The sequence below is a fragment of the Tinamus guttatus genome, unplaced genomic scaffold, assembly GCF_059628265.1.
Source record: "Tinamus guttatus ecotype Peru unplaced genomic scaffold, ASM5962826v1 Tinamus_guttatus_pri_ptg000197l, whole genome shotgun sequence".
NCBI classification, from domain to species: Eukaryota; Metazoa; Chordata; class Aves; order Tinamiformes; family Tinamidae; genus Tinamus; species Tinamus guttatus.
In genome coordinates, this window is record NW_028288731.1 from 5567144 (window position 1) to 5637053 (window position 69910).

The 69910-nt window shown below is 45.4% G+C and overlaps 3 protein-coding genes across 5 annotated transcripts in view; 2 read left to right on the forward strand and 1 right to left on the reverse strand.

The window, feature by feature from the left end:
• Positions 1 to 3715, forward strand: part of MFSD6 (major facilitator superfamily domain containing 6) — a 20426-nt gene extending 16711 nt beyond the window's left edge. Inside the window, exons 6-7 of the mRNA XM_088523777.1 lie at positions 1153 to 1433; positions 3545 to 3715. Coding sequence (XP_088379903.1) covers positions 1153 to 1433; positions 3545 to 3715 — 452 coding nt within the window. The remainder of the gene's footprint in view (positions 1 to 1152; positions 1434 to 3544) is intronic.
• Positions 3716 to 7668: 3953 nt separating this feature from the next.
• NEMP2 (nuclear envelope integral membrane protein 2) lies at positions 7669 to 18760 on the reverse strand. Its single transcript, XM_088523791.1, has 9 exons — positions 18636 to 18760; positions 16436 to 16551; positions 14896 to 15124; positions 14659 to 14731; positions 13777 to 13870; positions 12948 to 13062; positions 12099 to 12324; positions 10064 to 10240; positions 7669 to 7885 (listed from the first exon to the last, which is right to left on the reverse strand). Exons 1-9 carry the CDS (start codon positions 18748 to 18750, stop codon positions 7669 to 7671), a joined length of 1362 nt encoding a protein of 453 aa, XP_088379917.1. The 5' UTR covers positions 18751 to 18760.
• Positions 18761 to 39140: 20380 nt separating this feature from the next.
• NAB1 (NGFI-A binding protein 1) lies at positions 39141 to 58259 on the forward strand. Of its 3 annotated transcripts, none has more exons than XM_088523766.1 (8): positions 39141 to 39193; positions 42193 to 43026; positions 47227 to 47360; positions 48275 to 48326; positions 52711 to 52821; positions 55183 to 55324; positions 56252 to 56401; positions 57146 to 58259. In XM_088523766.1, exons 2-8 carry the CDS (start codon positions 42208 to 42210, stop codon positions 57235 to 57237), a joined length of 1500 nt encoding a protein of 499 aa, XP_088379892.1. In that variant the 5' UTR covers positions 39141 to 39193; positions 42193 to 42207; the 3' UTR covers positions 57238 to 58259. The 3 variants fall into 3 exon arrangements, with proteins under 3 accessions (XP_088379892.1, XP_088379894.1, XP_088379893.1); XM_088523768.1 differs by having other exon boundaries at positions 56252 to 56377; XM_088523767.1 differs by lacking the exon at positions 39141 to 39193 and adding an exon at positions 41901 to 41925.
• Positions 58260 to 69910: the final 11651 nt, after the last annotated feature.

The following is a 69910-nucleotide window of genomic DNA, read 5'->3' on the forward strand; positions in this document are numbered from 1 at the left end:
AACATTTTCCGTCGCTATGCATAAACCTACAAAACCAGAGTTTGTTCCTTGTGCTCTAAATCTGTGGAGTTTTTTTCAGTCTTTGGTTTCCCCTTAAGATAAATTCAATACCCATCTTAAGAGAATGTATCTTAATTTTAAGTCTTGTAGTAATTAGGTTGATCTCAACAAGACTATTTGCGTGAGTAAAGCTAGGCATGAGCTTAAGTGTTTGCAGGATTAGTCTTTGTTCCTTACCTACTAGAGAACTTAGAGCCACTGCTCAAAACATGCACTGTGTGTAAACAAAATATGTCATATAAATTTGAAAATAAACATCTTTTTATGCAGTATTTTTACTCCAAAAAAAAGAATTCCTCAAATTTACAGTGTATGTACAGACTCGTAAACCACATGCAGCTTGTTACACAAAAAGTAATTAAACAGATGGTTGGAAAGTTTTGGATATTTTAAGTATAAATGCCCTGGCTCCTCAGGACTGAGGGGCACACTGTGTTGGACTGTAGCAGTTATATTTGAGTAGTGTTCTGAGACAGTTGTGAAAACTGTTTCAGACCATCAGAAGACCAAAGATGTAAAAGAAGGAAATCTGTGGTATTGTGTCTGCTTTCATCTAAGCCTCTGTGATAAACATTTTAATTTCGCAGTGTGTGTAGAAACTTTAAGGTCAGAAGCAGGTATGAGATGACGTAGGCCATAGGACTTCACTGAGCACTTCTGAATCGCGTTTAGCTGTGGCCGTGAGTTGTAAGATGCAGGGTTTATGCAGAGCAAGAAGTTTGCCACAGGAGTAAAATATTTAAGTTTACATTTACCATGAAAATGACTTATTGTACATTTGTAGTAACATGAGAAGAAGCAAGCGTAGTAGGTAGCTGGGAACAAATGGGTCACTTGTTACTCATTAGCCCAAGGTACGTCCCCGCGGCCGCAGAGCTGCGCTGCTCGTAAGGAGCGTCACGCAGTGTTCCCCTAACGAGGCTCTGATGTTCCGTGTCTGTCTGTGCCCTGCGGTCTGCTCTCAGGGCGTTAACAATCATTTTGTGACAGCAAGAATCGCCTTGTGTTCACCGCCTGCTTTTGTAAGTGTATTTAATTGGTTTTTAAGAGTTATTAGGCTTTTGCTGATGATTATTTCACGTCGATCTCCAGAAAAGACGATGCTGGCAGAGAGGATCCCGGTGCCTTCCAGTCCTGTTCCGATAGCAACTATTGACCTTGTCCAGCAGCAGTCAGAAGATATCATGCCTCGGGCTGAGCCCAGGCTCCCTCTGAAGAAAACCAAGCACCAAGAGGAACAGGAGGACGTGAACAAGCCTGCCTGGGGGATCAGCTCTTCTCCTTGGGTCACCTTAGCTTATGCCATCTGCCAGATAAAAGAGCTGGTTAAGCTATCCAAAACCAGCCCAGCTCCCGAGAATCAGCCTTTGCAGGTAATATTCTAATACATAGAGAGTTCTTACATGAGCTGAATGATGAAGGGTAAAAAAAAAAAAAACCATTCTGTGGGATGCTCGAAAGACCTCAGTAGCTGGGTAAATCTGCTCATACTTCACAAGCATTCTCTGTCAGCTCATCATCAATTTGGAGCTGTAAAACAGTAATTGAAATACTGTAGCAGATAAAGCTGCAACCCTGATATATAGTGCAGTAGGAGTAGCTAGATTTTGTTTTATTGGCTCAGATGTACTTGAATTCCCTTTAAGCGTACATTTGTTTTTGTGTTATTTGGAATGTGTGTTTTATCCATTTAGGAAAATTAACAAGAAGATGAATGAACGTGAGTTAGGATGCACAGCCTCTCAGTAGAGGCTAAAATGGTGGGAGGTTTTGTTCACTTTATTCACATGGAGATGGGAGCATCCGTGACTTAGCATGTCCGGTTCCTGGGGCCTCCTTGGCGCAGTTGAAGCATACTGGTTAAGCAAAGCAGGAAAATGCTCAGGTTTTAAGAACAGGATGGGCAGTGTTGAAACCATTATGTTAGCTTGCTGGAAAGAGCAGAGAGGTTTCCCCTTGTGCACCTGGTGCCTGTGAGCGCAGAAATGCAGTCCCTACAACTCCTGTCTTTGGAAGTGAGTAATCTGGGAGAGGACTGAATCAGCTGAGCATGGTGTGCAGGAATTTCACCTGAGCAGCTCTCTCCTGCCTCTTTCCTTTGTCTTTATTACTGGAAATATATTCAGAGGGACATTAGCTTTAGTTTTCCTTTGAGCTTTCCTGGGTCTCTAAACTGACTTGCAGGAAGAGCATGTGCCCCAGCTGTCCATTAATGAATCTCTAGTATCCGATGTCTTATCTGGAGTGACCTTGTTTAAACGCACTAAGGAACTCTGGGTTTTTTGTTGTTGTTGTTTGTCTGCTTTTTTTTTTTTTTTTTTTTTAATATATAGTGATGCTGAAAAGTAACACTATGATAAATCACTCTGCTTCCTAGTGGTAAGTGCCCTCGAGATGTTTGCTCTAGTATTAGCTGTACCGATTTAAAAGTCGGAGAAAAGCAGTGATAGAGAGTGCTGTGTAGCCATCAAGAAGAGGATGTTTTGCAGTCATGTCTTAAAACCACTCAGCTGCTTCCCTGAGAATTATTAAGTAGCCAAGAAGAATTTCTTGCCTGTTGGAGTTCATTGGTATCTTCAAAGTATATCATCTCATCTCCATCCTTTCGTTCCTGTAACAATACAGTGCTGCTCTAAAAGTAGCTCTTGCTGATGTGCTAAACCTCACTGCACCACACTGTGCTGCTTCCTCCATTCCCGTTCTACAAAGGCAATTTCTTGTTCCCATTTCAGGTTTCCAAGAGCACAGACCTGCCCCAAAGCTCTTCTGTTTTCTCTTCACACAGTCATTTTAGGCTAGTAGTGAAATACTGAAACTAGAAAAAGTCTCCCCAGATCTGTCCCTAATTTTGTCTAATAAACCACCTTAAAATGTGCATGAAAATAATTAATCTCTAAGGAGGATTAGTGTACAGAAAATGGGATTAGTTACAGAGCCTGTGTCACTATGAAGGCTTGTTTTGCTCCTGGGGGTTGTAATTGGTGTTTGTGCCTAGATGTGCTCTCAGTTTCTCAGTGGGGCCTGGCTGAGCAGACTGGATGCAGGGCATCCTGCAGCGCTGCCCTGCGAGAGGCGGAGCAGCGTCGCGGGGAGAGAGGCATTGCTGAAGCAGGCAACGTACAAGGAGCATCAAATACCCTTTACAGAATCCATGGGTCAAAATAACAATGATGTTTGAACGCTTTTAAATGTCACTTTTTTCCCTTGAAACACAACTAATTTGTTTTTCGCATGCTTCTTGGGGGAGCGCAGTTAGGAAAAGAGATGGAAGGTAAGCCCTTGCCTGCTTGTTGTGAGCATCCTCTGGGTTTGAACGTGCTGCTTTGGTTTTGCTGCTTTCAGTTGACTTGCTGTGTAGTGGGCATTCAGCCTAAGTGCTTGGAGAAATTGCAGACCTGACCGAAGGCAGCTGGGGACGTGCGCGGGGGACAGTGCCGTGAGCGCTCGCACTCACTTTGTGCCCGCCATGCTCTCCTCTCTCTAGAACATCAGTGAGAATCGCGGTGCTTCGCCAGGCGGCTCCCCAGGACAACCCCAAAACGCGACAGATCCTGGGCGGTCCAGCTCAGCGCCAGCAGCAGCAGCGGATCCCCAAGCAGGGGACGGCCGTGTCGGGCTGGACCGTGACGCTCGGCCCGCCGCGGGAGGGCCCTGAGTGCCGCTCGTCTTACCCAAGCCAGTGCATGGAATTGTGCTTCTCATCTGGGAAACGCCGGAGTTAGAGCTCTAAAGTAGCACTGCCTTCATCTTAATGATCATCACATGATGCAGAGCAAGCTTGCAGCTGTATAAAGAATATGCATATGACCACACAGGGCAACAGGAGCTGGCAAGCTGAAAGTTTGGGAGGCTCCAGGGAAGTGGTGCAGTGGGATCTATCCATAGGAAAAATTCTTGGCTCCCTGGCTAAACTTTAGTCAAACGGTAGGGGATTTCTTTGCAATCCGCAGAAAAGGGGCGTTCGCGTCTCACTTCCTCAGGCACAGTGTCTGACTTGGTCAGCTTTTTTTTTTTTTTTTTCCTTTTAATTTGTTCCTAAAACAAAGAGGCTTTTTAGGAGAGAAACTGAATTTCCCTGCGTAGTCTCTTAGAAAATATTAGACCCAATAAACGCAGGAACAGCCTGAAACTGTCCCTGTAAAGATTTCTCAGAAACAGAATAGCTTTAGCAAGCCTATCTTCATGTTGTGGTGATGGATTAAGTAAAACAGCCTGTGTGTTGAAGGAGTATTATTATGTTTGAGACACGGGCCTAGTCTGCAGAGCAGAGATACTGAGCTGGTGTAGCAGTGAATCAAGAAGAGCTGCGGGAAGGGCTTCAGAGAAGGTAACCTCTGGGCTTGCAGATCTCAGCTGGGGCTTGCGCTTGTATTCGTGTAACTTTAGGTTGGGAGCTGTATCAAGACAATAATCTGATGAAGATTGCACAAGATGAGATTGATCAAGGTTTTCAATGGACACACTAGCTTTAGTTTCTATTTAATCATCTATACAGTGATTTATTTAATGAAGTGTTGTTACTGTGGGTATTTATTTAAGAAAACCATAAGCTTTAAGTGCCTGGGGAAGATGGGAGGGCAGGGATGAGGTACCTGTAAATCATAATGATTAGGATTTCAGGGGGGAATTGTCGATGCAAAAGTCGAGTAAGATGAGAAATTCTCAGGAGGAAGGAAATGTAGCTAAGCAGCAGTATTTTTGGAAAACTGCTTTGCCCAATGTCAAGACACTGGAAGACTTTGAAATTACATTTGTCATGCTTTTAATTGTTCACTGTGGCAGCTCAGTTGCTGATGCCCAGTGTAAATTGCTGCTGAAAGGAGAATTCCTGGACTGGAGGTGGGAGCGCGCGGGGTTCTGGCCCACTGGCCCATGTTAGGAGCTCGATCCTGGGAGAAGCCGAGTGCTCCGCTTTTCCAGGAGTGGTCGGGAGTTGCTCAGCCCTCCTGGAAGCAGGGTGCCATGAGAGGCCTTCCTTGGGGCAGGGGCTGCTCTTGGCCCGTGCAGCCGGCACAGCGACTCGGGTGCAAGTGGCACCGGGGCACAGGGTGAGGGGGCCGCAGTTGGGATGGAAGAGGGATCCGAGTTTCACCCACGTGGAAATCCAGCCAGCCCGGGTGCGCGCAGGATCTCCCCTAGCTGTGCTTTAGCTGCGCTTTTATTGCAACCCCTGGGGCCCGGGACCAGCACCATAGAACACAAGACGAAACATCGATAACTAGCCACTAGTTATTTTTTTTGCACTTGAACTTAAATGTACTGTACTCACGTAAATCCTCATGACTTGTTTAAGTGTCCTTTGAAAGCAGATATATATTTATTGTGTTTATATAGTCTGGGGAAGCAGTAGAAAGTGGAAGAGGTGAGAGGCCAGAAGGATGCCAAGGATCCTCAGCCAGGCCGTTGGCGGAGCTGGAGCTGCGTGGCGTTGCCGCAGCTTCTGCCGCCGAGGCCCTGCGTGAGCAGGGGAAGAGCTTGTACACCGTGTTTACACTTCAGAATTGTGTATTTGAAATGTCTGGTTTTTTTTGGAAATGTACAGTCATTCTGTGTTGCAAAATGGACGTGTACACCCAGGTTTTGATATTTGTGAAACTGTAAAAACGTTGTAAGAAATATAAAATATCCATAATGTATTTAATAGCATCAATCTGAACTTTTATTACATTTCCTCATTTTATGGCACCAGCAGTGAATCACCTAAACTGAAAATAATTAAATTATAATTACTTTTTATAAGGTTCGCTCCATGAAGGACAGTGCATCTGGAACCTGGGAGCTACTGTCTCGCGTGGTGTTAGAAACTGTTCAGGTGATGAAAACTGCCTCTTGTGGGATGAGGTGAACCCAAGGGGTGCACACCGAAATGCATCATAAATGGCTTGATAGGTGAGTGGGCAAATCTGCTCAGGACATGAGTGAAAGTAAAAGCTGAGTTGAGTTCATCTCCTAGCAAACTATGAAGAAGAGGCTACTAAAGGCTGGTATGGAAATACTTCAATTTCTTTTTATTAATTAAATATATTAGCGCTAATGCACCTGCTCTATACAGCAGCACATCTGCCTGGAATTTATTTTTAAGTGTAGGGAAATTCAATTTTTTTTTTTACCATTTCAACTGCTTAACTTGTGTGCATACAAAAGTCCTGAAAAAGGGAAGTCTTAGGGAAAGTTGTTGCTGGTGCTGCTGCTGTTCCCATATGTGTAATAGACCTCAGTTGTAATCTTAGCAATTTGGCTGGTTGTGGTGAGGGTTGCTGCAAAGGGAGGATGAGCAAGGCAGGCTCCCGCAGGGACATACGTTGGAGGTGGAGGAGCCGCTCCAGTTTGAAGCCCCTGCCACGTCTGTCTGCCGTGATACGGACGCACACGAACACACGCAGCTGTTTGCTGGGCTCCTTTCTGCGAGGTGCTTGTTGCTCTGAGGAGAGGGAATACAGGAGCAGGGGGACCACAGTTTGAAAAAATACTTTTATTTAAAAATCCTGAATACAAAAGACAGTATCAAGTATGCTGCACCGTGAATGGAAATAAATACGCCATTCTAACCTTTTTTTAACCTGCTGTGAAACTATACACGTAACTGATCCTTCATTAAAGAAGAAACGCTTGTCTGATGGATAAGGCACCAGAATAATGTCTAGATTCTGTTCCCAGATGTTCTTGATGAACACTTTATGGCACTTAATTGTGTTTCATTAACTGCATAATTTCTGTGTATCACAGGAGCACCATGCAAGTAAACTTACTGTTGTTAAAGGCCTCAAATGACAGCAGTTGGATTTGGTGGGTTTTCTTTGGGAAATGCTTCAAGTGTTGAAACAAACCTGGGAGGATTTTTTTAAGGTCAGTATCAGCATTCCTAGCTCTCCACTACAGCATTTTTTTTCTCAATATATTGCTATGCTTCTTTTGGATGAGCTTAGTAGTTGCTGTACTCTGGGTATTATTTTCCCATTCCTGGTAAATGACAGGTGTCGTAACTATGTAGAACTCGGGTTATGTCTTTTCTACTTCGGTGTAGGTGAACCTGTTCTGGGTGTTTTTTCTTTTTTTTTTTTTTTTTTAAAAAAAGGGGGGACAGTTGGCAAAAGGAAGAGAGTCTGAAAAAAAAAAAAAACTATTTTGTTTGGGCACACAGCCAAATAATACATCAAGATCATAGTTTACCTATTGTGTATAAGCTATGTATCAGTGCCAGGACCATCATCTGTAACGCAGTAAAACAAGGAGGTCCAGAGACATTGTGTGGGTTTAGGCTAGGACAAAATTTGATTCTCACCCTTGGCCTCAAACTCCATGATCAGCAGTCAAGCGAGTTAAGAAGCGTACTGAAAAAAATGTGCTTGCTTTAAAAAAAAATGCAAGAAATAGTTTTAAAACCGACATTTCTGCAAGAATCCCCTTCTGGTTCAGGGATAGCTTTAGAGTATTTCATTTTCACAGTGGCAACACAGGCAAAGATGAACTAAATCTTCTTTCTGCTAATCTTTCACAGACACGTTGTTGTTCCCTGGCATCCGTAAGAAAGCACCAGGAGTGAGTTCTCCGTCTCTACCCTCTCTTTCTAGGAAGAACGTCCCCTTTTCTTAGGGTGTTTTCCAGAGCTCAGAACTCAGTACCATATGGAAATGGAATTTGTTCGTTTTCATCCTCAGCATCTCCTTCATCATAGATGGGGTTGGCTGCCTCACCCCACTCTGATTCTGCCCTTCCGTCAAAGAGCTGCTGCTCCAGGAAGTTGCTTCCAATGCCATATTCTTCCTCATGTGCCTTTGTTTCTGCAGGTGAGACATGAGGAGATCCCAGGACAAAATCTGCAAACCTGCCAGATTTTTTTTAAAGAGAAGTGATCAGTTAGGAAGCAAAATTACACTGTAAATGCAGAAAGTACTGCCAGGTTAAAAAAAGAAGGGGAAAAAAAAAAAAAAAAAAGAGGTTGTGAGGGCATACTCATGTACAGTGAAGTCATGGCATAAGATGGGGAGTCATATACAACAAATTAAATGGCAAAGGATGGCAATGACTCTGAACACGTCTCTCTGTTTTCATCTTTGTTTCTGTCTTCAGTCTTTTCTAAATAAGTAACTCTTCCAGAGCCATCTGAAAGGTCCTGTGACTAAGCAAGAAGATCTGGCTTTGATTTCTCACCTTGCTAGTGCCTGTGAGAAAATCCAGAGTAAGAAGCTAACCCCTTCCTCTACTTAGGTGTATGGTGCTTTAACCTTTAAAAATAAAATAAAATCCATAGTGTATTTGAGACAAAGGCTGCAGGAATTCAAGTAAGTTGACATTCTGCTAGTAAAAGCAAAAAGGGTGAGAACTCAACAGTCCCAAGTTCCCGTGCGATCACCTTGCTTCTGATGCCAAATATTCCAGGCAAGCTGAGGCAATATCTTGTGGAAGAATTCCTGCCTTTGGTGCATTTCGAGCTGCAGACTGGGAATTCTGCAGCTGCATCAGGTAGACACCACACTGGAGGTTTTGCAGAACAAAGCATGAATTTAACACGGTCTCTGCATTTCAACCTGCAATTAATCTTACTTTCAGTGGACAACTATTGAAAATACAGTCAGAGTGGCTGTATAATGGTTTCTGGCAAGTGCGTGGAACAGACGGCGGTTCTGACACTTGGTAAGTGTTGACAGCATCAGAGAAATGTAAGAAAAAGGAAACGCAGTTCTATTCTGCACTTGTGGTAACTTACCAATAATTTACATTTTAGATTTAACATTTCTGTGAGATGAATCTGTCATCTCACTCTTCTTCACAGCATTGTTGGCTATATGGGGAACAGTGTTGAACTTGCTGTGTTTTCCAGGTTTGCCTAGTGTTGAACTATCTTCTCATAGTTAATGAAAGCTTGAAGATACTCAGATTTAAACCAGACCTCTGCCAGGTCTCCTCATTAATTTTGCATTTTTACTATGAACAATTTGTAATAATATTCTTTAGTTAATGTTAACCAAATTTAAAATATGGCATTAAGTGATCTAACCAGAGAATATATGTCTCAATTGTTTGCTGGGTGTATATGGCATGTTTGTTTGTTTACAAGACTGCAGTTGAGCTATCATTTTGTGTCTTTCAAGAGCACTACAGAATACAAGTAGCATTTAGTTTAGTGGGAAATCTCTAAACCGTGGCAGGGAACCCATCTGTGTGTCCATCCAAGGAAGATGGAGCTTCTGAAACTAGTTTTAAATTCATATTGATTAAATGCCAAGCTCATGCGGCTGCTTAGAAATTGTGGCACTTGATTCGGGGGTAATGGCCAAGTCTTGCATGACAACGTGAAAATCCACTTCTAATACTTAAGTTTTGATATGGGAAAAAAAAGTACACTGTGGCTTTTATTTTTGGCTACATTTATCAGACTCTTCACAACTCTTTACTTGTCTTAAATTAGTCTCTTAAGCTTTAGTCTCTTAAATTAGTCTCTATATAGAGCAGCATCTCACTCTGCTGCTGTTTGTATTCTTAAATATTAGTTGATACTCTAAGCAATAGGTTTCCTTAGCTGTGCTGGCTTGCAGTTCCGAGCTTAATACTGCTAAGGTTTGAGCAAGTTATGATCAACCTGCTCCAGTTTCACAAAACATAAGGGTGTTTCTTCTCAAATTACAGAAATCCATTCTCCATCCAGGAGCCATTTCACTGGTTAGAGAGCTCCCAGGTCACTGGGTAGGAACTTGCAAAGGCATTACAGGAAGTGTATAAGGTTTGGGGAAAGCTGCCATTACTATGAATTAGCTTTGAGCATCTACAACCTCTCAAATTTATGGGCAGAGGGGAACAAAAATGGGGTATAATATCACCAGTGAGTAACATCTGGAGGGGTATGCCTGTGATCTGTAGCAGAATTACCCAAGTAGGTAAAGCGAATTCCCTAATAGTACATCAGATAAAGTTACCTGGAACAATGCTTGGATTAGTGTTGGGATCTGCTGTGTTAGTGACCATACAACGCAGCTCCTGTTTTGGAAAAGCCTGCTTTTCTTACCTGTGAGGGGACTGGAGTTTGGATACTGCTAGCCATGATGGGAAGTCAGGGTTCCTGCAGAAGGAACGTAGCTCCTCCAGAGCTCTGACCGTTTCTGTTTCACTTTGTTCTCTATATTCTTCTTCAGTAAGCCATCTAATCACTAACTGTTTTGATTTATAGTAGTTCTTCACTTTTCTGAAATGAAATGAAAACAATTAGTTTTCTATTAGTCTTCTAATTCTAAAGTTCTGGCATATATTTCTAATGCTACATATGCAATCCACCTGATTATGGCCCATCGTCTTTTTGTTATTAACATACATTAATCATATTTTCCTTCTTAAGAAGAAAAGTCACACACTTGCATTAAAATTTTAGGATGAGGGCTCTAATGTTTATTAGCCTGTTTACTCTAGGTCTCACTCAAAACTAGAATTCCAGAGAAAGGTATCCAATGAGCTTCAAGGGAGTTTTAGATCAGGTCCTTTCTAAACAGTATTGTTTATGCATGGACTAAAACTCCATATATAGCAAACGAATGGCTGCTTGCTCAGCCATTTTTATGTGCAATATGCAAAATGTGTCTGTGCAGAGACACAAGCTGAATCAGAAGCCAGTTTGCATGTATAACTTCGAACACAAGCAATGCTCCGAGTTGTTCATGATGTTTACTAGATTGCTTCCCTTAAATCTTGTTTTAAATTACACAACTGAGTAGTCTGAGGCCAAAATGTTTACAATCTGATGTTTTTTTAGCTGCTACATAGCAATGTATAATATAATTAGATATCAATTAGAAAGTGTGCCATGTTCTGTTCCCTTCTGTCGACTGCTTTCAATTTAAATGTTGTGATGAGTAAAGATAAGCAAGGGCTGGATGCCCATGAAAGTTTCAGCTCCTGCAAATAAAAACATCTGCTCAACCATCAGCATTCACGTTCATTTCCCTGTAGGGCAAAAAGGAACTGCAGACAGCACTTGGGTCAACCAGCAAAGGTCTTGCAAGCTCCCTATGATCAGTCCTGATCTTAGAAACCACCAGATAAGCAAGAGTAATTCTTAGCTGTGTTGACACATCTGCTCCTCTGAACTATGCATCTTGGCCTCTACACATCTGTATGCATCTGTGTGTGTGTATATATATATATGTGTATATATACATACCCGCTTATATTTCTACATAATGTGCACCTCTGTGTAACTCTGTGCTCTGCACTTTGTATGTTGGCCATCTTGGGCTCAAAGTTTGGTGCTTCTGCTTAATGTTTTCAAAAGAGGGGGTTTAAAAAAAAAAAAAGAAAAAAAGGATTTTCCTGGTTTTGAAAATGCATACTCATTCTCCCAAGAGAGATTTGTGGTGCCCTTATTTAAGTGCTTTAGGGCTCTACAATAGCATCAATTCACTGAAAAGGAAAAGGGGTCCGTGTGAGGAATCAGCGTAAAAAAATGTTCTGATTACCCAGTCTTGCTGATTGCAAGGTCGGTTGAGCCTGCTTACACCAGGTAAGCACTGCATCTATATGCTGCTCTTGGAACAGTTTGTATTTTTCAGCTGGTGGGGCGTGGGGCTGGGGGGGAGTCTTCTACAAATGACAAACACTACCTAATCTCCAAGAACCATCAGTGTTTAACATCTAATTCCTAGATGATGGGACATGGTTTTATCCTCCAAGATTCAGTATGAGATACCTGCAAATTCTCTCTCACAATGCATGAAACGAAGATGGAAGTGTTGCAGTCCAATCAGTCAAAAATGTGTTGGTAACCATATGCTGCAGACTAGAAGGTGTTACATTTGCACTTAAGAGCTGTTAAGACTTAACAGTCACGTTTTTCCACAAAGCAAAATTCATGCTTGAAACCAACAAAAATAATTAAATTCTGTATCTTATAAATTTAAACGCCTCCTAACATAGCTTTACACTTGCTAAAAATGTGAACTAGCACTAGAAATTCAGAAATCATCATCAAAATGTAGGGTTTTTTTTTCATTATTGACCTCCCCTATCTCCTGGTGACAGGGGGATTTGGACATTTGCAAATTCATACAAACCTGCCAATGTGACAAGCAGCACCGAGGGGATAACAGAAGCCTTTTGAACAGAGGCTCACTGCTATGATTGTATATGCAACTTGAGGTATGGTGACACCGCAGTAGATGAAAGCAAAGGCTGTTAATTGTAGTGTCCATGTGAAGAAGGTTATGCTTAGTTCACTGGTAAGTGGTCCATGCTGATAGCACGTGGCAAAGCTTATACTTCCAACGGTCAAAAAATACCCTGCAGAAACAGGAAAGAATGACATAGAGAAAAAGATGCAACTATCCTCCATATGCTTCAGTAGGTTGGTTGACAAAGTCTAGCTTGTTGGTTTTTGTGTTGCCCTATAGGTACCTGAGCTGTTACATGCCCTTTGTGTTTCAACTACATACAAGTTCATAAGGTCATCTGTGAACAGCCTTTACCTAATGCTGCAAGAGCCGCACCAGAACCCCCTCCTGGGAGATGGCTGAGGCAGGTGCCAAATCAGCAGGTTTGTTGGCCCCTGCAGCCACATCCAGTTATCGGCTTGTGCATCCGCATTTCCCAGTGCCAGCAAAATGCAGGCCTGCACAGCTATCCTTTTGTTGTCATGGGGAGAGTATGAAATGACAAATTAATGAAGAAATAATACCGGCAAAATTTGCTTTTAAAGTTGCTACTGGCTCACTATATTTAATATGGACTAAATTATCATGTCAGTGGATTAGGAGCCTTCAGAATATTCTAGCATCTCTGGCTCAGGAGGAAAATAATAATAAATAAGAGTCACTTGCCATTCTTTATGGGCAGGTATCAATCTTACCACTAAATCAACACAAAATTTGCAGTGCATTTTCTGATTTTTCTGATCAGTCTCTTACCCAACAGGTAGTTTCTGTGTTCAGACCACAACCACTGCATATTCTCTTTAAAACAGTAAAGCAAATACAGTGAGGACATCCAGCAGCCACTCATTAAAATCCAAAAGGTACTTTGCTGGAGGAAAAAAAAAAAAAAAAAAAGAAAAAAGAAAAAGAAATGCTTCAGACAGACAGTTACTTATATGATGGTAGCATCGAAAATCTTAGTCAGAATTAGGAGCACTGTTGTGTAAGGGAATTCCCAGGCAAAGACAAGCATGGTATTTGGCAGAGCTACCAGGCTTATGATCAGTATTACGACTTCCACTACTTAGTGCTACAACTGAACAGTGCCAAGGCTACGTGGGGCAGCTGCATTTCTGTGTTTGTGTGCATGCCCCAGAGTCATGCTATGAGCTTGTTATGTCCTTTTGCAGTGTACTTCCAATTAATATATCTCAGAAATATGACAACAATACACAGGGATAAGTGTTTTGTGTGAAATTAAGGGAAAGTTGAGCAGAATTTGGTGAAAATGAGATAATTTGTCTCAATTGCTGCTAAAGCTATGGTCTGAGTAAACTTAGCTGCAGCCTAATAAAAACAATTCAGGTTTCAGAATAAACATTTCCTGTGCATCAACAGTCTCCAATTCATTTTAAATAGGGAGCAACTTAATTAGAGCTCAATTCTGACCTGATTATATTTCCTTGATACAAGCAATCCTGCACCCACTTCAATGGAATTACTGGCTACAAAATTAGAGCAAAAGGTCAGAATCTGAATCTAGGTTCTTTACTTCCTATATCATGATTATTATTATTATTTTGTTTTACAAATGTAGATTTACCCTTGGAATAAATCTTTTAAGCGTCAACAGGAGAAAGACTAGCAGAGCAAGAACACCCAGTACTATTCCAGAAAGGTAAAAGAACCTGGGGCTTCTGTAAAAGAACAAGAGAGAATACCATAAGAAGTTTTTACTAAATTGCAATTGATTACAAATGCCACATTTTAAAGACAGCAATGGTCTTTAGTAAGAATACAACTGTAAATTAGAGCTTGCTGTAATACAGTTAACAGGTCCTGTATAGACTTTAAACTCATGTAAGAAAAATTTCAAAAGAATATCAAAAGGTCACTGGAGTGTTAAAGTCTCAGGCTAGAAGTTTGTCACCTTAATGCTCACATTGTTTCTGCTTTTAGTGAATATCTACTTTCTATTCATTTTGTTTCCCTATATATACAGGTACAGTTTTGCATTGCAAGACAAGTTTTTAAGTTTTAATTTAAAATGTTCTATTTTTTTTTTCATACAATTGTTTGCATAAAATCTGACTTATATAACACAGAGTCTGCACTATAAAACCTACAGCTGCACTGCTTTTTTTAAAATATGTCACATGACAATTAACTTCTGACTCATTTTGCTTTGAAGTCCTGGGTCAAGTATTCTGTTAGAGTAAGAAGTAAGATGTACATTAAAAGAACAATCAGAAAAGGCTGTCAACAGGTGGAGGCAGACCATGCCCCACATGACCTCATCCTAAGCATTTCTCCTTGTAGGAATGCATCATTTATACATGAATGATATGGAGAAGTTTAAACATACGTTTATTTTCTGTATTTCATAGTCCTAAAGAACAGCTGCTTGGCATCTTTAGCTTAGATAACAGACCAAAGATGCAGAGATATCAGGAAAGAAGGTCGAAATGCAGGAGCTTGTACTCACCTGCTAAGACTGTTTGCAAAATGGAACAGAAAAATTCCAGCTACAAACAAAAACAAGATCTTTCCATCTAGCACTAAAAAAAGGAAAACAAAAATGGATTTTAGGCTAATTCAATCTGAAATGATGATTTTATCTGTATTAACAGAAAAGTCCAAGCTTTTTTCATAGGAAGTAGCATTCCTTAATACTTGCAATATCAAACTATTTGTAATCGAAACTGAAATCATTATTACTTACTTTTCTGTTTTACGCTCACCATGTATGGTTCTGTCTTGAAGGGCTGTATTTTGAAACAAATATCCTCTCCATATTGTTTTATGTTTATGAACGTTTCTGTAGATGTCTCTGGTTGCCGAAAGATTTGAATGGCACATGCAGCAAACTCAAAAACTGTTTCTGAACTACGACAGTTGACTTTGTCTGAAATAGGCACAAACTTGAATTTTTCTGTGCTGTTAACTTTTATCTAAAATCAAACAATAACAAAATACCTGTAAGAAGTGGCACAGAACCACTGGCATTTTTTCTTTCTGAAAAACATAACATAGACCTTATACATATCATAATGAAAGTAAGTACAGAGCTAGAGAATAAAATGTTAGTTCAATTCTTTGTTTAATCCTGTTATGTACAATTTGGACCTTAAAAGGTAATTCAGAGAACTCACAGTGAACAAAGTTCTAAAGGACTCAATCCATTTAAAGGCTCTAGGGCTCTGGTTTCACCCGTGACATTTGCCCACCCACAAATTTCTAACAAAAATGATAACTTGACTGACCACTTTCCTTCATTTGTTCCTTTGGAAAGACCACACTCTTTCCCATGCTGCTCCTAAACCATAAGAAACAAATTGCTTTTCTCAAAGAAAAGAACACAATCTTCATGTTAGGGACAGAAGGAGGAAAAGGAAAATGGATTTTTTTTAAATAAAAAATAAGCATTAAGGATGTTCCTGTTCTGTCTTCTGGAATTGCTTTTTGGTGCTCTCCCCACAACAGTAATAGGATTGTTCAGCCTACAATCTGCTGCCGTGCACAAAACTTCTCTGGCATGTTCCTACGGAAGAAAATTCTGGAAACAGATAAAAAGATGTTCCAAATCCTTCTATATCGGATCCGATTCCTCCAAAAGACATGAAGCAAAACTATTTCCTTCCTTTGTCCAGTGACATACTTCCCAGAAAAAAAAGCCAACCAGACACTCAACTTGCTCCTTACCCTGCCATTACTTTGAGAATTCTGTGTTTCAAGCCTAATGTCCTAAACTTGTTTCTTGTAAGACCCTCTGCTGCTCTGTAAAGTAGAAATATAATGCTACTGCTGGTTTTACTAGTCACAATCTGATACACCTTTTGTTCCTATGCTGTGGCCTGAAATGCTATAAGTGAACCCCACAGCTGTATTTTATTCTGAGATTTAAACATTTAATTAAGAGGTTTGGTGATAAGCAAAAGCATTTGTTACAGAGGTTAACAATTTTATAGATGTTTATCAGTAGAAAAGCTGTGTAACAGAATAATATGCAACATGAGGTAGATGTTTGGCCTTTCACTATAATGCTATAGCCTGGTTGACATTCCTGTGAGAGATACCCCAAACCTCCACTGCACACAAAGTAAAGAGCACCGTACTAAAATGTAGTTTTATCATGGTCTTACCTATATGTCATTCAGACTAATCATTATACTCAGAAATAGAACTTTGATCTTGCTAACAGATCAGATACTCCGCTGAGGAAAGATCTGCACATGGGAATGATCCCCCAAACTGCCTCTTACCTGAACAGTTGACCACACATATTGTAGGTGCATGGTTCTGTGTTGCACATAACAGTAACAGTTTTCATCCAGTTCCTGGATGACATATCTTTCTTCCAGAAGGCTACAGTTTCCAGCTAGTGAGAAGGAAAAGTTCACTTTAAGTACACAAATATATAGCCTTCCTCCTTTTTTGCCTCTTTCCCCTAATTTTTGATATATGATGAGGGACTCGCAAGCAATTTGCAGATAATGTAACATAAAAGCTATGCTACAAGAATACAGTTTAGATGAAAATCCATATTAGAATTTTAATCAAGTAATTTAGGCTCCAAAGGAAACTGCGGCATCTTTGAAAAGATTAATAGGGTAGTATTTTTTTAAAAATGTGTTACAAAGCATGGCAATTATGAAAGTGTTTTGATGGCACTGGAATAGGGCTTCTGGGCCAAACTTACTGCTGACATGAGCGAGTGTAACTGCACTGCATTTGGTGCTTATACCAATGGGAGTGTAAGCAAGGAAACACGCTTATATATTAAAATAATCATTAGCACATGGCACTACTGCTGACTGCAGAAATCTCGTAGTTAACTCCCTCAGAAATGTTCAGAGTGTTAAATAACATAACTCTTCTTTCAAAAACAATCTGTCCTTATAGAATCATCCTTCCTGACACCATCTAGCCATAACACATAAAAAGGAGATAGAACCAATAATTTGCCAAAAGTCATTTAATTAGGACTGCTAATTGGTGTAACTCTCCTGAAATATTAGTGACCCCCTATGACTTTCAGAATTGCATTGCACCTCAGAACAGGAATGCACCTAAAAGATTTATGGGACAAATTTTTAAGAACATACATTCCAAACCATACATGTATAAAGAATAGCCTGCAGTGCATTACATCAGTGTTCCAGGAACATAACTAAAGAGCAGAGGAAATGAATACAGATGTGAAAGGAGCGAATCATCTGGCTCACTGAACAGGAAAAGTAGGTCTAAGCCAGACTCACCCATAACTGCTAAAACACTGTCACACACTCCAAACAGCAAAATCGGTATGTGCAAAACAGACTTAACCTGGCTGGGGAATACTGGTTGCAAGTAAAAACCTGCCCTGACTTCACAAGGAAGCTAAGCTGAGCTTGAATTATTTTTCAATGGATTTAATTAAACCAATGAAAAAGTATTTATATGGATATTCTTAACTCAGTTTGCTAAATGATTCTAAAATCAGAATTTCCAGTGTATACAAATGATCTTTTTAAATTAATTTGGTTTAAAATTATGATTTGGACACTTCTTTCATGAAAATTAAACATACAATGAATCCTCATCCATACTGAAGCCAGTGGGAGCTCAATACTTTCAGACAAAGGCTGGCTCTCCCAAACTAACAGCAAGGCCTGAGAGCAACGTACATCACACAGCACAGTTTCACATGACAACGCATAGACCAAGCTCTGCAACTGAAGCAACCCAAAGAAACGTTTGTTCCTGGGGCATTTGATGCCATTTCATATTTTTTTTTCTCCAGTTCAGTCACAAGCTTTCTCACATCTACCCATCTCACCAAGTTATCCTGAGGAAAGTTATTACAGTAACTAATGATAACACTAGAGATAGTAGAATAGCTATCAGGGGATCTCTAGGACATGTTTGATGAAATTGATGACTAGAAGGGAAAAAAAAAATCAAAAACAACAACAACAACAAAACACCCGTTACATTTACTAGATAGATCTTTACCCAATATGTATTTATTTCAAATGATGCAGGCCGACTGTCCCAGGCATGACAGCCACACGGGCTATAGCAGCACACGGAGCAACACCTTCGGGTCCTGCCTTAATAGCAGAGTAGCCGTGGCTGAAAATATCTTGCCCCGAAGCTGCAGGGGTGAATTACTCGCATATTTATGGGAAGCTGTAATCCGCATCCTTTTTATACCAATAGAGAGGATGGCATCGTTCGGGGAGGGGAGCAGGTGCGGAAGGAACTTGAGGAAACAGTTTTTTCCGGAGGCGGCGTAGCGCTGCTGCCGCACACGAGCGCCAGCCACCCGCCCCTCCCGGGAGAGCCGAGACCCTGCCCCGGCGAAGGGGGAGGACGCGAGCCGGGGCAGGCGGAGCCCCGCCGAGAGCCGCCCGCGAGCGCCGGGGCCGCGCGGCCCGTGGAGGCGGCAGCAGGGAGGACAGGAGAGGGCAGGACAGGTACCTGTGGGCGGCGCCTCCCCGCCGCCGCCGGCCGCCTGCGCCAGCAGCAGCAGCAGCCGGAGCCGGAGCGGGGCCAGGGGGCGCTGCCAGCGGCGGGGCGGCCGCGCCGGCCTCATGGCGGAAGCCCGCGGCGCCGGGGTCGAGGAGGGCGCCACGCGTCCAGCCCGCCCACAACCGTCACCGCCCCCAACGGTCACCACCCCCAACGGTCACCGCGCGCCCCGCCCACCCCTAACGGTCGTCTCCCCCAACGGTCACCGCGCGCCCCGCCCACCCCTAACGGTCGCCGCCCCCAACGGTGCCCGCATGGCGCGTGGGCGGCGCGGGCCGGTTTTATTTCGCAAGGATCCCCAGGAAGAGGCCTAAAAGCAAAATTCCCGTCTAGGCGCAGCAAGGACATGAACTTGGGCCTGTTTGCATGAAGTGCCCCAGTTCGCCCTTTCCAGTTGTTTCAGCATATTTGTGGGATGCAGTAAGTGGACAACGTCGGAAAGGACCAACACTTTAGTTTTTTGTGTTGTTTTCATAACCCTCCTTTATGAAAACCTACTGCCAACATTTTGTCGCGGTGCTCTGGTTCCACCCATGTCTGTTCTTAAACTGCGTTTGGCCTTCCCCATCCACTCGCTGCGTGAGAAAACCTTCCATTTTTTGCATTTAAAATTATGCTCTGTCAATGCACAGAGACTGCTTTTGCTGTTATCCTAAATCTAATTCCTGGTGATGGTAGCATGGCCTTTTTTTTCTTTTTTTTTTTTTTTTCTTCAACACCTTCCCACCGCCTTGCACCTTGCCTCGGCGTTGGCAGCCATGCGGCGTGGGTGGCCGGGGCCGCCGCTCGCGGCGCGGCGCCCATTACACCCACTCTGCGCTCACCAGGCACGCACAGGGCTGTGGCTTGTTCCCCGCCAGCGTTAACAGAGTGCGGAACGAGGGCGAAAATAGTTTGGATTTGATAGAATGTGCAGCATCTGACAAACTTCAGGCGCTAGAGGAAGCGGCGGGAGATTTCTGCCTCGTTTGTCTTTATGTAGGTTGGGTGTTGTCTTTATGTAATTTTCCCCATCCTCTTCCTTTAGGAAGAGCGGTGGAGAAAGGAGTACAGTGTATAATGTTTAGCTGCTTCCCCATTAAATCCTTAGAAATACATTACCTTTTGGTTATGTCTGCAAACAGAAAGGGACGAAAATAATCCCTTTTTCCTTTTTCAGCTTGCATTTTTTTTTGCAGCTATATTAACATCTTCAACACTTTTTTATGGGAAAAAAGACCCACTCAGTTCTCCCATTCTGAGCACAGTTGGCATCTCGCTGCCGATTAACTTTCAGTAACTGTCATAGGGGTTACAGTCAGTCAGTGTGAATCAGAAGGGAAATTAAGCTTTAGGGGGACCATACTCTGCCAGACACTGTTGGAAACATTTCCTTGATATTCAAGGAGAATGTATTCACTCGAGCCATATACAGCAACTAAGCTATGTCCTAGCAGGCTAAACCGTCTTTAATGAACGAGACATCGTTACGCTGTTAGAGCAGTCCTAGGATGCCTGTGGTTAATCGCGCTGCGTTTTGTGGCTCCCTATTTGAAGCACGTGTGTTGGTCCCCTTGCTCACAGGTGACGCTGCTCTGGTCAACGCTTGGATTCCGAGCGGATGTTTCTGTGGCTTGTTTACAAATGTGCCATGGAAGAGTGGAGGAGGTTGTTTACTGGTGCAGCTGGGCTCACAGAAGCTGTGCCCCTGTCAGATCTCATGTCTCTAGCTTATAGAGCTGAGATCAGCTTTTGGCTGAGCTACCTCTATGGAAAACCTAGGTGTGGCTAACAGCAACGTTGGTCATCCTGGGAATGGCGCTGAGCATTCACCTGAGCAGCCTCATGCTGATGAGGTATGGAGCTGAGATCCTGGGTGCTGGCGTTCAGGCAGGGGTTGCAGCTGCCGTGGCAGAATCCACGTTGTCCCATGGAGGCGCTGGCTCCTCGCTGTGGCTGTTCTGCTCGGCCATGGATCGAGGCGTTGAGGGTGCCAGCCGCCTCCCCACGAGGTGATTCCCGGTACCCCATTGCTGCCTCGTGTTTACTTTCTGACTAATGCTAGCAGAGGATTTTAATTTCCAGGCACACTGTTAAAATCACAACACGTGCTCCCGGTGACTAACAGGAGCTTCCTCTGATCCCTCATCCCTCCCCCCTTTTTTTTTCTGTGCTCTCCCTACTCCCTTCTCATGTCAGCAAATGAAATAATTTGTTTGCAGAGCGTTACAGGGTGCTTTATCTTTCTTTGGCCAGAACCAAGTGGATGCCGGTTTGCTAAAGCTAAGGCAGTTCTTTTCTTTCTTGGAGTTGGTGTGTGGGCGTTGGATTGTGTCATTTGTGGGAGGTGAACGTCAAAGGAAGTGGGATCAACCCTTGGAGGAGGTTTGTAATCCAGGTACTTAATATTTGGTTTCCTGGAAAAGAAAAAAAAAATTAGCAAAACAGGCAGTCTCTCTGGTTTTAGCTTTCCTTGTGTAATCAGAATGACACAATATCAATGTCTGCTTAAGCACTCTTTTAACCATATTTTATTTAGGATAAAGAGCTGCTATATTCTCCTTTAAATGGTTTCACATGTTTTGGTGGATTCTGTTGAATGTTTATTCCAATAATACAAATAATTCATGTTCCATAAGTGCCCTCACAATGCGATTTATGATGTCTTTTCATTTGATATAAGTGGTCTCTCTTCGAGTTTAAAATTAGAAGAGCCATTTCAGACTGTCTTGTTCATCTCCAACCCTTTTTTGTTGTTATTGTTGTTTTCAGGAGTGCATTAGTCTAAAGTATTTCACAGGCAAAATATGGAGTTATTTTTTTGGGGGGAAAATGATCTACAAAAAAAAAATAAGTGTAGGTACTTACTGTTGAAGTAGTTTTATGTTAATCTGTTTTATGTGATGTGTAGATACTGAGCTAGATAGTGCTCTAGGAGTATTTATTTCTCTTAAACTGCTTCAGGTAGTCTAGATGTCTTTTGCAATCCTTGTTCAAGCTCAGCTTGAAAAACGAATAATCAAAATCAATTTTGAAAGGTTACTTATATTACACTGATTAAGCAAAACAGCCTTTTTTATTATGTTTTTTTTTTCCTTAAACTTTTGCATATTTAAGATTCATTCTAAGACGTAATACAGGTTCTTATGTCCTAGCTATCCAGGCTTTTGCAAAATCAACGTGTTGTAACACATGCGTTCCTGTTCAGTCACAGGTGGGGCATCAGGCATGTCTGAGAGAGAGGCAGTCTAAATGTTTTTAAATAAACCAGTATGACTAACACTTTTTTTTTCCTTTTTCTATAGGAAAAGGAAAAGCTGTAATTTACGCAGCTTTCCTGGCATTTAACCTGAGATTAATTGGGCACTCATTTTTCCTACTGGTATTAAAAGGAGGTCAGATGGAAGGAAGGTTCAGTCTGTTGCTGTTTAAAATGGGGAGGATGTGTATGCATTTGCTGGAAACAGAGCCCCTTGCTCTGATTTCAAATAAGTTTTCTGGTGTAAATTCACTGATTTCAGTGATATTATTCCTTATTTACACAGTAGTAAGCAAACTTAGGTCCAGGCTTCTGTTAAGAACCAATGAGCCTTAGATACTTACCTGGTCTATTTTTAATATGCCAAATATATCTATTTATACGGTAAGGAAACAGAGATACAAATCTTACTGGATTCTTCCTTTGCTTTGAGTTTGCAATAGAGACACTTTTTAAAAAAAAAAACAAAACACAAAACAAACAAAAAAACCCCCAGGAACTCTTATTATTTTTCATGTCAAATTTGCTGTGATTAGTATGTTAGTCTTCATATTTTCCACAGCCTCTTAATTCCCCGATAAGAAGATAAGAAATCCTGTTCCTTATCTAAAGGAACATTGATATAGGATGTAGCCTAAGGAAATGAGAGGCATTGCAGTTTGTCCGCTACTTCACATGAGATCCCTCAAAGGAGCTTCACCTCCATCTGATACCCTATTCTAGAAAATCATTTACTGTCCTCCCCTCCACAAAATAGCTTTGCTGCCAGGCTCCTCTATAAACAGAGACTTGTATCCAGCAAGGAGAAAATGTTAGAGCTGCACTGGACAGTTAATGAATGGGAAAGCTATAGGAAAACAAAGCCATTTTAGGCTAAAACTTTTGAGGGTGAAATCTGAGTCTCTCTTAAAATGTATCTTAAATAAGATGCCTGGTACTGCTTATAACACTAAGAGATGTCCCTGTACCCTGCGCTCATGTGAAAAGCCCTGCCCTTCTACTTTATCTGAGGCCCTGGATGCTTTGCACACAAAGTTAAATATGAAGTTGGCACAGGACCTAGGAAAAAATACCAAAACTCAATTCCTGCACTAGAGCTGAAACCAAAGAGCACTCCAGCCTACCCACCCAGCACAGACATGTCAGCTGCTGAGCGCAGGAAAATCCAGTACCCCGGAAGAGCTCGCGCTCAGGTGAGCAGCAGGATGCGTACCAAGCACAGAGGAGAACGGGGCCAGGCTGTGTGCACACCCCAGCAGAGTTCCTCCAGCAAGGAGGATGTTTCTGTGACGATGGGGTTTGCTCACCGTGCAGAGCAGAGACAACCAGGAAACCTGGCTTCCTTGGAAGGGAGCGTGGGAACAGGCTGTGCTTGCGCTTGGAAACGGTGCCAGCAAACCAGAAAAGTTAAACGTTTAAACTTCTAAACACATCGGGCTCCGAATATTTGCCACTTTAGAATATAACCGCAGATATAAATCAAAAGCAGGGAGCATGATACAGCTGGACTGATGAGAGTTTGTGATCCTGCCAGGAAATAAAGAAGCAGGTATCAGCACTTTATCGTTCCTTATATTTTCTGCCCAGTTGGAAGGAGATTGAGTTAACAGGTTGACACTGGTTGTGTGGTCCTAAAGGAGCTGTGAGTTGTCCGGTAATAATGTGGCAGGTGCCAGTACCTCATTTGGGTTTGTTCTGTGATGGAGAAAGTTGCCAAAATCGTGAGGAGGGGTCAAAGCAGAGGTGAGTGGAACTAACAGTTTGAAAGTGGCATCTGCTCTTGAATGATACCTATGTCATACAAAGCATAGAAGAAAACATATAAGTACAGTTGCTTATTTGATTAATAATAAAAAAAAATCCTAGGATCTGTTTTGCACAGTGTTAAATTTGCACCTAGGGCCTGTCACTGTTTGACAAAAGGGATGGAGGTCCTTGTAGGACCCATATATATATATATATGTTTTTTTCCCCTGGCTCTGCCTGTCCTCTGGACTTGCACAGTGTAATGAATTGCAAACGTAATTTCAAATCACTTTATTTCATTATAAAGAGAAAACCAATCTTAGTAGGGTTTGAAAAGGAAGGAGAATGAATAGATAAAATCAATGCACTATGTCTGTTACCAGAATTCGCATCGCATGATGAGATTTAATAAAGAAGCTATGGGGACAGTGTCTTGTTTATGGTTAAGTATGCGTTGCCTCTGTCTTGCACTTCAAGATATACCTTCATATTAAACGTTACACCTCTACAAGAACCTCTAATAATTATTCTGGGACTTGACGAAGCGCTCAGAAAAAATGTTGTGTTAACAGTATTACACATTACACAGAATTGTACTCATTGCAGCAGTTCCTTATTTCCTGGAATTAAATATTAGCCCTGCTGTACCCAGCTACCTTAGTGGTTACTCTGTGTATTGTCAAAGGAGCTTGTGAAGGCTTCTTAGATCAAAGGAGGTTGGTTGTGTTAAGAAGGTTCTGATAATGTCTTTCTATTACTTTGCAATCCATTTTTTTAATAACACCATTACAGTTGTTGGCCTGTCATTGTAGCCCTTGAGGAAAACCAGACGTTTGATAAACCAGGTGCGTGCTTGGCAGGCGCCTTTTCCTAACTGTGGCTTGTACCAGCACAGAAGGGAGTGCAGACTTCTTGGCAGAGGCAGCTTCTTTTTTTATGCTTGAAACAATTTCCATTGATTTTGATCAGGAAAATTATGAAAAAGATGAGGCAACCTAAGGCATCCTGACACTGAGAAGGTGCAGGAAGAACAGACGATCCTAAAGGTCTTTCAGGAATACACAAGCACCCTCTGACTTATCTTCTGCCTTTTGACCCAGGAAATTTTGAGTGTCTTGCAGCTTCCTATTTGCTTTGACATGCATGCTCTGACTAGTTTGGCTTGAGCTTTCTGGGGCTAACATACCCATAATCTAGCATTTTCAAACTATGAAAAACTTTGCTTGCTCTTTCAGAGCCTCTGCGTTTGGGATAGTCTAGCGTTTTCAGCAATGCATGCAGCCTGTTACGGCTCACCCATGCACTTCTGGACTCACCTACCCACAGCATCCACGTAAAATTCAGTTGTGTGTAATTCCCATTACCAGTAAAACATGCAGATTTGGTCTTAATCCCCTACAATCTCAACATCCCCTTTTAAAATGATCCCATTTATGTTTTGACACACATCGTCCATCATTATGAAGTTTCTTAGTCTTACAAGATTGCCTCGAAAGTCTAGGGACTCTAGGAGAGGAAGTTTTTATTTCTGAGAGATGTTCTGAATTGCTGATTTTGGTGATTTTACTGTCAGTGAGTACAGCAGAGCACGAGCAGTTGTTTCACACTGGGCAAAAAGTGAACTTGTGGTTCTGAGTCAGCTGAAAGCCTGAACAAGCCTGGGCTCCCGTCTCTGGCAGTGGCCACAGAAGCTTCAAGTTAGAAGAACAGAAAAAGCAGAAAGTAGCACTTTACCCACTCAATCCTCCTAGCAAAGTGCATCTTTCCAATCTGAGATCTATCCTGACACAGTAAGAGAATAATTTTAAAAAATCCCTTGGCTCTTTTCAAAGTACTTGTAGGCTTTAGGTTTTTTTGATCCAATGCCAAATGCAACAACGGTACTTGCCAAATGTCCTTGTAATGATACTTGTCCTAGGTCTTCCAAATATTGCACCTTGCTCTCTATACTGTGCTACTGTATTTCTGCTGATGTCAGTGGGATTCCTCTAAAGCTGAAACTATGGCCAAGCCCTTATGAAAATCCTGCTTGTTCTGGAAGCAGCGTACGTTTCAGGTGCAGAAAAGAAAAGCAGAGCCTTGTGCATGTGGCTCACAAGCCAAGTGGTTAGCAAGAGGATTAATCGTGTGCAGCTGTGGGTGGCGGAGGGTTCGCTGCTTGCTGCGTGGAGGGCAGCCTGCTGCGCACTACTGCGTCACCGTGCTCCCTGCTAGAGACACGTCCTGGAAGTTAGGGTGGCCCAAAAAGTTGGCTTGGTCACTGTAGCCCTTACCGTTTCCTTACTTCTGACCAGCCTTTTAAGGTCAGAAGTGGAGCCAAGTTCAGGTATAAATCAAGGCAATGGCATCAGCGCCGGCAGCTGCCCTTACTGAAGGCAGTTCCACCTCAGGATTAGGCCTGCCAACCTGCATATGAGTATAAAAAATGGAGGCACAAGAGTGACTCCAAAGTGAAGACTGAAATTCCATTTTCATGAAATGCCTTTGTTTTTTTACTGCAGTGTTCTTCTAGGCTTTTCATTTATATTGATATAAAGCGAAGAGAGATTTTATATGTCCATGTGTTTATTTTGCCATCAAAGGTTTCACATTAATAGGACAGTGGGCTTCTGCCTTGGCCAGTGGCTTTGCTCTTGAAAACAAAATCTTTTACAGCTTTTAATCTTAAAAGCAACACAATCTAGTCAGCTTTTGTTCTATTTCTTTAAGCCTCCACTCTGAATGCCCAGAACTGTTTTTCCAAAGGAGAGCTCCATAGGCAGGTGTTTCTTGGCAGCTGATTTGGGCCTTGGGCAGCTTCTTTGGCATGGAGAGACACCGCAGAACCAGTAAGCTCACAAATACCATTCCTACTTCAAAAGGGGCTGGAAGCACCAAACACAAGAGGATCTTGCCAGCTCTGTAAGCCAAACAAGCTCCAGTTTAAGGAGGTCAGAAACAATTTAGACACACCTGGAAAAACTCATAAAGTGTTTGAGACTAATCGTTCTTGCTCAAGTTGTCCAGAAGCTCTGCAAACATTTGAACAATGTCTGACCCAGACAGGTGTGGCTTAACCAGCTTAGATGCCCCAAGAAACTGAGGAGGCTAGAATCACCGAATTAAGGCTTGTTTATGTATGTAATACATATGTTATAATTCCTCTGTCTTTATACCCCTTCTGTAGGGAGAGAAGATGTCAGCTTTCCCAAGATATGGATGTGGAAAGGACAGGTATGAAAACATCTGTGGCTGTTCTCATGGTTGGGGAAACATTGTGGCCTGGTGCGAGGTTGGGACGGGCTCGGAAATGGGCCCAGCGCGCAGGCCGAGCCGGGGAGCCAAGCGGCTGCCACGGGGACTGCTGCTCCTGCTCCCCCTGGCCCTGCTCTCAGCCCGGAGCCGCCTCTCCGGGCCTGGGCACCGGAGCTGGCCCCCGCGGTGCTTAGTGCTCCTCAAGAGGGGATGTTCTCCGCGCTCCGTATTTCGCTCCCCTGATGTTGCAATATGCTGTCCTCTTTCCCAGGTGAGGACAGCATTCCTTGCTTGTTCTTTACGTGTTTTTTTGCAGGAAAAAAAAAAAAAAGGAAATTTTCTGTTTTACACATCTTGTCTATACGACAGTAACTGTATTAACTCCTTTAGTGACAGTTTGCAGTACAAATCCTGGCTGCTTAATTGGATTTATCATGGCTATTGGGAGCATGAATCTGTTTACAGATTTGTTGTGAAAGCTTTTTTGTCTGTTTTTCTCATAGCGAGTCAACTTCCATGTGGTGCAATTCTGCTCAAGATGTTCCCTGTAGCACTGGAATAATGTCAGATTATATTGTGTGTGCACATTGATCTTCAAAAGGATTTTATCGAAGGCATGATAGACCATGTCAGGAGGAGAAAGGGATCTTACTTTCTATCAAGAAAGGAATGCAAAGCTTAAAACACAAGAAATCTTGTCAAGTCCTGTTGTCTTATTACAGAGAAGTGTTTCTCACTGGCTAGTGAGATGTCCAGCCTTTCCCCCATTAACCTCTCCTCCCTGCCCTATCTAAGTTTGCCAGAACCATGTCTATCTGCAGTTTTCTACACTTGTTTTACACCACCATCTGCAACTTTTTAATTGTTGAACATTTGAGGCAAAAGCAGTGAGACATTTCAGAGATAGGAATTTGAAAAATGAGATTGCTTTCGTTTGATTTGGAAAGTTCCTTAGTTAACATTTGGGTTGTCATACCACACAGTTTGGTGTGGAGGCTTCCCCTGTGTTTAACGCAGGATGGACAAGTGCCTTTGACCTCCTCGAAAGTGTGGGGCTCCTTAATAATATTATGCTGGAGAGCGAGTAAAGTGCGTGGGTGTAACAACAGCTTTTTGTGCTCTGTAAATGCAGAAAGCATCTGAGCTCTTTGATGCAACCAACCATTGTGGCCGTGAAGCAGCAGAGGCCACCCTGAGGCTGGAGGGGGACTTGGGGGATGCGACCCCATGGCTTTCCCTGGGCCTCAGGAACAAGCTCCAGGGCAGAGAAATGATTGGAATTGCACTCTGTGGAAAGGTGGGTGCAGGCTCTGAGAGGGAGGGTAGCAGAAAAAAAACAAAACAAACCCAGGCTGTCTCAGGAAGGCTTTCTGGAGCCCGCTGGAGGCAGGCTGGCCGCGCACCCAAACAAGGCACCTGGAGTATGTCGGCAAGAGGGGGCAGGCAGGCGGAGGGCCCGGAGCCCCAGGGATGTCTGTGGAGCACGGCTGCCCCCAGGGCTTCTCCGCGGGGAGCGGACAAGCCCTGACCTGCAGCGCTTTGCGGCTGAGTCTGGAAGCAACAGGGCCTTGGTGTGGTGGCCGTTCCCAGCAGCCCAGCACAGTGGAGCAGCGACGCTCCCTATTCCTGAACCACGAGTGAGTTCTGCTCACATTTTCTGAGCCATATTAGCCCAGGTAGTACTACAAAGAGCAAAAATAGAAATAACAAAACCTTAATTTCTCAAGGAAGTGGAGAAGGCTGAGTAAGAACACGTAGAGCTGCTCAACTGACATGGAAGGGTCTTTTCTGTGCTGGATCCGCAGTTAGGTGTCAGAGGCAAAGACAAGCAGCATTGCCCTGGAGATGAAGTTGGTCTATAATGCATATCGTCAAACTTTTTTTTTTTTGGTTATAGGTAACAATGTAATTTCCTGTCTGATGACAGTTAAGATATTAAATGTCACATCTGCCTAATACTTTCATTCTTAACTATGACAGGTTTTCCCAGCGCTGCTAAGACAGGCAGTTGTGATCAGTTTTCCTGCTGAATGATATTCAGAAACCAGAATTTGTTCTGTAATCCTTTATTACTATTATTAATTGTTATTACTAGTAAGTCTTGTGCAGGGATTATTCAGAGCAGCAGTACAGCAATTCTCCTGAACATGGGAAAGGTCAAGACTTTCAGATGCTGTCGTTCAGAGTCTGTAACCAGTTAGACTATCAAGCCTTTTTTCCCAAGTTCTGCTTGTGAATGTTTTCAGGAACATCCTTCTGTTCTTTCTTGCGCTTTTTAGGCCAAGCCCATCACCTCCTTAAAATGCTCTGTATGCAAGAGCAAGCTGCTGAGTCTGTGGCTGAAGTTGGCAAAGCACTTAGCAGCACAGACCTTTGAAAACTATTGAGCTCTGAGTTCATGTTCCTGTGATCAGAGAGATGGGTGGGAAGATGAGGAGAGAGCCTTAGTCATCATCAGGAGGGAATACAAGACAGGGTAGGTGCCTTTGATAGACAGCTGCATGCCCTTTTGCTATAAGTGCTATAAGGAAGCAGGGAAGAGGACACAACCACATCAGAGGAAGAAAAAAAGGAAAGGGAAAATCCATATGTTCACTAAAAATATAGGAGAAGATGTGTGGCAATCAAACTTCTGTGCTGATTTGTGCCCAGAAACAGAGTTGGCAGTGCAGCGTAAGCAGAGTAACCATGTATGCAAGCAGCAGGTAATATTTTCATTGGTTTAGTAAATCTAGATCTACAGATGTACTTTGCTAATTGAAAATTTGGCTTTGATGAAAAAAAAAAATGCCTAAAGATTCATGCAAGTGTATAAGAAAGTGCCCAAGAAGGTAGAAAACTTTTTGTGCCTAATCAGTTGCACATTTGCTAAGTTTTGCAGAAGTTTGTTATATGTTCAGAACAAAATCACATTTTAAAGACCCAAAATATACTTCACAGAAGCTTGGTGTCCAGGCCATTGTAAAGAATTCAAGTTTTTGTGATGCTTCAATCCAGTTAAAAAGCCTTCAGGATAAGGCATTTAAAAGTATTTCACAAGACCTATGAGTCATGCAGAATGCCATCACATTTTTCCCTCTGGTTGAAATCACAGAAGTTACGAATGGTAAAAGACCTGTTAAATCATAGATAAAGAATGCTGCATGATGGGTTGGTAAAATGAAAAATCATTTAAAACTATGTATTTTTTTCACCTAGCCTGTTATCCCTTGGGCATGAATTCAACAGGTAAGATTGACTTCTCGTGGCTTACCCTCAGAAAGGAGTGGCATGCAGCTGTATCCCTCGGAGAGTCACTGTTCCTTTGCTTGGTTTCTCTAGCGCTCCAGGCAAAAGGAGATTCCAATGCTGCTCCTTTATCGAGCACAGTCGATTTCCCCATCCTATTCCCGCTCACCTTCTCTGGCAGGTATGGTGCAGGATGTCGATCCTGAATTTGCGCCTGCTCTCAAGTCTGCCCCTAAAAAATGGCACGTTTGTGATCCCACAGAAGCTGTTCCGCACCCAGCCGCAGACCGGCAATCTGGGCAGACAGGAGGTGACTCTGGATCCACGTACTCAGAGCTACAGTTGCTCCTGCCTTGGGTACAAGCCACTTGCAGGAGCTTTGTCCCTGCACAAATGGATTGGGCGCTGCATTTGGGAAACACTGGGTTTTGCACTTGCACGGTCATACTAGGAACAACCAGCTCAGAACAGCTTCATTGCCTTTGGGTGCCCTGGTAAAAAGACCAGATCCCAAGAGCAGATGGATCTGTGAGAGTTGCACAGGTAAACAGTGATTGTACAAAACCTGTGCGAGAAAAGGAGAGGCCAGCTTTGAAATCTGATTATAGGTTCTTCTAATCAAAAGGACTTTATGGCATTTTGTGTATATATAGGTGACTATTCATATCTCATATCTCTGAGTACTTCTAGATAGCAATGAGCTTCATATGTATGTGTGTGTTGTTTTGTTTTGACATTATTGTTGTTTTGTTTTTAGGAAAGTGTAAATATTTAGTCAGAGTAAGTTATGATATTAGATTTCTTGTTTCTGAACTTTCATCTTTGCACCAGCAACAAGAGAATATGTTAAGTGAAATGATCTGTCGGGATATTATCTAAAGCAAAGGGGCATTAGGGAGATAGTCTTGCTTTTCAGGTATGTGGACAGAGGCAGGGAATTTAAAATTCCCCTAGGTCAGCTCTGAGCAATAACTGCGATTAGATTATCCAGTCCAGCTCTTTGCAACAGTTTCTGAATTTAGCAACTGCAAATTGGTAGAATACCAGTATTCCCTACATAATTCTGTTACTTGAATTAGGCTTGGTTCAAAACCATATGATTAGGCATTACCAGACCTTTTTTTCTTTTTTTTTTAGCTGAGGGAAAGCAGTGTAGTTTAGTAACTTTACATGTTAAATAGAGAAAAGTACTTTTCAATATCTGAGTATTCTCAATAATAGATAGAATTTTGATTATTTCTTATTGCTACTTTATCTTTCAGGTTTTTATTTTCACTTTTTCTTTCCCATAGGGAGATGCTCTCCCTAACCAATTCCTTCTGGAGGAAAAAAAAAAAAAAGAAAAAAAAAAGAAACATCACAGTAAGGACATCATGAAGTTAAAATGAGGAGAGAGTTGCACACAGTAATTTTAGCGATTAAAATCTGCGTTTGTATACAGAACTTGGTCGTTGCCAGCAACCATAGGAAGGCCAGCAGGGAACCCCCAAACACTGTGTTTCTGTTATGTTGTGGGGAGAAAGCAATGCTCACCAGACAAGGCTGACAAGTCCCAAAGCACCTCCAAACAGGGTCTCTTTGAAGGATATGTTAGGTAATAAGTGAAGCTCCCTGCCCTGCTAAGAATCATCACCTTAGGGTGGATCAGTACTGCAAGAAGATCATATATATTTCTCTATTTGAAAGCTAGCAGATATTTTTGAATACAAAAAGGCCAGTGCAGCTAGTAATCAAGTGAACCTTGCAGCGATGCAGCTATTATTCAGTTGTGACCTTGTGTTTTCTACTCTATTTCCCAGGAAAAAGAACCTCAACCTTTGAAAAGTTGAACACGTGTTTTATTTATGTTCCATACCTATCTGTGACCCTTCGCGTGGATGTTAAACACAGCAAATCAAGCTGCAGTCTTTGCTTCTGTTGGGTGGTTGCTAAACCCCGTATCTCACATGCCTTTGTCACCCACCAGTTCCTTTCTGACAGCCACACGGTGATCACAAGTCTGTGCTCTCTTCTAGGTCATTCATTTGCTGCTTATCTTCTCTGAGGCCTCACTGCTTGGATCGTAAAGCAGGAGAGGAGAGATTTTGCTATCCTCGCTGGAGGAAGCAGCTAGAAAAAGAAAGTAGTGGAGCTCATAAACGGAGGAAGAAGTAGCCATGAGGACCGGTCAAAGCTGAAAGAGCTGCTGACACTGTGGTGTCCTCTTGTCTCAGAGTGCGCTGTGACACACGCACAGGAGGTGGCAGGGACAGGTAGCAGACTTTGTGGATTAGAGGGAGAAAAGCAGCCGCTTATTTGAGTCACGGGAAAGCCCAGTGAAAGATCAGAACCCCGCTGGGCTCAGTGCTGAACAGGCAGGCGACAAGGCAAGCCCTGCTTTAGGAGTTAAGAATATGCTATGTGGATAGAGCAGACAAAGGAGGTGGGAAGTAGTTTGAAAAATAGATGCATTTGCAGAGTTTAGCAGAAAAACAACAATAAATTCCCACTGGCGAAGGAAAGTGACTTGTAGGCATCATGACAAAAGTGCCTTAAAAGACAGTAAGATGAGAGCTGTGTAACTTTTGACAGATTTTTTTGCTGTACGAAGAGCATTCTCTCTGCAATATAAAATGTGCTATGTGTTTCCTCGGCTGTTATGCAGTAGGTTGCTCATATGCTTGTTTATCATCACGGCACTGGACCAAGAAGGCTGTAGATGAAATCTTTACAGAATCATAAGGCTGAATCATTTTTTCTTTTATTACCTATTACAAAATAAATAAAAAATAAATAAATGGAAGATGAGAACCTGCCCACTCTAAATTCATACACATATAATTACAGGATCTCAGGCAGCAAGAGTATACTTTCTCAAAGATGAGTAAATGCTTGGGCCTGTGCAGGAAAGTGATGCCAAACAGGTCACTCAAAAATAACTTTGTGAGGCTATAGAAAGTGGATGAAGGAAAGTAAAATGCGGAGGGAAGGGGGAAGAGCTGATGAAAGCAAGTGTTTGATAGCAGAACTGTTGTTTTTCATTCTGATCTATTCTTATTTCTGCATGTAGCCTTTAGAAGGCACTTCAGATTTCTCAAAAGGCTGTTATTTTTCCAGTGGCATTAGACAGGCTGAAATGATATTTGCAGTGAGGGTAAGTGATTCTCTTGAGGTTTTGGCACCTGCAAAACCAGAATAACCAGAAATTCAGGCATGCAATAAATCTGAAAAGTAGAGCCTCTAGGCCTGGCTTGCTCCAGAAAAGTCAACGGAAGTTTTGTCGGGAGGATCAGAACAGGACCACAGTATATGCCCACATATATCTGGGGAAAAAAAAAAAAGTCCAGAATGAATGCCAGCTCATAAAACGGTAGCCTCTTTTCTTCTTTTGTCCAGACTGTCCCTCTTGGGAAATCAGGAAAGCTCTGTTGTTGCTTACGTGGCTGGGAAGGGCAAGCCACGGAGTGAGCCTCTCTGCTGAGACAGCACAACCGTGTTTGCAACGAGAACATGCTATAGGACTGTACTGCTAAGGAAAACGCGGGTGCTTGAAGAGCACCCAGAGCCTTGCTGCTCTCCCAGCGTTGTCATTGCTGGATCCTGTGCCCTGCGTTGCGAGCGGGTTTGAGGAGGTGGTTGTTTTGGCTGGAACTGCAGAGGCACAGGTGGTACCACCAGCTGTAAATCGTAGGAGGCACTTCCTGACTCTGACCACTGCCTACACGTAAATCACTGTCAAGAGAGGAGCTGCAAAGCGTCGCAGCCTTCTCCTCACTTGGAAGAGAGGCCCGGAGCGGGATGCTGACTTTCCTGCTCTGTGGGTTCATCCCCTCTAGCGTTCGGCGCTCCCTGCGAGCACGCAGCTTCCCAAATGCTGTGGCAGAGATGTTTGGCACATGGAGAACCTGAGGCCTCATGCATTTCAAGTTCATGTGCCTAAAATTTAGGCATATCAAGGCAGCGGGAGCTCAGGAGATGAAAGCGCACAGAGCATTTCAAAGCCAGTTTACTTTTCTCGAAAGCTTGATGAGTGTTGAAGAAACGTGTAGATAAGGCACTTAGGGACATGGCTTAGCAGGATGGTGTTAAAGGGTTTATGGTTGGACTCGATGATCTTGAAGGTCTTTTCCAACCATAATGATTCTATGATGAAGATGCAGATGGCTGCTTAACCGTGGCTAAATAGCAACCTTCGAGCAACCAGCCACTTGGCCTGCACGAGGCAAGATTTGGCCCCAGAGCTTCAGGTGATTGTGGTGGGAGACTTGTCTAAAGCTGCAGCTTAAATACTCACCTCGGGTCGCTGGCAGGGAGCCTGGCCTCTTGCTGTTGGGAACGGCCTTTGGAGGACACGGAGAGTTTCTGCACAACCCCTCGCATAGGCAGAGCGGGTCTCGTCTCGAGCAGAAGGCTGCGCAGCCATGTGGAGCTGTTCCTTTCTACCATCAGCTTAAAGGATTTTCTTAAAAATTATTGCCTAGTGCTCATTTCCCTATTTAATCACCTTTACGTAATGAAGGCCTATATTGCTGGTCCTGACTTGCCTCATCTTCGGGAAGTTTGAGGTGTTGTGTCTTCTCATTTACCTCATGCTGAAAGCCATTGCCAGGAATGATCACTCTCCCCATTGCCAGCTATATATTTTTTTCCTCCCCTTTTCCTTTTTTTCTTCTTCTTTTTTTTAATTTCTTTTTTTAGATCCACACTGTCCCAAATCTGGGGCCACTGCGCAAACGCGCAGAGCGTGGTGAGTGAGTGGGAGAAGCTACAGAATTAACCCACCACCGTGCGCCGCTCGCCCACACGCTCGAGGAGAGAGATTAAAAGATTAAAGTCGCAAACTAAAAACTACCTCAGGCTACTGATGAGATGGAAGCGCCTGGCTGCTGAGCCAAACTCCCACTGCGGAGGTGCAGCGCTGCATTCCCTGTCACTCACAACAGGCCTTCCCCCTTTTCCCTGCCATCCCCTCCTGCCACTAGTTTCTCCAGTTTTTTTTACAGGCTCCAATATTAAGTAATAAGCTAGTTCTGCTCTTCTGCACAGCCCTTCGGAAATGCCAGGGTGATCAGATGTGCACAAATGTGCAAGATGATACGGAGGTGGTTTTTATGTGACCAAAGCAAAAAGCCAAAGCATCTGGGGTTATTTAACCCCAAATGACGATTAGTCATTTAATACTTTAAGTACTGAGTTCTCTATTTTTATTTAAAGTTTTAGGGCACTTCATATCTGAAACAGGGTGTTTCAAAACAAGAAGTTGAGCTCCGTTACCTGAAAGCATGGACGCAGCATATTTCGACATCTCAAGAGTTCCTTCTCCTCCCTGTGTTTTTTTCCAAATGAAGCTCTTTGTCCAATGCAGGCTGAATTTGTGAAGACATTCAGTCTCTCTAAGATCCCAGTTTTACCCATTTCCTAGCTAGCAGCAGTATTTTGCCCAGCCTTTGCCCTGGGACTATTCCCAGAGACAAACTGACACTAGTACCTTCTTGGTCTAGCAAGAAGAGATGCGTACGGGGCACGTGATAGTCGGGCATGTGATTCCTGTGCTCTTCAGAGTACAGGAGGTCCAACTACGATTATTTTAAGCAGTTGCCTACGGTCATAAAATCTATTAATTTGAAAATCCATAGAGAGATACTGCTTGCAGTGGTGATTAGATAATTTCTAGTCAGCCTGAGCCTGTTTTCCCCTTTTTCCTCAAGGTTTCTCCACTCCATGCTGCCGGCATTTCTGCCCCCATTGAAGCCTCCACATTTCCTCGTCTTCTTGACTGTTTCAGTTGCTCACTGTCTCTTCTGCACGCGTGTGTTATAGCATGTGTGGCGGGTTGTACTGTCCCTCCAATCTGAAGCACTACCCTCTGATTTCCACGCGCTCTTTTTGCTAGCCATGCATTCAGTGAGGTGTTAGAGCTACCCAAAACACGTCCTGCTGCAGGTTTGTTCGTTGCTGCGCTGAGCGGATCGTACATGTGTCTTGGAGACTACGAATTTTCTGGGGCATGGCCTTAAACAACTGCTGCCATCTGCCCAGCGGAAACCTGCCCGTTGCACAAGGTGATGAATGCGCACGATGCTGAAGAACAGCCCACAGCCCTTGCCTGCAACGCTTCATTGGTACATCTAAAATTGCTTTGCTAAGGAAGTCAGATCAATACCTCAATTTTCAGATGGGGAAACTGAGCTACTGGAAGGCAAACTTGTCTGAAGCCCCCCAGGTGGAGAGTGCAACTGTGTCAGGCCCCAGTTGCGCATTTCAGCCACTAGACCCTGCTGCTTCCCCAAGGAGCACTAATAAAATAAGTGCTTATGCGATGCAACTTTTGTCTCCTCCATGAACATCAAATATTTGGGATGTTTTCTTCATGCGCATTAATAGCATCCTCAAGAAATGCGTTTCAACATGCATTTTCGGCAGTGCTTGTGTGTGCGGCGCGACCCAGCCAGCAGTTGTGACCTGTCAGAAGGAAGCAGCCTGCAGTGAGGGGGAGAGGTGGCACAAGCTCCCTTGCGCTCCGCACTTCCTCCTCCTCCTCCTCCTCCTCGCAGCTCTTGTGGTGGCAGTCGGAGACGCCGGGAGCCACCGTGGAGACATTCTGTGCGCGGCGCCTCGGGAGCTCAACCAGCTGCTCTGCTGGCAGCCGTGCAGCCGCCTCTGGGGCCGGCTTGCCTCCTCGCGTGTAATTGTTTGCCACAGACCTTTTTCCCCTCAATTCTGTGGCACTGCTATCCCGCTCGGGCTCCTCCGCAATCTCACAATCTGGGGAGGCCGAGGAAATAAAGGACTGATCACCTGCGTATTTATTTTGTGTATTCCATAAGTGTTCCTATGCCATGTGTGATCTTCATCTTCCTCTTAATCGGAAGGAACGCGTAAGAGTCACACTGCACTGGTCAGGCCGGCGCGCTCCGCGGGAAATTAGGATGAGCTGCAGAGTCCCTGCGTGCAGCTCCCCGGCTTCGTGAGAGGGAGCTGGTAGCAGATCTGCCGTTGCCCCCATCTAACCCTGTGCTTTACCCACCGAGGTAGCTTCAGCTACTGTGGTCACTGCGTCCTGTTCTGTTATTTACACTCTGAGTGTTACAAGGTCTTGGTTTGACCTATCCGCACAGTATACTAGAGCCATCTTTTTTTTTTCAAGAGCCATCTTGAAACCATAGTGCAAGACTGCAAAAACAAGCCTAACCTTAAAAAACGCTTTCCATCATATCCTTCCCATTTGTGGGAAAAACACTTGAATTATAATGATATGATGGAGATAAAAAAACATCATCTTGCAGGGAAAGGGGTTTGCATCCAAGGTCTCCGGTGAGGACTTTACTCCACTCTTGATACCGGCTGTCACTTTGCTCCCCTGAAGTGCCTGTGTGCACGGTATATAAAGCCGCCTGGATGAAAAGCCTATCGACGTGTGATCCTAATAATATTTTACAGCTTTAATTACCATGATTGTAGTGCCTGAGGGTGTATGCAAAAACATTTCGAGTGGGAGGAGAGAAGGCAGCACTGCGAGCATTTTTGTGGCTTTGCTGGGCAATACACAATTGAGTTTTCTCATGGGAACCACAGGATGCCAGGAAGAAAAGCTGCCTGCACCCTTTTGTCCTCTCCCCCGGACACCAGATCGCACCCTGGGGTCAGGGACACCTCTGCCCTCACTGCGGTTTCAAGCAAAAGCTGCTCACTCTGCAGAGCGGCTCCCAGCACCGGCACTGTCCACCCCTGCGTGCCGCAGGTGGATGTATCTTTTCCTCAGGCGACGTTACAACTGGATTACACATTCTTAGAGTTTATGGTGCATAGGGTTGATGGTAGAAGGGCAATGGTACCTTCAGGACGATGCACTGGACAAGTTGCAAGAGCAGCTCTTCTGCAAGTACTGTCACTTAAGTGTCAGGGCCAAGGTGCAAGTGCTTTATTTGCCCTTTGTTGGGTAAATACCTGGTATTTTAGAAACCTGCTAATACTCAGTCTAAGAAAAAAGGCTGTGAAATGTCCTGTTAATGAGTTAAGCACGAATCTTTTCTCACTTTATTTGGTCTGATGGCACTTAACAGTTTTGAAAGCATAAAACAATAGAAGAAATTCTAATTATATGGTAGCACCCGAAAACACAAAGCTGACCCCAGCCTGCCACGGGCGACGAGCCAGGACACTCGCGCTCACCGAGCCAGGACACTCGCGCTCACCGTTGTTTGGGCCGTTTTGGGTCGAGGTCTGCAAAGAGGAGAATGCACCAGCTGGGGCTGGGATGGATCCCGACACTTGAAGCTACAAAAGGGTTGCCAGGAACCGCTGTTATTTAATGCAACCATGGGCCACAGGGGTGCCGGACACAGACCCTGCCGCCACCAAAACTCTGCAGCTGGGGCAAGGCAGCTGGAGGCTGCTTGGCAAAAAATAAAGAAAAAAGAAACAAAAAAGGCCTTTTTTTTCCTTGCTTACAGTGTGTATGGCTCAGCATCAGGTGTCCTGGCATTAGAAAAAGTGTTTAAGCGCATTTCATGGAGAGTGCCTAATGCTCCACCGTAGGTACCCGAGTTCTCAGCAGGTGTAAGGACTTCTCTCCCTCCCTCCTCCCTTCCCTCTCACACCTTCCCTTCCTTCCTCCTTCCCTCCTTCGTTTCCTCTTGCTCCTTCCTTTTCTCCCTCCTTCCTTCCCTCCTGCTCCTTCTCTCCCTCCCGCTCCCTCTTCCTTGCCCTCTCCCCCCGGCGCATTCCCGCCCCGTGGGACCCATCGGGCCGCGGCGCCCGGCGGCCCCGCGCGCCCACGCGCCGCCCCGCCCCGCCCGCCGGGCGCTGCGTCACGCGGCGGCCGCGCGTGGGCGGGCGCGGCCGGCTCCACGTGACCGCGCGGGCGGCGGCGGCGCCGCCTCAGGCCGCACCCCCCGCGCAGGGCAGCGCGCGCGGAGGCGGCGGCGGCGGCGGCGGGGCCGGGCTCGCCCACCCGCCCCTCCATGGGGAAGGAGGAGCCTGGGCCGGCGGCGCGCGGGGGCCGCTGGCAGGAGCCCGCGCGGGGCTGAGGCGGCGGGACAGCAGCGAGGAGCGGCCCGCGGCGGCCGGCGCCGGCGGCAAAGTACGTACGGGCGGGCGGGCGCGCCGGGACCGAGGCGAGGCCGGGGCGGGCGCTGCCCTCGGAGCCCCGCGGAAGCGGCCTCGTCCGCGCCCTCCCCTTCCCCCCGCGCGGCCGTTGAACCGCCTCCCCCCGCGACCGTTATCCCCCCCCGGCCACGCGCGTTGTGGCCCGGCGGCAGAGGCCGCCCCCCCTATCTCGAAGCGCGCGGCCCTGTGCGCGGCGGCGCCCCGAGCCGTCCGAAAACGGCCCAAATGGGGCGCCCCGCGCTTGCTGCTGCTGCCCGCTCCTAACTTCGCCCGCAGTAATAGCGCCGAGAAACCCCTCGGCGCTGCTCCGGCGCCTTCACTTCTAGCAAAACCCTGCAAAAAACAGGCGGGGAAGCGCCTAGAGGAGCCCTCGGCCCCCGCGCGCGCCCCGCAGCTCCGCTCGGCCGTCGCCAGAGCGCCGCGGCGTGTCCCGCGTGGCCGTGGCCGCCCGGGACGCGCGCGGGGGCCTTGGCCGGGCCGGGGGGACGGGGTCGCGGTGCGGGGAGGCTCCGGGCGGCGGCGGCGTGCAGCCCGGAGCGGGCTTTGAAACGGCTTTTTCTGCTGCTGCTGGGAATTTCCCAGCTTTTTTTTTTTTTTCTTTGTTTGTTTTTACAAGTGGAAAACGTAAATGGCAAATGCACTTCCCCGTGCGTTCCCACACGCCGTGCCGGTTTACGCTGTCGCTTCATTTTTTACGCCGTCTTTCCCCGCCGCTTTCCGCGGAGAACGCGCGGCGGCACGAAGGGAGGGATGGCACGAAGGGAGGGATGGCACGAAGGAGGGATGGCACGAAGGGAGGGATGGCAGCTCGCGGCGGCAGCCCTCTATCCCTGCACGCTTCCCGGTGCCGGCCGCGCGTCCCTGCACCTGCCTTGGAGGGAGAGCTGCTCCCGAAGCAGCGTCGTTCGGGGCTGCTGGCTGTGTGCCTGCCCCTCGCTGCTTACGCTCTTTGCCCCGCAAGCGCTGCGTGGAGAAACGGGCATAACGGTCCCGGGAAACAAGCCCTGGGTCTCCTGGCTGCTGCTTACAGGCCGCTTGAGAGACGCGTGGCACCGCGAGCAGAGCCTGAAGCCTTGACGTGGCCTGGCGGGTCGGCAGAGCTCGCCCACCGTCATCGTCATCCTCCACGCTGGGTGGCTGCTGCCCTGGCCTGGCGTTGTGGCCGGGGGGTGAGCAGGGCCCCCTTGGAGAGGGCAAGGGCCACTTCTGCGAGTTCAGAAGTGTGTGGAATGTCGGAGTAAGAGCAGAGGAGCGGAAGGGGCTGGAGGAGAGGAGGAAAGGGCTCGGGAGGAGGAGTGCTTGAAAAAGTCCTCTCTGAAGAAGTCGGTAGGGATCTCAAATGGAAAATTTGCATGGTCTTCTCAGGAGTTGCTGGGCTAAATTTGGAAAACAAAATCGGTCTTTAAAGTGCAAAACAGAGGGGTTTCAGTCTGCCTTTCAATGCAAATCTCGGTGCAGCCTGAGCTGTGGACTTGCTACTGACGCCTCCATACTACATATTAATCCAGTTTTATCTGTCATGAGAAGATTTGTTGATTAGAAGCCTGTAGGTAAAGACTGTTCATGGGCTATTGCTGTTGCTTCGAGCCTGTGGGCTGGAAAAATTATCTCCGTGGCTCGCCTGGAGCTCCTGGGCTGTGCCTAGTCCTGCTGCCACTCTCTTCTCGGCATCCAGTTTGCTTTTCATAAACAGACATTTGGCAGATGATTTATGTAGATTTTTGTGCGGAGATGGATGACTTCTAGAGCAAACAAGGTCTTCCTGTAACCGTTACAGAAGTTAATTTGTGATATTGATGGGAGAAAGTCAACACAACGTGAAATGGGAGGGGAGGAAGAGCTAGTAGAAATACCACTGTTCTAGCAGCTCTTAGTGATGTTTCCCTTGGTATGGAATAGGAAGATTCTTCTGAGGACTTCTGCAAAGCAAGGGCACTTTTTGAGATAGTGGGCTGTTGCATATTTAAAGTGAGTTTCCTCCTTGAAGCCCCCATCTCCAAGCTCAGGCAGTGCTTAACTGTCCTGGTTTCTCTCTGCTTACACTTGTTTTGAGTTGCTGGCGGACGTTAATGGCCAAGGCACCTCATAAGAGGAGTTTCTGCCTTGTTATTGCTTTTGCTTAGCAGTCCTGCACTGTGCACACAAACATATTCATTCTTATGTCTCTCTCCTTTCTTTTAGTTTATTACTCTGTCCATTTAAAAGTGCAAAGTGATAGTAGGGCCCGAGTAATGTTGGTAGACTATTTCTGTGCTTTGCTTCTGTTACTTTTGCTAGCAACTACAACTTTATTGATTGGCACAATCAGTTATTAATACGGTAAAACTGGAAACTGCGTTTGTGAAAGCCATCGTGGCGTTAAAGGGGCGTGTGTGCCTGTGATCTCAGTCCTCTCTGGAGTGTTTATTATTTGCAGGATAACTAGAGATAACATGGGCTTGCTTTCTTCCCTGCTTTCCTCTCACAGTCCCCCATGCTATGTGGGAGCTTGAGCTGAGATCTAAAGCGAGTCGAAACCAAGGTATTTTTCTTCAGGGATCGGCTTTTCTTCAGTAATTGCTCGGCTTGTTTTGCGATCATTTTGATCTGAAGACATAAAGAAGAGCCAAGCAGAAGCAGTGAGCAATATTGAGTGACATTCTTGGGAACAAACATGAAGTGGGAATGCTGAAAACAAGCTGGCTTCATGCTTGAATCATCTTCTTTGTAGGTGCACTGCAACTATCTGCGGATTTGCTTTTTTCCCACCACAAATGTTTCAGTTACCCACTCTGTTCCTGAAAGAAGTCCCTTGCTTGATAACATGCTAACTAGTTGAAAAAAGAAAATTATAGCCCCTTTCTTTGTTACAACGTATGCCTGTATAATGAGAGAGAATATCCCGTCCTTTAACGGGCGGGAGTCCAGGAGGGATGGGAGGGCTGCGTCTTGGTGTTGGCGCTCTGCTCATCCTCTCTTCTCTTCTGTTTGCAGGTTCTGTTCGCTGGGATGGCGTCAGCCCTACCCAGAACCCTTGGGGAATTGCAGCTGTATCGAATACTGCAGAAAGCAAATCTCTTGTTCTACTTCGATGCCTTCATTCAGCAGGGTGGCGATGACGTGCAGCAGCTCTGCGAGGCAGGCGAGGAGGAGTTCCTGGAGATAATGGCTCTCGTGGGCATGGCTAGCAAGCCGCTGCACGTCCGGAGGCTGCAGAAGGCTTTGAGGGACTGGGTCACGAACCCTGGTCTTTTTAACCAGCCTCTCACGTCCCTCCCGGTCAGTAGCATTCCCATATACAAACTGCCAGAGGGGTCTCCCGCGTGGCTGGGGATATCCTGCAGTAGCTACGAGAGGAGCAGCGGCACCCGGGAACCCCACCTGAAGGTTCCCAAATGCGCGGCGGCGCCGTGCGCGCAGAGCGCGGGCGCCGGCAAGGCCGAGGTGGCCGGGGGGCTGTCGCTGCAGAGCGGCAGCGAGCTGAGGCTCTGGCAAGGACAGCACACCGCAGAGAGCGAGCACAGCCTCTCCCCGGCCGACCTGGGCTCGCCGGCTTCGCCCCGGGAGAGCAGCGAGACCCTGGACGCCGCCGCCGCGCTGTCCGTGGCGGAGTGCGTGGAGCGAATGGTGCCCGCCTTGCCCAAAAGTGACTTGAACGAAGTCAAGGAGTTGCTGAAAACAAATAAGAAACTGGCAAAGATGATCGGTCACATCTTTGAGATGAGCGATGAGGACCCTCACAAAGAGGAGGAGATCAGGAAGTACAGTGCAATATACGGCAGATTTGACTCCAAAAGAAAGGATGGCAAACACCTCACCCTCCATGAGGTAAAACCCTTTGAGCTGAAGCGAGCTTTTTTCCCCGTTCTGTTTATGGGATACGCTTTCCACACAGGTATTTCTTACTGAGTAATGAGAATTTTGTGTCTGCAAGGGCCATAGGCAGCCCTGCCCCGGAACAAAGTCCCGGGTGCGGCAGGACTGCCCTTGCCTGGGTGTGCGCCGCTGATGTCAACTCTGTGTCATCGGAGCGCTCAGGCACCCGCACGGGTCCTCAGCCGGGCTCGAAGCTGCTCCACACGGAAATAGCAAGCAGGGTTGCACAGGCTTTTTGGTGATTTTTTTTGTTTGTTTGTTTGTTTTTCTTCTCCCCTGAGAATCTAAGCACTTGGCATGTTCCCAGAGCAGTCCTGTCTTCAGAGTTCCCCTGGCTCAGTTAATACCTTGCTGTCTTCCCTCACCTGCAGGCCTTGCACAACTTAAAGAGAATTCTGCCACCGAGGTCCCCAAATGGGGTTATTTTCCTGGCCTGGGCTGGAGCTTTGCTGTGACTTGGTTTTGTTTCTGTGTGCGTGGTGCTCTTGGGCAGGCTGGTGAAGTGCAGGTTGAGAGCTGTGAGGAGGGAGGGAAGGGACCATCCCCAGTACGGAGGGTGCCCACAGCCTGCACGCTGGTCCCGTGTGCCCTTCTCCTCCTAAAAAAGCATGCGGGCTGCTTCATTCCTCGCCTTGCTTTCTTGAAGCTCACGCTGCATGTGTTGCAATGCAATAGGTGTGTCTGTGTTGGGAACGGTTCCCTGGTGCTGAAGCACACAGCACAAGAGCAGAACAAACATTAATTCAGAGCAGTGCCAAAGCACTGCTGATAGGACTGCTGCATCAGCATTTTTTGTAGTGAAGTGATTGCAAAATTTCAGTTGGTTTTTAAAATTTGGCATGTAAGGCTTAGCTCCCACAGGAGAGGCAGTGTTTAAGTTCCAGGAGGGGCAGAAAGCAGTGCTGGTTTTGCACCCTTTCCCACTTCAGAAGGAAGCCTTGTATACTCTGTGCTATTTGTGGAGTGGATTCTCCGTATGCTCCTGAGAGAAGGACAAAAGGCAGTGACTTTGCCAGCAGTTACTGGCTCTCTGCTTCCGTATTTCGCTTGCAGAGCAATTGCCCATCGCCAGCAGCGTCTTCAGAGGACTCGTCACCCCGAATTGGGGGGCCCTGGCACGGTGCTAGCAGCCAGCAGCACGTCTGTGCTGCACGTCCCGCAGATCCAGAGCTGCGGGAAGGAGGAGCGCTCTCCTCCGCGGCCCTGGACATCCTCCCTGCAGCGTGTCCAGAACTGCGGCGAGAGCGTGGCCGGCCTTCGGGAAATGGTGCTGTCGCTGGCTCTGGTGAAGGGCACAACATCAAAGGAAAACGCCTTTGGCTTCTGCCTCTGTTAGGCATCTGCAGGGCTGCTTGAAGCTTGGTGGGAACTGCACGTGTGCCAGGAAGAATTTGCTCATAAGGCATTGTTTTTTTTTTTTTTTTTTTTTCTTTTTTTTTCTTTAAGGCATATTTCACAAGGCTTTCTCTTCAGCAGCCTGCTTTCCATTTCCATTTTAAAGCAGTAAATATACAAAAAAAATTACACATGGCCAGTGAGACCACTATTTTTTTTTAACTTTTTACTTTTACTTACTTTTTTAAACTTACAGACATTGCCTTTTGCAAATTCAGCTTTAGTGACTCTTTATTTGCAATGACTTTTAAACAATTCCCCAGGGAAGGAGGGACCTCCGACAAGCAGGAAGGTGAGTTCCTGCTTGCCCTCGTACTGTGTTCCCACGTGTGTTGATACATTCCACGCCTGTCTCCCTGCCCCACAGTCAAGGTTTTTCCTTGCAGCTGGCAGCAAACAACTGAATAAAGTTTGCTGTGAATTTAGAAGACTTAAGGAGTATATGGCTTCCGAATGGGAAGGTCACGGCACTCCTGGCTTTGTGAAGGGAGCTGCGTGCAGCTGCAACCCAAACGTGGTGGGGTTCTTGCTGATAAACGCTGAGGTTGCTGCTGCCTCTGCGCTGTAGTAGGAGTGCTCGGACCCACCACGAGTCCTCAGTTGCCGCTGGGAGTCAGCGAGCCCTGGGTCTTTTAGTTGGTTCGAAATCCGAGCGGTTTTGTAGGAATAGCTACATCCAAAGCAGATCTAGAGCAAAATCTGACATAGAATCTTCGGGACAAAGAAGTTCCCGAACTAATAAATAGTGTCCTTAATCGTGGACCCATTGCTTCGGTACTGCCTCGCTTTTCTCGCGTGGAGAGCTCTTGGTGTTTTAAATTGCACCGCAGAAGCGTGAGTACGAGGCTTGCCCTTGAACTCAGTGACTCTCGAGTGTTTGAGTCAGAGCTGTAATTGCCATGTTAATGTTTCAGCACTTGTCTAGCTACCTATAAAGCAGAATGAAATCCTACTTAAGAGACACGGTTTGGGAAATGGGAATGAGAAATGCAAGCAATGAATTTTTTCTAACTCGGTGTCTTCCTTGTCTTCTGCTGACTCACCAAAATGAGTGCTTGCCATTTATTAATGTGTTTTTAGTGGGGGAACCTGAGAAGCCAATTAGGTGGGAATCCGTGCAGTGTATATATATCCCTCTCAGTAGAGTTTCTATGGTTATGTACAACTCTGTATCATTAGGGTTTGCAGTGAAGGGAACAGTATTTTTAGTAGCTCTTCCTAGCTGTAGTATTATGTCCCCTGAAAAGGGAGGAAGCACCGTGTTCTGCAATTTAAGTCTTAATGCAACCTGGAAGAAGAAACCAGGAAAAAAACAAACAAGCATTGGGCTTTTCTCATGTGTTTGATGAACAGAGTTTGCATACATGTACCCAAAGCATTTTCAGGTTTTTCTGTTGTTTACAACCTCTGAAAACTTCAGCAAGGTGTACAAAAATAGCCTGAGCTATTTTGCAAGCATTAGCCATATTATCCTGTGCAAAGTAACGGCTGTTGCTACTACAAAAATTAATACAGACTTTGGGTAGCAATTGTTTTTATTTGTGTTGTTTTAATGCTTTGTGTTGTTTGCTTGCTTTTATTCTTCCCGAAAAGATGGACATTGTAGAACAACTGCTGCTTCTTAATAGATAATAATTATTACTTTGCTACACTATTATAGAAGCACAGTAATGAGGAGATGTTCCGCACATTAGAGCTAAACTTTCCAGCTTTATACATCTGCTTTCTGTGAGTTTTCATCTCTGCAGGGTTGATGGGATCAGGCAGCATTTCCAGCTTATATATTAAAAGACATGTTTTCACTGTTATTAGCAATCGGACGTCACAGGAAATGTACTAATCACGTCAGATGCTTTTATGTCAAGCAGGAAAAAATGCTTATAAAACAGCAGGAGCGTGAATTTTGTGTGAGTTTTTCCTAAATTCTGCATAGGCAGTTGCCGTTGAGAGTCTCGGAACGCGGGGTGTTTGTCCCTGCCGCCGCTCACCCGCTTCCAGAGAGCAGGGCTCGGCGGCTGCTGGCCGCCTCCCACGGTGCTCCTTCTCAGAGCATTGCAAAGCTCTTTCCAGCCTTAACCTAGGGCTGTTTTTCCTGTCATTGCCTCTTTACAAAGTTGTTGTCGACAGCAGAGGCTCTAGAAATGTGTCCCAGCAGGCTCAGGAAAACATCCTTGAAACAAGCTACATTCAGTTCATGTCTGAGGATTGTCTTCGCAAACGGAAGGGTGTGAAACATAGCTAAAAAAAGTTTAATCGTTTCTTAAACCATCACCTTCTGCAGAATTTATGCCGTATTCACCAGGGAAAGCCATCTGTACCCGCACTGTCAGTAGTGTGTTTTTTTTTCTTTTTTTTTTTTCCCAAGTCCTGGGCATATTGCATTTATAAAAATAGTATTCCCTGTAAATGAGGCTTTGGGAGCCAAACCCTGTGAACGTTCGGAGCTACTGTTTTGTACGGAAATTTAATTAATTCTGGGATTAGGCGCAAGCAGTGCATGGTGAGTAAGCCTTACCACAGCGTTTAAAGGATGTTAAGGGCAGCAGCTGTGTGTGTGTGTGTGTATATGTGTATATATATATATATATTTCTTTCCAGAGGCTGATTTTTGGATTGAAGAATCCTTTCAGGGTTCAGTATACAATTTTAAGTCATTTCCCTTTCCCCTGAAATCTTTTGTTACTTTGGAAGACCAGCTACGTTGACAAGCACCACAAGCTGTGATGCTGAAGCTCTGTGTTTGTGTTTCACCCCCAGCTCACGGTGAACGAAGCAGCGGCCCAGCTGTGTGTGAAGGATAATGCCTTGCTGACCAGGAGGGATGAGCTCTTTGCGCTGGCTCGGCAGATCTCTCGAGAGGTTACCTACAAGTACACTTACCGGACCACCAAGTAAGGCTTTCATCAACTCCAGGGACCTTTCCCAGAGCTACTCAATTGGATAGCATTCCTTCTGGAGCGGTACCGACCCCTTCTTCCTGCTCTCAAGTTAGCAAAGTGCCCCTTTTGTACGTGCTGTGTAAGCCGTAAAGCTTTCAGACTGCTAAGATTCACTGTTCTGAGTTAGGTTTTCTGTATATTGCCCAGCTTTCCAGATTTTGCCACGGACTAGCATGCTGAGAGGCTGGCGTTTGAAGTTCTTAAGGCATTTGTTCACTTCAAGGTTAATGTAAAAGGGCTTTGGAATATATATTTTGGCATTTTTGTTTTGATTGGTTGGTTGGTAGTTTCCAGGGGATCAAAAAGGTAAAGGCCACAGGGGAGGCCTTAACTCCCTTAAGCAGAACCAAGGGGGGGTCCTAATTTCAGCTGTTAACGTTTGGTGACCCGCTTTTCAAAAAAGTAAGAGGGTTGATATCCCTTTTAATCAATGAAAACGTTAGATCTAATAAATACAACGAAAAGTCCTGATAGTTTCTGAGGGTTGCTGTTAGCTATCAACATATAGTTTAAATATTTCAGATATGTTTTTCCACAGTTCTAGCAATTGTAGTTGCTAGTAGTTTCCTTTCTTCCCAGTTTTTCAGAGTTAAATAATGTAAATATATACCCATTCATGGTAGGCAAAGCCAAAGGCTTTCTGTTTAGATGAAGAGTACGTGGATCTTTGGACAATTTTGAAAATGTTTTATATATTTTTTTTTTCTTTTTCTTCACTGCCACGTCCAAGTGAATTTGAGGCTTTTTATTGTGCCCCTCCCTTGTCCTCATATCATTGTTTCATTTTGTTTAGACTGTTTCATGCTCCTTTCTCTTGAGAGGGTTAATCTGATGTTTAATGAGAGCATATGTGTTTTTCCTTCTAGGTCTAAATGTGGGGAAAGGGATGAACTGTCACCAAAGAGAATTAAACTTGAGGTACAGTATTGCAATTCCTGCAATTTGAGCTTTGCATGCTAAAACTGATTTTTGTTTTGAAGACTGGGCATCAGTGTAAAGAAATTTGTTAGGAAAATGTGATATGTGTGTGTGTGCATGTGTAAGAGCCAGAGTCCCCCTTGTCTCAGGAAATAGAAATGCTCAGAGGAAGAACCTGTGGGAGAAAGGGATCAGGATTTCCATCAAGGTCAATCTACTGTCTGTGTTTGCCCTCCCAAATGTGTAGGAGGGGAAGGAATGGGACTGATTGACTTCCTATGGTGGAATAACCCCAATTTATGGGAAATATCTTTTCATAAGGCCTATTGCTTTGAAGTAAGTATATTTTTTAATCTCTTGAGTCAGTTTTGCATCATGCAGAGTGCTGAGCATTCTGGATAGCAATTAATGGCAGCATATAGGCTGTCTCTGATCCCTCTAAATTCTAAAGCCCGTAATATTGAGAAGTCAAAAGCTAAATAAAAGCTGTTCATAAATGCACATTGTTGGACTTGTAGGTATTGACTTACTATTTTTTTTATTATTTAATATAACGAGGATGTGTATAAACAACTATTGCTTACATCTGCATGAATTTTTGTTTGGGGAAATGCAAGCTTTCTTGGGAGTTATTTTTCTAGGAGTACAGGATCAGAATATATGTAAATTAACTATTTCTTGAGTTTCCACTGCTGAATAGTAAATTTGAGGCCTTGTCACTTAAATAAGGTATTCCTTATTTATTTTTAAGCTAATTATCCTTTCACTGTTACATAAGTATCTAATCTATTCAAAAAATATATTAAATGCAGATTAGCATATACAGTAGGCCTGTGCCGGAATTGCATGCCACACAGATGTGAAAAGAGTAAAGGATGTGTCACCTACCTAATTAATGCTGCGATAAGCGCTGCCTTTCTCAGCAGTCTTGTAAGGCCTTCCTCAGCAGTGCCGTGTTGTGTTCCCCTGTGCGAGGGCTTTCTGCATGTGGCAGCTTCCAGAAAAGGTCCTTAGCTTTTAAAAAAGCCACTTAAGGGTTTTTGTTAAGCTTCCCCAGTTTGTGTGCGGTTGTACTCTGGGCTCATGTAATAACAACTGTGCATGTGTGTGGAGGGTCTCCTCGAAGCTTCCATAGTGACTCTGTAATGTCATTTAGATGCCAGGGAGGGGGTTGCTTTGTTAGATAGATGTCACCTTTAAGAGGTTTTGCCTTTGTTCAGAATAGGTGATGACCAAGTACCTAAAACTCCACGCAGGGAGCAGCGGAGCTCCGTTCATTCTGGAGTTCTTTGTTGAAAGAAAAGTGGAACTAAAGCTCTGAAAAATATAGTCTGGAAATTCAGGATCCAAGGGGGAGTGGCGCGAGGATTAGGACAAGCATAGGGATTGGGCATTCTCGCTTTCTGAACAGTGATATCGTAAATGCCCCTTTCCCTAGGGGGATCCTTCAAGATCAGTAGTGGTGAGATGGATGTTTACTTTTTTTTTTTTTTTTTGTTAGTAAAATTTTAGCATAACTACAACTGGCTATTTCAGAAGGTTTTTCCACAACAAAAAGGAAAATTTTATTTCAGTGGTATAGCTTATTAACTATACAAAATCTGGATCTTCTAAGGAGTGAGACAGTTGCTTTTTTTTTTTTTTTTTATCTGGGGACTATTGCACAGTAGATTATTTCTGCATGTGATATTTGAGTTTTGTGAGGGATGTGCTTAGCAAAAAAAAAAAAAGCACATTGTTAGTATTATATTTAGGGATTTATTTTTAGAAAGGTGAAGGTCATTTTGCTTTTCTGTTCTAAGGCATTTTGAACTCTACGCTGATTCACCATTGCTTTGCCCATTAATCAGTAATGTCTCTGCTAAGCTTAGTCTAAAATGCTTGTGCGTGAATTTGGAAAGATTTTTATACCCTGTTTGCTAAGTGTAAAGGATTATTAAAAAAATCAATTTCCTAAAAATATATATTATATTTTAGGAAATATATTTTTATATTTAGGAATAAAAAAATCCTCCAGAAACATTGTAAAGGTCATGCTTGAGCAGAGCTCTGCATGCAGGCTTAAACACTGCTGCCTTTCATGCCCCACTGTATATTTATCCTTCTCGCAACTACAAAACTCAGGCGAGCCTTGCAAAAGAAACAATACCCCACGAACTGCATCCCATTAGCTGTAAGAAGCCTTTCTCTTCCCCGGTGTGCTCTCCCCCTCTTATTTGTGGAGTGGGTGGGCAGGTTGTGGGAGTGAAGTGTACAGAGAAGAAGGGAGAAAAAATTGCAGGCAAAGTCAGCATTGCACATGGGCTCGCAGAGAGTGAAGGAAGGTGCCGGGGGCATGAAATGAGGTACGGGGTGAACTGGGAGCTGGAACCGGATAGAAATTGAAGAGCTGCAGTTCCTTGATCTCCCCTGGAAAACAAGGCACGGGATAGAGCAGCAGGGATGGAAACGGCGTCTCCTCCGTGGGTGCCCTTGGGGCACCCCTTCCTCTGTCGCCCTCAGTGACTCAGTACCGTGAGCTCCGAAGGCAGCAGCTCGGAAAGCAAAATGTGGCACGGGCGGGTTTGGCAAAAGGTGCAGACAGAGGGGCCACGCTCCGTCCCTGCTGCTGTCCTGCCTTGTGGAGGAAGGGGTTGTCCTCCCAGGCACAGCGCTGACGGGCACGGGGCAGATGAGAGGAGAAGCGACGACCTTGCTGCTCCCTGCGGCCGGCGCTTCCAGCGGCTCCGACCCGCTGAGCAGGGAGAGCTGCCAGAGCCGATTTCACAGGCTTGGTGGGAGTGAAACGGGGCATATGGGAACTGAAGGCCAGAGCGTAGGCTGAGAGGAGACGGCTCCGTTGGCGCCGGCGTGCGCAGAGGCAGGGGGGAGAGGGCCCTGCCCGCCCCCGTTGCTGCCGGGGAGGCTGCAACGAGAGCCCGTCCCCGCGTGGGAGCTGTGTCATCCTCGCGCGCACAGCAGAGGCAGGCGAGTCTACTGTTTGCCTAGGAAAAATGTCATTAGAGGGAGCGAAAAAGCACATGTGGGACTGAGAGCATCTGCTGTAGGAAGCTACGCAAAAAAACAACGGAGGCAGGAGCATGGTCAGCCGCACGTGCTGCCACGCGTGCAGCAGTGTCCCCTCGCCTGGCAGGGACCGGGAGGGTGCAGGACGGGTCGGCCAGGACTGCCTCTGGGCACCCTCCTCACTGGGGGCAAGGAGCATGAGAAGCACCTGGGAAGCTGCCTCTGGTTTGGGGTGGGCATGTGGTCGTAGATGCCTCTTACAGAGCCGTGTTCCCTCATTTGTTGCAAGTAAATGATCCCAAACGATAAGATTTTGAGTATTTGCTTTTTCACCATCCTATGCATAGTCATTCTCTTTTCCCAAACAAATTCAGATCTGCCCATAAAAGTGGCCAGTGTTTATGGGAATGCCCTGCAAAGTCTTTGGTTTTAGAGGATGAGATTTTGCAGCAGTTTACCCAGTTATGAAGTCTTATGCGCCTATCAGGTTGTCTTTTTCCCTGGGGAGATTGTGTCGGGCAGATAAAAGCAATAGACAGGGCTTGGGCAGGTTTTTTTCTCAAGCGTGAAGGTGACTTCACTGGCATTGCCCTGCTGGGACATGGGCTGGCAGCTCTGACCATCACCGTACAGGTTAGCGTGGAGCCCACCAGCTGCATTGACCTTGGAGTGCCCCTTCCATGGGGTTTCTCTGGAAGATAAGCTTTTTGCCTGCTCCAAAGGCATATGATTTCCCCAGCTATCATCAAAGATCTTACTCCTTGCGTTCCCGTGCCTTTGGAATCCAAAGGAAAATCTGTGTAGTTTGGCACGCGTTTGATACCTTGGGTCTAATGTTCTTCAGTAACGAATGTTGCCGTTTGGGGGTTTGGCACTCTCTTAAGATCTCCAGCTTCCTCTCCTAATTCAGCAAAGTCACCCACACTGCGCTTTTGTGCACGTTTATGGGTCTTCCTGTGCTCTCCATGAGCTTTCCCAGCTGAACAGGATAAACTTCTCATCTTGAACCTTCGCTGCAAGAATTTGTTTTAATAGCTTACCCGGCTTTCATGGGAAGGCCATTTGTGCCTATGCAGGCTGCAAAGGATTTGCATGCCCTTTGAGACCGAAAGAATTGCTGAATTACGTGCATAAAGTTTTGGTAGTCTACCTGTAAAATGGTGGTATTTCTTGTGGTACCTGTGTGGTTCTTATGTGAAACGTGTTGAATCTTGTGAGGCCTTGCTCTGTTTCTTAAGGTTAATAAATGCAGCTGCTGCCCTACAGTCTTGACTCCATGTAAACTTAACAGGGCTGTGCAAGTGTGAAGTGTGTTTCATTTTGTGAAAAATGAATAATAATGTCTCCCTTGCTGTTTGGTTTCTCTTTTGCTCACTAGGATGGTTATCCTGACTTCCAGGACACAGTCCAAACACTCTATCAGCAAGACAAAATGCCCCTTGCTTTGGCTAAAGGGAAGAGTGAAGACTCAGCAGCTCTTAATTCTCAGGTAAATCAGCTACATGAGACTGAATAACAGAGGCTGAGTCTTTGTACAATGATTTTGATGCATTGGTATCTTGATCACATTTTATGTTTGATGGCTAAAGTTATCACCTTCAGTTTTCAAAGGTCGGCAGGGATTGCCCCACATTTAATTTGGATTTACATCCTAAAAATGTTCAGACACGGCTACAGCTCTACCCGTGCTCATTCTGGGGAGCTAAGCATCTAGTCTAGGGAAAGGAAAAACCGGTGATTGGCCCCCACGAGCAAGTAGGGTGCAGCTGGTACAGTGTGTGCTCACTTGCTCGTGATTTTAGCTATAAATGGAAAGTTCAAGATGTTGAGTCTAGTGGAATAAATAGAGTAGGTGATCTTGGAGTCATCAGTTCTGATCCTCCTTGTAAGGAGTGCCAGTGTATTTAGGAAATGGTGAGCCTCGGGGTCTGAGAGGACAGATTGCCTTTCTAAATAACAAAATGCAGTGCTTTTGGAATACCCAAAAAGCTTTTTAATCATCCTGAACAGATTTTTTTTCTTTTTCTTTTTCTTTTGTTTGTTTTTCTCTAGTGTATCTCAGTCTTGAGTCACAATTCTTATTTTCGTACTCTCAATTGTTGCCAAGGAGGGATTTCCTGTTAAATTGCAACATTTTTTTTTCTTTCTTTTTTTTTTTTTTTTTTTTGGTATAGCTGATTTGGGTAAATATAATCACTAAATTATCACATAAGATAACATTCAGGAGTTGTCTTTTGAGACTGGATAGCTTTTCTTTTACTTTCTTGTATTGCAAAGTAGTGCTGTAGTGCAGTCATGCAAATTATGTTCATTGCGATATATGAAAAAGTGGTTGTGCTACGTGTTCTGATGTCACGTAACAGGCTGAGTAAATTTGTTTTATGCAAGCTTATTTTAATCTTGTGTATGCTTTGAAGGTTTCATTGGCCATTGATATGAAACAACAAATAGAGATTTTAAGCCTCTGTACGTCTGTGGCTCTGTACTCTATTGCAGTTCAGGCAGCTATTTTATATTACATCAATAAAACAACATAACAGGAATAAGAATCTTAGCTTTTTTATTACAAGTAAGTTTTACAGTTCTATAGTAGTAATAGACATGACACAGAAAAGCAAACTTAAAGCACATTTGAAAGTAAACTATTTGAAAACAGTTTACCCTTTTACCTACCTTCCAAGACCAAGCTTGAGGACTTAGTGTCCTTCTGCAGAACCCGATGAGCTCTGAATCAGAGTCAAGAAGCAGCAGTCAAGTTATTACCCCCTTTTCAGAGCTGTCACTGTGCGGGAGAAGTTGGATTCGGGCTGGCTGCTGATGCTGTCACTTTTTGTAAGGTATCCAACTGCAATGGGCAGGTGGACTTCTCTGGGAAGTCGGGGCTTTCGTCAGTTGCCCGAAAAAGTTAAGAGTGTTCTGCAAAGTATTGTGTTTCTTTTTAATAGGCATCTCCACTCTGTGGAAACAATTATGAAAATACCTGAAAGGGAAACGATATTTCTTTTATTATCCCTAGGTGTTAATTTCTGCTTCTGTTCTCATGTTCATTCTGGCTCTTTCAGATCAACTTTTTTTTTTCTTTTTTCCACTTTTGATTTTATTTTTGCAAGATGCTTATTTACATTCCGAAGAACGAGATTATACTGAAAGTTAAAATTCTCTGGCATTAAAGTCAATGACAAGCATTGAGACGCCGCTTCCTCCCACGTCGCTCTACATTGTTGGGTTTCGCTCGCTAGAGGTGTATAGGTCCTGTTCTTCTTCTAGACAGACATTTCACACCTTTATCCCCCACAAACATACTGTCATCCTACACTTTCAGGATGGCAGATTTTTAAGCTTGTGTAGTGCAGTTTCCTGAAATAAAGCTTCCAAGATGTCTGGTGAAATCTTGGCATAAGTTCTTCAGCAGATGTTGCCATTGCTCTTGGAATACTCTGTAAAAATGTATATTTGAGGAGAGCTAAAGTGGATAATTAAGACATTATCTTCTGATTTTGCTGCATTTCTTCCCGTGTAACCTGCAGTCCCAAAGGGCAGAAGGTGCAGTTTCAAGGAACGGAGTTCAGCACCGTGTTTTCGCGTGCTTGAACCATGGCAATTGACATTCTTAGTCCTTTTGAGTGACTCAGAGATTTTCATACTGTACATCTGTGGGTGCAAAAGTATTTTGTTTGCTTGATAGTTTTGAAGAAACTGTAAATCACACATCTGTACTTATGAGTCAACAAAAACGTGTATCGAGGCTGTTTAGCTTTATCATAAGACATTGTTTTTTTTCTCCTGTGTTTGACTCAATGTATGTATGTGTATATGTAGAGAGATTTTATTTCTTTTGCTCTATTTGCAGTCTGAAAAGGTGATGGCGAAACAGATGGAGTTTCTTTGCAACCAGGCTGGCTTGGAGAGGCGTCTCTCCACCGGGTGCTACCGGCAAAGCCCGGAGGAGCAGAGCCCCAAGGGCTTGGCCTTGGAGAGCGCCGACGGACAAGGTACCGCCGCCTCCGGGCACGCGCTGGGCGCTGGGCACCCGCTGTCCCCCCTGCTCTCATTCTGCTGTAGTGAAAAGACAGCAGAGTTTTGCATTGGGAGGAGGGAGAGAAAAAAAAAAAAAAGGCTTTGTGGAAATGGAAATTAAAGCTTACAGTGAAGTTTGCACCACCTCTTGTTGACCTGTTTGTGCAGTCTAGGAACAAAACTTGAGGAGCTGGCTATGTAAATTACTTAGAGGGAAGCAGATTATAATGATCTTCACAGTTTGTTATTCTTCAGAAAGCTGATAGCCCCTGAACTATCTCTGCAGTTCATCGAGTGGCCGTTCATTAGCCTGGATTTGTTTTAGGAGTGTTTGGGTTGGTTGAGCATGCTCTGCTTGGTTTTCTCTTTTTACTGTTGTGAAATGAGAGAAAAATGTTATAAACATATGCAAGAAATCCAAACAGAAGCTTTTTTAGTTTCTTTAAAGGCAAGTTTTCTTCAAGGAGGAAAGAAGAGCAGTAGAGAGAAGCTAAGGGAATAGATGAGCATTAATACATAGTGGTTCATTTGTGTATGTTGCTCAAGCAACGTAGTATACAAATATACAGGAAGAATTAGATGTGTGGATCCGGCTCCTCTTGATTGTGCAAGTTTCTTTGTACCATTATCCACTGTGGATTGTGACTGTTCAGGATTTCAAAGAGCTTTTTGATGATAATAAAAGATATTTTTGTATGACTGCCACTTTGTAACAGTGCCTGTGGTCTGATAAGACAATAGTCTGTGAAACAGCACATTTGTATAAGCCCTGTTTTGCTAGAAATCCCTGAGAAGTGCAATTTAGGATGTGTTTTTTCCGGTAGAGACTTAAACACCTAGACTTTTTTTAATATACTGCTTTGCTTTTAATGCATCAATATTTGATTGTAAATCTCTTCCAGGTGACAGGCCGCTGAATCTCCGCATGACCAACCTGCCCAGCAGGCAGTTGCCACACATTTCCCTCGATGGAGAACAGCACGTTGGAAAGCCTCTGTGCAGCGACTTGATCCGACTTTACCCCAGTGGTGAGGCAAAGTCCCAGTGCTCGGGTTAGTGCTGGCCCTTGTACATGATCCGCAGTTTTGAAGAGCGTAGCCTGTTCAGACATGCTCTACGTGTAACCTTTCAACCAAGGTTTTGGAGAAAATTGGAGAATAATGTTTCTTGCAGAACAGAGTGAACATCGGCTGGGATTAGCTTGGAAAATGCAGTTACTAGGTGCAGATAAGCAAGTTCTGCATGTCTGTCCTCATACAACCTCGTAGACTTAAACTGCTCTGTTAAAACACCACACTGCAATTAAAGCAACATAAGTTTGATTTATCCTATGGTTTCACTCTGCATAAATAATCACATTATAAGCAGGCTCTTCTAGAAAGGACTTTTTAACCTGGTTTGTGGAGACCTAGCATTATTTTTCTACTCTGGTTTAGTATATTGCAGTGCTAGCTCAGCTTTTATTACTATTTGACCCGATTTGTCCCAATCCCATTGGTTATTCCTCTGGTGAACTTTTAGTTAATGACAATTTATGAGTTTCCCTTCAAAACGCTAGCAAGGAGCGCATCTTTTCCAAGGCTCGCTCCCTGGGAGCGCTGCAGTGGATCTGTCATCGCTGTAACGTATGTGTGATTATGATCCATCTGGGGTAAAGCCCAGCAGGAGGAAGCAGAATTCGTTTCGCTCTTAGTATCCATGTAGTTCACGGACCTTTCTCTTGAATTAAGACTAGAATATATTTGTTTCGAGCAGTATTTTCTTTAACATCATCTTTTCTGTTCTTTTTAACACAGAGAGCCTTGGTATTTTGAAGGATTTTCCTCACTCGGCTTTTAACAACATGGAAAGGAAGGTCATAAAAACAGAACCTGAAGACACAAGATAGTCATTCTGCTTTGGATAATGATATAATAAGGAATGAAACTTCAGAAGAGGAGAAAAAAAAAAAACACAACAAAAAAACAACCCAGCCTTAATAACCAGTGTTGCCTCGTTCAAATAAGAGATTTCAATAGCCAAAGTCTAAGAACTGGTACAGTAGTCTGTGGAAACAGAAAAGCAAGAGACAGTGCAAACTAAAACAGTAATACAGGTAGAATCACATTCCTGTAAAAGTGGTTTTATAACGTGGAAAGATTCACAAATTAATATTGTGGATCTTCATTATTTAAGAATGTATTATGTATTTGTATAACTTATCAAAGTAAATCTAGATGTCGGGACATGTATTGAGTCCAGTAGATGTGGCTACAGTTCATTTTACTTGAAATTTCAGTGTCTACTTTAAATGTACCTAGCGTAGATATGGTTGTTACACATTTGAATTAAAAATCCTTGGAGAATTAGGAATGCATTAGGAAACCTTGTGACAGAACAGCAAGTTTTCAACAATATTTGTAGAGAGGAGAAAAAAAAAAAGCATAAAATATTTCATGGTTTAAAATGTTATGTGGATATAGCATTTGATAGACCCTGATCCTGTATTATAGCAGATGTACTTGACACTTACTATCGTTCCATGACTTTTAATGGTTTCAGCAGCCTTTGTGTAATACACTTGTAGTTTACTACCTATCTACCGTTCAGGAGAGTAGGAAAAGCCATGTAAAGTATGGAAGAGGCCATATTATTAGCTCCTATTTCATTGTGGAAAATTGTTTTTTGAGGTACTGTCCAATTGCTAAAATCTCATTTGATAGGAAACCCAAGAGATGAGATAGCATGGACAGGGCTGCAAAAATTGTGATTCAGATCACTATAACTTTTTGGACTTCTCTGTGGATTTTTAAATGATGAAATGCATCCTAGGTGTAGCACGGATCACATGTGATGCAGGATTTATGCATCAGTGTAAAAGGTTGCACTTGATATTCAGAAACCACAAGATGTTTTGGAGGAGAGAGATGGGGGGTTATATCTTGAGCATGTGACCCCTTATTAAGTGCTGTCCAGCTCACATGATTCTATGAATATATCGTATACTGTATACAGTATGCCAATACATTTCTTTGCGTTTAACTAACATCTGTATTCATTATTTATTTGACAGTTTTTATTTTTTGTACATTTTCACTTTTGCAGATGTCGTTTTACCTAAAGAGAAATAATTGGCGTGTAACTTTGGAATTGACCATGGCGTGTTCACGTGCGTTCATTTTTCTCTGTGCGGTCGCCCCCGTAAGAGGCGCTTGGCCGCGGCGGCCGCTCGCGGCCCGGGTTCTGGCGCGGGTTTGCCGGGGCGGGAGGGCCGCAGGACGCTCCCTCCCTTCCCCGTGCAGCGGGCGCAGGGCCCCGCTGCGGCGCCGCGGGCGCGCGGCCACCGGCGTGCTGGAACCAGCAGCAAAACGCGAGCTGAAGTGTCTGCGCTGCAGTCTCTCATCACTGTAAACGTATCCACTTCCTTTATCACTTTTGATTTGTGGAAAAAAGCTTTATAGTAGAAACACCAGTAAACAACTTTTTATACTATTAAAATGTTTGTTTTTTTAAAAAAACAATGTTTCCTGAACTGTGTGGTATTGTTTCACATGCTGAAGTGTCTTACTTTAAGCCATGGAGTTTGCAGCTTTGCTGGTAGGAATAAGGGATTGAATGTGTAGGGGTAACACCTGGGTGAGATGTTTCTTCAGTGCGTGCAGTGGTAGCCAGTGCACTGGTCGGCACCCGAGGAGCTTTCACGAGACATGTGGAACTCATTAAAGGACAGATTGAGGGTTCAACTGTACACGCTGAGTTACAGAATGTGTCCAGTGAGAAGATTTTAAAGATGCAGGAAATGTGCTTTTTATTTTTTATTTTTTCCCAACATCTGATGCGGTCGCAAGTTGCGCGGGGGCCACAGAAGCAGCTTTCAAGCTTCCTGGTCTTCTCAGGTGTAGTGAGAGGAAAGAAGAACTTCCTAAGCAGCACGCTGTGTCAGTTGAGTCCAGAAGTTGTTTTGTAAACACTAATGTATTAAATTTGCTATAAATTAAAGTATATAACAGCGCTATTTTTGAGTTGTAAAGAGAGTACTTTGTGTCACAACCCGCTGGTCATCCAGAATGATGATATTGCAGTTTGTAGTACAACAGGCCATTGCAGTGTCAATAAGCCAGAAACTTTTTTTTTTTTTTTTTTTTTTTTTTTTTTTTTTAACCCAGGGAGAGGCGGGGGGCTGAATACATTTGAGAGGGCACATATGGTCGATAATAGCAAATATTTCAGCGCTTGGTCTGTCCGAGACAGCGGCTCGCGAGGACGACCCTAGTCCCCGGAGTCCAGGCAGGAGATTTGCCCTCCTCTGCTCACCAAAGGGCTGCTAGATCCAGGATACTCTGGGGCCAAGGCCAGCCCTGCAAGCGATGCCTGTTCTTATTCACGTGTTCATATTGTTGCTTGCAAAATAAAATTCGCCGTGAGAACTCGTTAGTTTTCCCAGGGTTGTTTATTATTCCTTTTTTTAACAGTTTTTTTTTTTTTTTAAGGAACATGTTAGTATTCTTGAGGTAGGGGAAGAGGGAAGCCTTTTCCTGGTCTTGTGGTTGGCTTCTCCTTTACGGGTGGCCGTGTTGTGTGCAGAGCCCGTGGGCTCTCAGCGCCCCGAGGCGCACGGGGAGGAAACGAAGCAGCGAGCAGATGTCCTCGTGGCTGTGCCCGCGGCGGGGCGCGTTTCACCCCGCGTCCCACGCGGCAGCCCCTTCCGCACGGGTGGGGAATCCTAGGGGAGGTGGTGTGTGAAAAAGGAAGGGGAGCAGCACAGAGGCCGAAAGCTTCAAAGAGAAGGAAGAGGCCTGCAAGCTGCTGGGCTGTGAGGGAAGCCGGGAGTGATCCCGCACGGAGGGTGCGGGCTGGGATGCCCTCCTGTATTCTCTCTGTCCAGTGCGGAGAGGATTAAGGTAGGAAACCTGAACAAATGGTTTAACGTGGCTGTTTCTTTTCCTCTATTCTTTCAGTATTGCTCTTGGCCTCGTCAGGGAGGGCAAAGCGGAACAGGATGGAGCTATAAACGCTCTTGCCTCGACGTGGAAGGAGGAGGTAGAATTTGGTGTGCCGTGTTGCAGGCTGCACCCAAACGCCATGGGAAAACTTCCCGATTTATCGCTTGCTCTGGGCAGAGCAGTGACGGGCTTCTCCAAAGAAACAGGACTGGAAGGGAGGCTCTGTGCCTGCCACGTCACCGTGGGGAAAAGGTAACTGCTTCCAGGGTGCTGCAAAGCTGAAAACTGCGTGGCCCTTGACTGGAAAGCGTGGGTAGATCACACCCCTATTGCAGGATGGCTGTTAGTGCTAGATTTTGGGATGTGACTCCTCCTGCAGCCATGAGGCTCACTGGTGTATCAACTTGGTTTGCTGGGCATGCACCTAAGGCTCTCAGCTTTTTCCTCTAAACAAACAATTTAATTCGCTTGAGGGAAAAACGTCGGGTTGCGGCAAAGGTTTTGCTCCTGACAAGACCGCAAAATTTGTTTCCTTCAGAGCCTCATTTTCTGTTTTTGAAGTAAAAAAAGGCTTGTGCCCAAAACCTTAGTTTCAGACACAGTGAGGAGAGGCCTTGCGGCAGCCGAAGCACAGACGTAACTCGGTGCAAGGACGCGGGTTCCGCCAGCACCTTGGCTTCAGGCGGGATCTTTCTGTTCCCGGCCTGTAACGCTGCGTCGCAGCCGCGAGCTCGGCACTGCGCGCGGAGGGCTCTGGCAGCGAGGTGGACTGCGTAGTTCACAGAGAAGCTTCCTTCCCTCTTCGCCGCTCCTAGCCTGAGGCACATAGCCACGTATAGATGTATAGCGGTGACGCACACGCAGTGGAAAGGGTGAGGCGTGATGCGCTCTGAAACGGTGCGCGGGGGCGGCCCGAGCTGCGCAGGCGAGAGAGGAGCGTGAGGGACGGCGCGAAGGCTGCGCCGCCGCTCCGGCCGCGTCCGGCCGCCCACGGGGAGCACCGGCTCAACGGGGCGTCTCCTTCAGCGGGAAGCGGCGAGGAAGAGCGTTGGATTTCTCGTCAGCTGCGCGGGAGGGTGGAAAAGATGTTATGCTGCAGTGATTCAGTGGGGAACGGATAAATCCCGCACACACGCCCACGTGCCGCCGCGAGGAAGAAATCCGTGGGCAGAGCGGGAGCAGAACGGGAGCCGCGAATTTCCTTGAGCTGCTCCGGAGGGGGGCGGCGGAAAGACCGGCTCTCCGGAGCGCTTCCTCCGCAGCCCAGCCACGCGGCTGCAGGAGCAACCGGCCCCCTGCGTTATATACTAGGTGCCTGTTAGGGGACTCCAGACAGCCTCGTTCCTGGAGCGACTTCCACACTATTTAACCACCTTGGAAAATCTGAGTAGCCGAGAGTCTTTTGTTTCCTTATTATTCAGCCATAAATTAATGGTGCAAAACGTAGCACTGACAGGTTGTCAAACTGCGCGCACGTCTCATTTGAAAACTGGTGCCAAAATAAGAAACCCATTTAACTCTTTGTGCTGAGGCGTGAAGGCAGACGAGTGTTTTCATCACAAGGCTGAGCAGGAATTTCCAAGCTGTGCGCGGAGCCCCGTAACCCAGCAGCTTCGCCGCGAGCTGCCGGTGACGGAGACGCCCCCGCTGAGGCTGTGCTCATATTTACGCGTCCTGAAAGCCCGCGGTGACTCATCTGGGTGCCATTAAGCGCTCGCTGCGCGCGGTGGTGGCGGAGGGGCCGGGCCGCGCGCCCTGCTCACCCGCTGCCCCGGCGCGTGGGCGTTTGCTGGAGCGCCAAAGAGCCGCCGCCTCCGCCTGGGCCCGCGGCTTCCCGGGAACGGCTGCGCCGGCGTCCTCCCACGGCGCACGCGTACCCCGGCTATCCCACGCGCTTTGGGCTCCGCTTCCTTCTCCGGGGAGCCGCAGGGGACGAGCGGCGCAGGTCCCGAAGGCTCTAGGTTTTGGGCGCCATCGCGGTGCGGCTGCCGCGCGCCCGGTGACGGAGGGAAGAGGGGAAATGGGCCGGGTTCAAGGTTCTCTTATGACCTCCTGCCGTTCTCAGATATGGCAAACGTGCTCAAAACCTGGGAGGGAAGCCCTCCCGGCATGCAACAATTCTTTTATTTTACATGTTTGGTTTTAGCCCCACTTAAAATGCATGGGCCGAAGCAGCCTCAAGTTTTGCCTTTCTCTGCCCTTGTGTACAAACCAGGAGAGGGGAATGTGGCCCCATGGGCCAGGACTGGCAGGAGGACATGGGCCGGTTTCCCTGTGGGGCTCCTCTGTTGCAACATGCCGTCATGGCAAAAATAGGAAAAAGGGAGGCAGATTGGGTGCAAAACCTGGTTTGCTTTTTAACTTAACATTACCTTCGTTAGCGGCCACCAACAGGCGGGTGAAAGGATGCCATCGTTTACCTTTTTCCTGATTTCCTCCCTTCTTTCCTCAGTGCCAGTCCCTCCTGTCTCTGTGCTAAGGGGAGTATCCCAGCAAGGCTGCACCAGGGAGCAAACACCTCCGTGGAGCCGGGAGGGAAGAGCTGCCGTAACCCTGTGGAGGCTCCCGCTTCCCCAGCAAGGAACCTGCGGCATTGCCTGTCCCCATGGGACACCTGCTGGTAAGAGGGTGCCACGGCTGCCCTGCTTTTAACGCCTCACATAACAAGTCTATCTTTTACAATTTCCTTGTATTTTTGGAGGCGTTTTGAGCCGTTCGAGGACAAGCTGCAAGCGCAGCCCGTGATGCCGTGTTGTGCCTCCTTGCTGGCTGCTGAAGGGTCAGCAAACAGGAGCCGAATGCATGAGCTAAACCATCCCTGTAAGAGGTTTAGTTGCCAGGTATTCATTAGAGTGCGTTTTAAATCAAAATGATAGTCACTAACCCAATGAAGACACTTTTTGGTAGCTCTGGGGATTTTTGTGTTGCCCTATATAAATGCTAGGTCTCCATGGGGGCAGAAAGGTCTTCCCGCACCTACACAGTCAACACGAGAGCGTGTTGTTCACCTCCGCTGCGCTCCGCGATGAGAGCCATCCGCCGGCGCCAAGCAGCGAGGCTGCCGCTGTCCTTCATGTAGACGGGACACGACGACGCTGCCTGCAAATTCAGTATGTCGGGCTGATGCTGTGTGTGCCCTCTCCGAGAACGGCAAGGAGAAGAGTTTCTCTTCTGCTGCCTCCATAAGGGGAAAACAAGTGTTCTGATTAATTTTTTCCCAAGGAGCAGAGCTTGGCGATAGTTCTGCCCAAAGCAGACTAAGTTGGACACCCTCTGGATAGATCCCATGTGGGAGGGCTCTGGCTGATGGAGGAGGCCTTGCCAGGCAGGAGCGGCTCCCACCCGGTTCGGCTTGCGAACCCATGGCGTTTCTCTCCGAGGGCAGACGCACGAGCTGGTGACCCGGGACAACCCTTCCTGCTCCTGCGTTAGCGTCCGCACTACCTCAGCGCCTACCGCAGAAGGCGCTGCGGCCCTAGCAAGGATGCTCTGTGTGGGTTCTGGCCCTTTCCCGAGCAGAAAAAGGCTGGCTCTGATATCTGAACAGGAGAGATTGCATCATTCTGGGTGAGAAGGGAGCCGTGCGCGCGCAGCAAAGCCGGTCGGCCGGCACAGCCTGCTGGCTCTTGGGGATAGTGCATGAGGCGCTTCCCGAGCGCGGAAGCGCAGCCGCTGGGTGACAGTAGCGCGTGTCGGCCGCGGGCTGAAGCAGCTCAAGGCCAACGTCTCTGTGCGTGGGCACGCTCGAACGTCCTCGGAGAAATAAAACTACAGGAAAAAGGAAGGCTTGGACTCTCTCACAGTCCCGATGCCCCGTGTAGTGATTGCCTCCATAGGCCTTGCTAGCCCAAAAAAAGCTTTTTTGTTGCATAATATTAAAGTGCCTTTTATTCCCCCAATAAAATGTCTGCCCTGGGGGCGGTTCTGAGGTAGCGTCAGGGCTTCACAGGGCAGGTATTTGGGCTTGTGCTTGGAAGGGTTGGGACAGCAGCAGCAGGTTGGCTAACATCCCTCATGGAGATGATCCCCACGCGTACGCGTTTGCTTGCCGTGGGCAGCAGAGGCCGTGCGAGGACCTGGGCACATCCCGTGCCTGGAGCTTCCGCGGGATCTTCCTCACGGAGGCGCCTGGTGGCACCCGTGTGTTTCCCTTTGCCTCTGGGCTCCGGTGGCCCCAGCTGCTTCCCATAACTTGCATTTCCTGGGTATTAGAGTGTTCATTTCCGCATGGATTTTGCCTGCCTGGGAGCACAGAGACAGCCGGGTTGCGTGCAAGGTGAAGCTCCTCGTGGCAGGAAAGGGTGACTTTTTCCTTTGGGATTTTGTTTGGTTGGTTTTTGGCCTCGGTTCTCCAACGCTCGCTCCTGAGCAGCGAAGGGGGCTACATTTCATGCTTGTACGGACTAGCGCTGAGGGATTTTACCCGCCGGCCGCAGTGGGAATGGCGAAGGGGCGGCCGCCGCGCGGGCCCTCGCTCGGAACCACCGCGGAGGTGGCGCCCGCTGCCCCGTCGCGGCCACCGGCTCCCCGTGCCCTTCACAGCGCTCAAGCCTGCGGGCCAAGGCAGCGCCGCCAGCCGCGTCCTGCTGAGGCCGGTCTGCTCCGGCACGAGCTGCCTGCCACAACGACATCCATGGAGCGGCCTTTCCGCCCGGGACTGGTGCCTCTCGACGGGCCCAGAAGTCTCGACCCCGAGAAATAAAAGTGCACCAGGGGCGGAAAGAAGGAAAACAGCAAAAAAGCACAGCTGTGACTATAGCAAAGGTGCTCAAAGATGCTTTTTTATTCTGCTCTGTTGACTCAGGCAAGAGGTGCAAAAAAATTGGGATCAATCCTTTTTTAAGAACAACTAGTATTCAAAGGAGAAGAGAGTTGATCTCCCCTGTAGTTATTAAAATAAGGGATATAATCTCTCCATTCAGGATGTTTTCAGGAGATTATTGCTCACCAGCATGTGAATTTTGATTGATTATTCCCAGTTCTGCTAATCATTAACAACTCCTGGTAGTTTAAGCATGACTTTTTTTATTTCAAAGGGTAGAATTTATCTGGCTTTTTATCAAGGTAGATTTAAGTCACCCTGAGGACTTATTACCTTTATCCGTTCAAGCTTACTGCTGTATACAGGAGCAGTATATTTTACTGCTCATGTTCTTTCGACTCAGAATTACTCCTTTAGTGTTAATAAACTATGTTGACATACCAAACACGGTGGCCAATAGCTAAAGTGCAACAAAATGAGTCACCATTTTAAGCTATTTTCACATACAATGCTTTCCCTATTAAAGTATGTCAAAAGACATAGTAGGATAAAGGCAGATAACCAGAGGAAAAAATGATGTAAACTCAAGATGAATTGTCTAACTGCATGAGAATTCTTGTAGTGGAAGTCCAACAAATAAACCCGGTATAACTTCTTGGTTATGTACAACTGGGGCAGGAGAGTAGTTGCAAGTAATGTGTTGCCACCTTCATTTAGTGGATTTTCCCAAATTGACCTTCTGTTCACTAGTTTCTCTTCTGGTGGTGAACACGGAGATGCTTCATGTAAATTTGATAAGATAGTTTTAGTAAAATGATTGGCAAAACCAGAAATTATTCACTGTCTTCAACCCCATCGGTTTTGGAAGGGCTCTGTGAGCACATCTTGGTGCAGCTCTCTGTTAGACACTAGCTTTTTCTCCTGTACAATTTTCATACTTTTGGAGATACAAAAGCATTTTACCAACAGTGCATCAAGAGAGGATGGAAAAATATTTTTTCTTACTTGTGATTATGTCTCTTAAACTGACACACAAGAGTCACTGTTGTGGCAAACCCACATGAATTCCAGAAAGACTGAGAACACGTGTGTGCTGTAAAATGTCTAGCAAATGCTCTTCTTTTAAGATCCAGAGCGTTATCTTGAACCTGGCCCCTCCAGAAAACCTCCATAGGATGTAATGGCTTTTAGTGCTAGTATAACCCAGTGGAATTATGCCTTAAAATGGGCATCTGAATGGTGAGGAGTCTGAAGACAAGAAGCAGGTCAACAAAACGATCAAAACTTCCTGGCTGCTGCTCTTCTCCTGAGCCACCCTATATATTGGAAGCTATAGGTGGGCTTTGAGGCGGGCTGTGTGGGTGTGCTGCTCTCCCATTTCGAGGACACGACTTGCCGTTGGCGCATTTTTAACCCGTGCCGTGTCGTTCATGACAAGACCTGAGGGCTTTGGGACGGCTGCGAAGGGACTGGTGGCTTTGTCGCCTGAGACACGGCCAGGTGAGGCCAGGTAAGATGGGGAATGCTCCCAATTTCAACCATTCGGCCTAGCTGGCCAAGGCAGCAGCCTGCAAAACTGGCCCGGTGCTGCTTGGGGAGGAAACGCTGCTGAGCACCACGGGTGCCGTTTAAGAAGTTGTCTCTTCTTCCTTCCCTTTCTCCTTCGGTGTCCTCTCTCCCTATCCTCTCCCTGTTCTCTCCCTCTCCCTCTCCTCTCCTCATACAGCCTCATAAATGTCCGCTCACACGGGCCTACTGTAGTGAAACCGTGTGAAGGTTCTTGTCTAAACATTAAATAACCTTGGGTTTAATGGGACATGGTGCGCGAGCAGCGCGGCAGTCACCGGGAGCGCTGGGGCAGCTGCTTTGCTCTGCCCCTGCCTCCGCCGTCCGCCCGCTCGAGCAAGCCAGGGACCTCCAGACAGGGGCAAACAGGAGCAACTCCCCTTCATGGTAACGGCTTTAAAGCAACAAACAAGCGTCACGCGTTGCTGCGTTGGTCTTTATGGTCTGGTTTGTTCTTCAGTCAAGGGGAGATTTGCAGCTAGATGCAAAGGCAACTGAGCCGTAAATCACCTTACGATGGAGGCAGGCTGCTTGGTTTGCTGCTGTATTACTTTCTTCGCTTTTTTGAGGATGGATTGCCCTGTTCCGAAGTCTCATAGGCTTAAGTTTTTACATGGCCACAAAGAATTTCAACCCAAATTCAAAAAAGGGCAAAAATAGACGTGTGAGGAGAGTGTTTTCCCCCTTTGGAGCTTTAAACGGGCATGACTTGTGTTGCTTTGCGCACTGCATTTCTCCAAGTGCTTTTTCCACAGGGTGCTTGAATCCGCAGCTGGAAGCAGCCGTTCTTGGAGCAGGTGTGGCTGTGATGCACGTCCCGGGAGCACGACGGAGCGGGTGCACGATGTGGTCGCTCGTTTCCATTCAGCCAGCTAAAGGCACCAGCATTACCCTTCGAGGGTGAGGAACGAGATTAGAACATCCAGTTTTGCTCCCACACCCCAGCCCGCTGTGTTACTGAGAACCTCACTGCATTTTTGCAAATGCTGCCTGAGTGTCAAACAGGATCGTGTCTAGAATGCACAGTTCTTTTGACCTTACAATTTAGACATGTATCTATGTAAGAGCAAATATTTTTAGCAATTAAAAATACAATTAAGAAACTATAAAGTACGTAATTTATACATGTAACTGTGGAAGAAATGTCCCCGTTTTGCCTGGTGGACATGCATGCAATATAGGAATGCAGAAGCAAAGAACTGAGGTTAACAGTGAGTCAACTTTGAACATTAGAACTGGAAAAAAAAATATTGTCAAATATATGTCAAAATTTATATATTCATGAGTTCCCTTTTGACGTTATAGAGGGAAAAGACAAAGCAATTTATGTTTTTTAGTGTATAATTACTGCGCTACCTGTGCATCATTGTTCCCTACAGATCTCAAACTAACTTCCCTAACACTCAGGTAAGGAAATGAATCAAAGTATAAATATTTTAATATTAGCATTTTGTAACAAATTGGGTTTGTATTTTAATTATTTTCTTTTGCTTTATGCAAAATCAAAGTGTAATTCTGTGACTTTTGTGAGTGTCCTTGACGTGGTGGGATGAAATCAGCTCGTGCCAGTCCCTGAAGGTTGTCCCTTCAGGCAGAGGCGGCGGGTACCAGCGGGAAGGGGAGTATCGATCCGTAGGAGCGGAGACCAGGGCATGCGCGGTCTCTGCAGGTCGTATCATCTTTCTTTTCCTCGCTTCCTCTCTGTCACGCGCATTAGCGCAACATCCTACGTTGCCTCTTAATCATGCCAGGAATGTCTTTGGCTCTTTCAGTCTCTTGTCACATCTGTCTCAGCACATTCCCCAGATATTTTTGCTGCTCTCGTTTCAATTCATTCATTACTGTCTGTGTTTGCCTGGGATGAGGGTGGTGAGAAATGAGCTGTGATCTCATGGACGCAGTAGATTTGGGGGGGACGATTCTGAATTTTCGCCATTGCTCGTCCAACTTTGCCTGTCCAACTTGACCACTTCAGGTCATTCCCTCAATTATTACCTTCCAGGTAAATTGTTCCTCTGAACCTTTCCTCCTCGTTGCATTTCTGCACTGGTAGGCCTGAGCGTTTTAACCCTCATTTCTTTGATTAAATAGTAACTTCAGTGACGGGTTAGCCTTCTGCGCTCGGAGGAGGCTGTTCTCTGTGCTCTGCACAAGCTGGTTCTTGCAGCCGACCAGCTTTTGTCTGAACCAACACCAAAATGTTATTCGAGTGTATGTGCAGTCAGCCTCACAAAAGGGGCTCTTGCTTTTAGGGACAGTATTGCTTGAACCAGGTAGAAATCCTCGAATAGAGATTGCAGCGTCAGGTGCCCAGTACTCTTTTGGGGAAAGCATCACCCAGCAACAAATGAAAGGAAGCCAGCAAAACCATTTAAAATAGCAAAGTAAACAGTTCATGTTGTAGTCAAGATAATCCTTAATTTTCTGCTGCTTATCTGAGATCTGCCTTGCCGATCTGATGGGAGGATTTACCCTTCCTGAAAGCTGCTGTCAGTGTATGCGCTTGAACTGGGAAGACCTCCTTCCACCTGCTTTCTCCAAGAGGATTAATCCATACCAGTTTTAGAAACAAAGAATCTCTGAAATATGGATTATTTCTAGCGGGATATACTGTGAATGCTTTTTTACATTACTGATTAAGGAAAATATTTTTAAAAGCGGACATTTAAAGGATCCATATTGGGATCCTTTTCCTTTAAATGGAAAAGATTCCATTCTTTTAAAAAAAGAACTGTTTGCTTATGGTTATGCTTGGAAAACAAAAGTTACAGGATATTCTAATTACCAATGTCTTTGTGCTCTATAGAAACGGGTTTTGTAATTTTGTTTCTCTCGGGATGCCACGTGAAGCACGTGATGGCAGAGCAGGTGGCCAATCTTCTATTTCTAGAAAAGACAAGCAATGTTCTGCTCAGAAAGGAAGCCTGAAGGGGGGTTTCACAGAGATACGGCCCAGTCCAACATCTGTATTAGCACAGAAACCTGAGTAAACCGAACAGGTTTCATGTTTAACACTTTTCACAGGCAGTCAGCTCCGTTTCTGATGTTAATCATGCTTCTGAGGGCACATATCATAAAGAAAAAAAGTCCATCTTTAAATTAGGAGCCTCTAGTATACCTGTGCCTTTGAGAGGAGGGGAGAGAATCATTTTGTGCAAGCTCCTGAGCTCAGTAATAGCAAGATAAAGCAGTGGTTGCCTGAAGCGTGCAGCAAAAGTTCTCAGAGTAGGGCATGAGTCACTTGCCCTTGAACTTTGAGACTCTGAAACTATATTTATCATGAGCATTGTTCCTGCGTGGTGCATCTGCAC

What these genes read in the sequence shown, in the direction of transcription:
- NAB1 (XM_088523766.1), top strand. Translation starts at nt 42,208, where the DNA reads ATGGCGTCAGCCCTACCCAGAACCCTTGGGGAATTGCAGCTGTATCGA. An exon ending in CAAAGAGAATTAAACTTGAG is followed by an intron (nt 48,327 to 52,710) that starts GTACAGTATTGC and finishes TTTGCTCACTAG; the next exon opens with GATGGTTATCCTGACTTCCA. An exon ending in GGCAAAGTCCCAGTGCTCGG is followed by an intron (nt 56,402 to 57,145) that starts GTTAGTGCTGGC and finishes TTTTTAACACAG; the next exon opens with AGAGCCTTGGTATTTTGAAG.
- NEMP2 (XM_088523791.1), bottom strand. Translation starts at nt 18,750, where the DNA reads ATGAGGCCGGCGCGGCCGCCCCGCCGCTGGCAGCGCCCCCTGGCCCCG. An exon ending in CGGGGAGGCGCCGCCCACAG is followed by an intron (nt 16,552 to 18,635) that starts GTACCTGTCCTG and finishes CCTTCTCACTAG; the next exon opens with CTGGAAACTGTAGCCTTCTG. An exon ending in AAACTCCAGTCCCCTCACAG is followed by an intron (nt 7,886 to 10,063) that starts GTAAGAAAAGCA and finishes AAAATCTGGCAG; the next exon opens with GTTTGCAGATTTTGTCCTGG.